Source organism: Pseudorca crassidens, chromosome 3, assembly GCF_039906515.1.
Source record: "Pseudorca crassidens isolate mPseCra1 chromosome 3, mPseCra1.hap1, whole genome shotgun sequence".
Classification (NCBI taxonomy): domain Eukaryota; kingdom Metazoa; phylum Chordata; class Mammalia; order Artiodactyla; family Delphinidae; genus Pseudorca; species Pseudorca crassidens.
This window is the reverse complement of record NC_090298.1, coordinates 108386354-108458442: the sequence shown is the minus strand read 5'-3', so window position 1 is coordinate 108458442 and position 72089 is coordinate 108386354.

The window sequence follows — 72089 nt, the reverse complement described above, 5'->3', positions numbered from 1 at the left end:
CAGACACTTTCTCTTTCTCTTTAATTTAGAGATTTTTAATAGTCAGCTGCTAAAACGGTGCATGGTACACAATAGGCACACAATAAATATGGATGAATGGATAAGTGAATGAGTGTTTACCTAGCCTGGGTTATATAAGAGCTAAATAAGAATGTATATAAAATGCCTGACAACCTGCAAGGAGGCAAAAAGACTGATTTTTTTTCTCCTTCTCCCACACCTCCCACTCCCCACCACTGCAACCTCTCTCTTATTCTTTAATGGATCAAAGTAAAAGAAGTCGGGCTTCCCTGGTGGCGCAGTGGTTGAGAATCTGCCTGCCAATGCAGTGGACACGGGTTCAAGCCCTGGTCTGGGAAGATCCCACATGCCACAGAGCAACTAGGCCTGTGAGCCACAACTACTGAGCCTGCGCATCTGGAGCTTGTGCTCTGCAACAAGAGAGGCCGCGACAGTGAGACGCCCGTGCACCACGATGAAGAGTAGCCCCCGCTCGCCACAACTAGAGAAAGCCCACGCACAGAAACGAAGACCCAACACAGTCAAAAATAAATAAATAAATAAAATTTTTAAAAGAATCAATTGTGTAAGGCAAATCGCTACTTATTTTAGTTCCTAGAGAACAGGCAACCAAGGGAAGTGGGAAGAGAAAAGACGGTGATAGAAAATCAGGAGATTCCTTTCCTTTCCTCCCTAAGTATCTCCCCATATGGAAGCAGCAAGCACAGCCATGGGCAGAGCTGCTGTCAGAAGCTTCCTTGGAGCCCAGCCTGTCCCAAACTCTCTTGGCAAACACTTACCAGAGGTTTGAATCCAGGATTCACCTATACCAAGGCCCACACTTAGGCATGTACCGTGACCAGTGATGAGGCTGTGACTTTGTTGGTAAGGCCAGGAAATAAGCTAGCAGTGGTGAACTCCTGGCTCTAGGCTTCCCTTCTCCAGCCACTCTCAAGGGTGACACCCCACGGGACCCTCAAGCCCTAAAAAATACATTCACAGATGACTCAAGCCCCTCCACAACACTTAAATCACAGGAGTATTCCTGGCCCCAGGTGATCATTAGAGACAGTCTGCTGGGAATGCCTAACTGCACCTGGCAGGATTCCGTAGTCTCTTGATAGATATTGGGCTTGCTAACGTCCTCAGAAAACCTAGTTTGAAATACATAATTATGTACCAGAGTATTTTGGCACTGTCACTAACTTTGTCTTTTCTACTGCAGCAGAATTGTATAAACCAAGAATTAAGACTATTTTAAAATACTGGTAATTCATATTCTCCTTGACAATAGAAGGGATTAAACTCAGGTAATCAGAACCATAACCTCTTTATCAAAGACACTGTCACCTAAAGATGACACAGAGCAAAAATTGACAAAAGGTATTTTCTTTCTTTTCATGGAAATTGATAAAGCAGTCTAACTCGCTTCTCCACCTTTATTAAATTCACCCCCGTGAAAGTTAGGTTTTAGTGCTAGTTCCTTACTGTGGGTCAGAACTCAAAAAGAAAACTCAGCACTAAAGATTCTTGTGTCTCTGTAATATCATGAGTAGTAATATTCTATCATATTGGCTGCAAGCCTATTCTAAGCATACATCAAAATAATACAAATAAAATACAACACTTCTTTACTGGAATGGGGAGTGAGCAAGATCTGAGAGAAAGATAACTCAATATTTGAGGAAAATATTTAGCAATGAACAATATAAGACTGTAGAAAATGAAAACACAAACAAACAAAAATGTATCTTTTGTATTCCAATCCCCTTTTCCTAATTCTTTTTGTCAAACTGTTTTCTTCTCCCTCTTCCATTACATCTGTAAGTGGTTAACTGTGTTTAACCTTCTCAGAAAAACTTTGGAACAGGAGGTTCCTAAGGGGGATGCTAACATCCCCAGAATCACTTACGTGTAAACTTGCTGAAAATGGAGATGTAAAATATGTGCTCCTTAAGTTTGTTTTTCAGACCAGCAGTTTAGCCCCCCAAAAGCTTTCACATCAGACAAACTTCAGTTTTAACCATCCATTTCCCCTTACTAGTTGTGTGGCCTTGGAAAATTTAAACTTTCTGACCTTCAACTCATCTTCTGGAAAAAAGATATGGGGAAAAATAGTGTTCTGTGAGTTTAAACTTAATATGTGTCTGGGGATATGGCAAAAATATTTTTATATTTCAGCACAGTTAGGATTTTTTGAGCAAATTTTACTCACACTTGGCCTTGGCTAAAAGCAACCCTTGGAGCTTAATTTATAGCTGACTTACACAATGAGAGAACTCCAGAGCGAGAGACTGGAGACACCCCTGGGTTATAAAGCTGGAGACCCTGGTCTTATATTTCCTCTGGAGAGATTTATTTATATTCCAACAGATTAAAGTAAGCACTCAGGATCCTTCCCATTATGTTTCCAAGGAGACTCTCTCAGGAGATGGGGGAATAACATACGTAAGAACCCATGTTCATTTTTTGAGGATTTCTTGCTTAAAATACACTTCTTATGTACAGAGATTTAATCTATCTGGTTCTTATTATATCACCCTAAGTGTAAGAATTGGGGCACAGGGGAACCATGTAGTTGTTGTTTGCTGTAAATAAGTGAATAATAATGTGCTCTGCTCCAGAAACTTCATGTATGTATTCAGGATAATATCTAAATATGGAATTTTTTAAACTTTACAAAATATAAATTTTCTAAAAGAGCACTTGACATGTAGTAGGTACTTAATAAATGGTAATTATTTTTTCAACTTGACTTAAAAATGTTTTTTAACCACACAGACTTATCTGAAATGTGTAGTTTCTTTTTTGTTTCCCAGTCAGGATTCCAATATTAGATTTATAGGTAACTCTCATATTAATAAAATCTGACAGTCATAAAACCAAAGCTGAAACACGATAAATTAGGAGCAATTGTTCATATTACAAATAGACTTTTCACTTCCTAAGAGAAACCTGGCATGAGTGGAGGTCATTCTTAGAAGTTAATAAAATTTCAGTTTTTATTTAAAATGTCCAACATTAAAATATTTCCTTTTAGACATCCAAACTTGTAATGTATTTGGAGATGATTAGCCACAGAAGCTCCAAGGAACAACAGAAACTATATGAACTACATGTACTTTTTGTTATACTAGTAGTGATGGTGGTGTATTAATCAAGTACTAGTAATAATAACTATAGCAAAAACATCAATAATTAACATTTATTAGGCACCTAATATATGCCACACACTGCTAGTTTATATGTTTTCCTTTATGTAGGACTCAACAGCAAGCTTTTCAGTTACATGTCCTCTATTTTGCAAATGAGGGAGATGAATTTTAATGAAGTGAAGAATGAATGAATCTCTGTCCAAGATTATATAGCCATTAAGTAGCAGAGATTTTAACACAGAACTCTCTGAGGCACAGACCACACACATCACTGCTATGTGGCCTCCCAAGGGGATAATCCAGATAGAAATTTTGGTAATATTGGGGCAAAAGAGGCTGTTAGGTAGAGCTGTAGTAGGCACAGGACTCTGGTTTCCTGACACCATCTTTAAAACTAAACAACCACAGAAAGACTTACAATTACTGTAAATTATCAGAAAGAGAAAGGAAATAATCAGAATCAAAGATGGATTGTTTATGATACTTCTGAGAGAAACTCTCCAACTAACAGGTTAGTTACATGGGCACATGCACATGCTGAGACATAAACATGCACACAAACCCAGCCTCATACACTTTTACACACAGGTACACATATGTACACACATACACACGAGTACACATATGTACACACACATATACTCACTCAGGTACCTAACATCTGGATTTAAAAGGGAAAAAAACTTTCATGCCCATAAATAAAAGCAGTATCTTGCTTCAGATTCTATTTAGGATCTAAATTTAGTTTTTAAATTTCCCTTTGTAATTCTAAGCATCTGGCCAAGGAACACCTGCCCTCAGCTCTGGTATTTGTGATCCATGTGAATAATTTCAGTTGCTAAGTGGACACTTCTGATTTCCAGTGATAGTCCAGCTCATCCCACACTTTCAAATGATGAAGAGTGTGAGCTCTCCTGCCTTGGCTGGCTAGACGTGGGGCCAGCAGTAGATGAAGGTCCCATAGATACGAATTCCTCTCAAGATAGGACCACTCTAAGCCAAAAGGACCTTATCAGACGGTTTCCCAAATTACAGATAAATGAGAATAAATCATTTAAAGAACTGTATTCTAAGAAAGGAGCTGTGTGAAGTTCAAAAGACAGAAGAATAAGAAGGCAAGACGTTAAAAAAAAAAACTGGTTAGCTTACCTGAGTATCTTATCTAGAACCATCCGTTTCAAATCCTGACATTAATTTCAGTATACTCAATCAAAGACAGCAGAAAAATAGTCAGAAAGGAGCTAAAGACCATTTAATTACATCTAAACCGATGCTTTGCGAGTGACAACTTCGCAAAGTTAGTAAGATATCATAAAAAAACTCTGCTTTTGTACAAATTTATTAGTGCATGAGTGCTAAAGATTTATAATCCAAAAGATGATACAAAAAGCAACCTGCAGGCTTCCCTGGTGGCGCAGTGGTTGAGAGTCCGCCTGCCGATGCAGGGGACACGGGTTTGTGCCCCGGTCCAGGAAGATCCCACATGCCGCGGAGCGGCTGGGCCCGTGAGCCGTGGCCGCTGAGCCTGCGCGTCCGGAGCCTGTGCTCCGCAACGGGAGAGGCCACAACGGTGAGAGGCCCGCGTACCGCAAAAAAAAAAAAAAAAAGCAATCTGCATATCTGCCCTATGCATGTAAAAATGCATCTGTGAAGATAATATTCTTACCAAAAATGGAAGAAGGTGTGAGTCCAAGAACTAATTGTTCTCCAATTCCAGCTCAATTGAGAAAAATCCAGTCCTCTGGCCAATCTTGATAATTGCTTATTTGTCTTGCATTCAGCTTTCTTCCAGAACTGGCTCATATGCATATCTCTGATCTCCGGAAAAACAGAAATACAAACTGGAAAGAACCATGCAAGTTCATCTCCAGTGCATGGCTAATATCTGAACTATCAGCTCAGTCCAGGAGAGCAGAGCATGTTTCTCCCCTTCGCACATTTTCACAAGGCTTGTTACAAGAGGCTAGCTACTAATCATGAAATGCCTAATGTGGCTGGAGACATCACATAGATGCCTTCAAATCCTTGCCACAGCCCGATGAGACAGGGACTATGATCGTTCATCATAGGGAGGAAACTGAGATGGGGTTAATTGCCCAACAGTTTTCATTAGAGTGGGAGAACTTGTATTTGAAGACAACACTCTTCATTCCATTCAAGTTCCTTGGAATCTTGTAATTTTAAATACAACAAAAATGTTCATCTAAATAATAAACAGCAGCTAGAGCCTCCCAGGTTTTCTCAAATGAGTCTCTTTTTCAGAATATTCCAAAATAACCTCAAGGGCTTGATGCTTATTTAAACAGCAAGATGCTTCAGTAAAAGAAGCTAATGCTGCCAAGTAGAGTCAGATTTTCTCCAGAGCTTCTAGGTGAAGACAAATAAAGCTCTCAGAAGCATTACAGATAATGAAAATCATCAACAATTTCCTGCCTCTACTGTCTCTTGTTAATACTTCTGTCGTGCAGATTGCCCTAATTTGATTGCGGGATTCCCGTGCCCGCCCCCCCTTGTCGCCAAGAACTATAAACACAATGGGATGTAATAAAGTGGTATTCTGGGTCTTTTATTGTCATTATTATTCTCATTTAGCTTTGGAAATTAGATTCGACTTTACTGGCTAAGAGCAGAGCTCTCCATCTTTTCACATAAGGTGTGCCAGTCAGAAATTCCCTGCCATGCCCTTCCTATTAATCAGTTTTGCAAAGGTGCCCTAGAGAAAGAGCCGTGGCAAGCAGAGAAACACCTGTAAAATGCATTAAAAACTCTTCTGAGAATGATGTTTCTCTGGGACTGAGCCACATTTACTAGGTGACAAACACACCCTTCTGGGCATTCATTTTATAGGTAAAGTATGTCCGAACGCTCAATATTCTCCCACAACCCTCACTAACTGTACCTCCCACTTGGACATTTTAAAATTTTAAACAGACAATGTCAGAATTAGCTGAATAGTCCTAGTCCTAAGGAAAGGGCCAATGCTGGGTACTTGAAAAGCAGTAAGGCATCCCCAATAGATATATAATCCGCTGTTGAGCCAGGCATCCTAAATTGAATTTGAGCTTGTCCTGAATTAGCTAAATATTTTATTTAAGTTACTAAGCCCCTACTTAATTCTCTCCTGTCAAAAAGAGCTTATAATACTTCATAAGGTGATTGTGAGTATAAAATGAGATAATGTCTTTAGAGTATTTCGTATAATGCTTGTTACTTAGTGAGAATTTAGAAAAGTGTTTGGTTGGTAAGTATATGTTTGTATCTGTATATAAAATTCAGAAACGTTAGCAAAATGAAAAAGGATTTCTTTGCCACCAAAACTAAGAGTTATATGGCCAAGTAAGTTTTAAAAATATAGGTTTAAACAATGTGAAACAGATTTCTTTACTGAAGATTTCCCAAAACTTGTATTATGCTGACATGTATTAGGAACCCACTAGAGAAAGCTGTAATTAAAAACAAAAGAAAAAAACAAACAAACGGAGTTTCACGGATGCCAACCAGTCAGCTGAAAACAGACACCCAAGTATTAAATCAACACTCAAAAAAACTGTCACTAGAGGACCTTAAGGGAGGTTAAGCCAATTTCCACCTCAATCTGAAGGAAAAAACACCAAAGGCTAGCAGAACACACTCATGAGAAAGAAGACACAACAGATTCAGAGAAAAGTGTTCTAGAGTATATTACCTAAATTAAAGCTGTCAATGCCCTGCATAATTCCACAACCCCTTTGGAAACAGCTAGTACAGAGATGTGTGACAGAGACTCCAATGTTGAGAAGTGTCTGGAATGTGTCAGTGTACACTTGGGCTCACTTTTCTCACTTAGGAAACCGACTTTCCAAATCTACTGGTGATGATGCTGTGAGGATTAAATAAGACTGAGTCTTTTTAAAAAACACCAAACTATTAGACATTGTTATATTGAATGTAAGATGGGACCACTTAGTAAGGAACAGGTGAAGATAAGGTCAGGACTTACTACCAAATCTATTGAAATAATGAAATGGGACCTTGCTACTCAAAGTGTGGTCCATGGACCAGAAGTATCAGTATTATCTGAGAACTTGCTAGAAATGTATCTAGACTTATTGAAACATAATCTGCATTAAAAAAAAAGATACCTAGGTGATCTGGATACACATTACACTCTGAGAATTATTTGCACAGTAGCTTTATAGAAGGAAGCACTGAAAACTTGGCAGAAGCTGACCATAAGAAAATAAAGCCAAAAATAAAACATGGTGTTAAAAAGAAATAACAGGCCCAAAATGGAGTCACTTATGCTAAGCCCCACATGAGCAAACCAAGGCTTAATACCTAACCTAACTGCTGTTTCAGCCCATGCCAGGAATGTAACCTTTAACCAGTCAATTCGGAATTACCCAGTCAGCACTAGTGAGGTAATCTACCCAATAGACTCCTCCCATTCCCCTTAGGAGAGTGACTTTGCCTGAAACAACGCATTCTTTGCTAATAATTTGCTTTTACACTCCCTTTCTGCTTTTAAAAGCCTTTCTTTTCCTTCAGCTTGGTGGAGAGCCCCTTTCTATTTGCTAGATGGGATGCTGCCCCATTCACGAATCATTTAATAAAGTCAAGTTGATCTTTAAATTTATTCAGTTGAATTTTTGTTGTTAACAGATTTGGTAGCAGTGATGGGATCCAAAGGGAACTTTTGATGGCATCTGGGGACAACAAGAAACACAGGTGTGGTACCCCCAACTCCTTCTTGAGTTCACTGTCTTTCTTATGATTTTCAAGGGCCATGGGTAAGTTCCTCTGGGTTCCGAGCTCCACACTGTTGTGTTGAGCTTCCGATCTAATTGTCTTTCCAGTTCAGGGCTAGAGGGTCAGCTTGAGCTGGCAGACAGGTCCATCTGGAATCTGAGTCCTGAGCCTTTGGTTCAGTCAGATTGGAACTTCCCCAGTTCCAGTCTACAGTCTGCATTTACTGGAGCCTGCTGGTTTAGTCCATGCTGGAAATTGCTGGTGGTGTGCACAGTCTTCTCTTGTCCAGTCCCCTAACATCTCTTGGTTATTGCTGGTTGTTAAGGTGCATGTATCTTTGTCTTGATTTGTCTAGATAAGGGCTATTGTTAATGGAAATCTTGGAGGAAAAAAAAAAGCTACAAAAATTGGTGGGCACTGGTTGAATATTTGAGTTGTTAAAGCACTCACTGCTTAAAATAAGTTGGTCATGAAACAAGTTAGATTGATACTAGGTCACCTGCTAACCTCAAGAAAATTTCCATGTGAGGGACTTCCCTGGTGGCGCAGTGGTTAAGAATCTACTTGCCAATGCAGGGGACATGGGTTCGATCCCTGGTCCGGGAAGATTCCACATGCTGTGGAGCAACTAAGCCCGTGCACCACAACTACTGAGCCTGCGCTCTAGAGCCTGCAAACCACAACTACTGAGCCCACGTGCCGCAACTACCGAAGCCTGTGTGCTCTAGGGCCCACGTGCCGAAACAAGGGAGGCCACCGCAATGAAGAGTAGCCCCCACTCACCGCAACTAGAGAAAGCCCATGTGAAGCAACGAGGACCTAACATAGCCAAAAAATAAGTAAATAAAATAAAAAAAAAAAAGAAAAAAGAAAATTTCCATGCGACGTAAACTGTAAAACATCACACAATTCCCAACTGTGTGGCACAACACTTTTAGGTATTAATGTGGCTCTGAGAGACCCAAAGGTTTAGCTAAAAATAATTATAATAATAATAAAATTAAAATGGGATCCTCAAAATCCAAAATGTTAAGTGTGCCACCTTCTGGCACACCTGCTTATTTTATATCTATGAACTGCAGTCCCCAAAGCTATAAATATCTACAAACATGGCAAAGTCCTACCAAAGGCAACTTAGAACCAACGGCCATTATGGGAAACATACCAAATAGACAAGATCATTAACTTAACAAGTGCATTTGAAAGTATGGGTTTCCATATCAAACGGAATGGAATACCTATTTTAACTGGTAATAGGAATTTTCAAAAGGAAGATTCTTGAAATAGCTTTATTAAAAAAAACGTGTTGCACAAGGCTAATGAAAATTTAAAACACAAGATCATAAACAAAAGTGCAGGAAACCATTAGCTCTACAGCTACAAGTGCTCCAAGGCCAGACACCTAAAATAACACCTCAGCTCCCCACACTGCACTCTCCTGGGGGTTTATCAGTAAGATCCCTGCTGGCCCAGGGATCAATGTCTCAGTTATTATCAGCTGGGACACAGGAAAAGAGTTTGTTCTCAAAGGGCTTATGCCAATTTTTTAACATCAAACACACATGCCCTCATATCTACCCTCAAATGAGAACCCTCCTATTGGCCCCTTCCAGAGTTGATAAAACTCTGAGGGATTTTCTGGTAAATTGTTATTTTATTCCCTTAAACAGCTAAGGTAAACTAAAAATTAATGAAGAACCTTGCCAAATTCTGGACACTGGAGCTACACCCTCTACCTTAAACCTCACTTGCCTGGAGCCTGCAGATGGGATCCTCAGAAAACTGGCAGAAGCCAGCTAAGGGTAAGACGTCTTGCCAGAATCAGCTCTCCTGTATCTCTGTCTGTAGTACCCAGTAGAAGGAAGAAAATAAAATATCTTTTGCATCCTCTTTGGGAATGCCTCCTTAGTCCAAGGGGTTGTTCAGTACTGCCAGAAATATTTACTGTCTGTCCCAGCTAAAAAACTACAAAGTAGCTCTGTGGTCAGAAATTGGCCTAATTGCAAAACCTGATAGAAACATTTTTTAAAGCCTTCTCCCTTAAACGAAAATAAAACTACATACCCAGAGGGAAAAAGAAACCTTTTAAAGACCCTGTAAAAGGATTTATGGGTGGATCAACCTTCGGTATCATTTAAGTTGCAAGCCAATTCCTTGAGGAATTGAGAGAAACAGTCCTTAAAAATCTTTGCAAAACTAGAACTGCAGCTCTAGAGGCAACTCAAAGCTCACCTGTTCCTTTTTACCAACCCCCCAAACCTCCTCTATTTATCTTAAAAGACTTATAACTTGCATTCTTATCCTGTCCCTTTGAGATGTAAATGTTAAAGTACTAACTTCAAGGAAGTAATTCTTATCAATAAAAGGAGGGTGGGGGAAAGGTCATTTGGAACTTGGGCAAATGAGATATCTTAAGTGTACTGAAGCTATGAGGTCTCTTCATGCATCTATCTATATGTTCACATGTGTCTCCATATATGTGTTGTAGATGTGTGGTATATTCTACCTGCTCATGGTATTGCCAAAATTAATCTGTAAAAGTATTTAACTGGCCTAAAGAAAATTAAATGCTTATATGAATTACATATTCATAAAATTCTTAAAAATATAATTAAAACATACCCAAATACTTTTCAGGTTCACATGATCTGAGATAAGCTTTAGTAAATAAAAGCTAGCTTGTTTGTTGATTAAATTAAATAGACGTCTTTAGAGTTATCAACATTAGAAATAATTCAGACATACAACTTTCTTTCTACCTAGGCTTACTAAAAGTCAAATAAATTCATGTCATTGCTTACAAAATTTGTGAGCCGAACAAAACAAAAACTTGAGATGATTGCTGACCTTGTCTAATGGCTCATGAAGTTTTTGTGGGAAATACAAACGTTACTGTTAAGAAGAAGTAAACTGAATAGACGTAAGTAGGGTAAAGAGTTTTCAGGTGAACTTTTCAGATAGTTTCCCCAAATTTTTTCGATAACCTGTAATCTTACAGTTTTGCTAAGTTAAGTTAAATGATGGATAGTCATTAAACATATAGATCATTTCCAAATGAGATATTCATTACTCAACACAGGTTTATCTACTTTTGGCTTCCTTTTACAGAGAAACTGAAAGATATTTGGATCTATTATTAAACATTTTTTGTGGCACACTGAAAAATTAGTTATGAGAAAGAATACATTTCTAGATATTATAAAAAGTATTTATAAGTCTGACAATCCACAGAATGCTACTGTAAGCACACTTTTTTTTTTTAAAGGTTGTAGAAGGTTTGTGGAAAAGGAATCTTTGGAAAAAAATTTTAATGTCTGCCCACATTAAAGCTGGCTAAACTGGCTAAGGTTAGACTGAATTTAATTAAGTGAATTTTAATATCAAATAAGCTGATGCAAAATTAGAATTTGATTTTCTCTCTTTTAAAAGGCCAAAGGTTTCTTAAACTATTGGTCCATTCTTGATAAGAGACTGTAAAAGGTTTTTCTTTAAGTAATCTACCTAGCAAACAAAGATTTTGTTTCTTGTCAAAATAACTTCCTATGTCTTTTTCATCAGGTCTCTGATTTCTTCAGAAAGCTGAGTCTTGTCTATTAAAAGAGCTTAGGTTTTCTTTTTTAGAACTATTTAACTGTCTGCATTTTCCTTCAAAGTCTTAATTGTCTCTGTGGTTAAATGAACAAGTAAGTATTATTTCACAGTGACCCAAGATCCTATTTGACCAATAAAATCTTTAAAACCTTTTGATATTTTTGATAAACTTTCCAAAAATCAAATTCTAAGTGAAGTCTTTTTGAGCTCAGACTAACTTTGGGATTTTCCAGAGGGCTCCTGGAACATCTCAAAAGATTTGTTTCTTTCTCCTTATAAAAAGGGAGATGTTAGACTAATTTGGCTTATTTGCTTATATGGGAAGCACTGTCAAATAAGAAATCATGCCAAGCCTTTTTTTATGGTGTATTTGTATAGTTTTATGTTATAAGTGCTCCAGAAATTATATAGAGTTCCTAAAATCTGACACGTCCTGGTATAATGTTATCATCATAATTTTAGTCACTATTTTAAAATGTCGTGTGTCACAAAAATAACCAATTTTCCTTATCAATTCCATTAAAATGAACTCTCATCAAATCTTGAACAATGGGCATTTAAAGAACCCTTTTGTCATTTACAGACAGTTACTGTTTTACTCTGATGCTTTTACAAAAGCATTCCGGCAAAAGCACTTCATCTTCAAGGAGTTCAAGGAAAGGACTTTTTGACAAGTACAGGTTTCCGATAACTTTAAGATAATAAAACTGAACTGGGTTAGAACTTCTGGAACAAATGGATTCAAGCAGAACAAATATTAATTAGTAGAGACTGAATAAAATGAGGAAGATGATGATAATTTTTTAAATAATTTTTTGTCTGAAACATTGCTAGTTCCCTAGCATCTTTTTTTTTTTTCCCCAAATTTAAGGAAATCTTTTATCTTAAGCTTTCTATGACATGCAGCAATTTGGTAACATATACTTTGGTAAACAAAGATGAAACATTTACTTTTTCTCCTTACCTGATCCCTCCCAAACATATATATGTATAGCTGATTCACTTTGTTACAGGCAGTTATTTACGTAAGTTCAATAACAATCTGTTCTCCTTGTAACAGGCTTTAGAAAAATTGACCTGGTACCTTGCTTACAAGGTTCCAGCAAAACAGTCTTAAAAAGAGCATATAAGGTCAATCACCATTCTTGCTGCCATTATGTTAATAATCAGGCCAAACTGAATAAAAACAAATTAGTTTTACTGTGATTATCTTTGGTAAAAATGGGGGTGATGAAATAGAAGTTATGTTTGCACTTCTGTCTATATTAAATTCTAATCCTGTTTATTGTCTTTGAGTTTTTGTTACATAACTATAAACTGAACTGGATCCTGAATTCTTCTAGTTTCCTCAAATATCTGGCTACAACTCTCCAAAATAACATTTCCAAATTTCTTCCACCCTTCTAATTTGGAATCACTAATGCCCTTGAATTTCCTTGAAAGGGATGATACCAGGTCCTCCTCAATACCCAGATGATGGCCAAACTTCAGGGACTCGAAACTTGGACACACATCTTACAGCTAAAGAGAGCTCTACCTGAGCTGTAAAAATGCTGGAGCCAAATCAAATTGACTAGGAAAAGAAGTAGCTGACATGGAGGTATTCTGCTCCCTCACAAGACACAGGATTAAAACTTCATACTTCAACTAAATATAAAACTCTTTCTTCTTTTCTTTCCTTCATTTACTCTGACTTGGCCAGAAAAGATAATACCATCATTTGTATCTCCCAGACCACTACTAAGGCAGTTAATCTTTCAGACTGCTGGAGTTGTCATTTTAAAACAATGGATCTATCCTTGATTCTAGAGACTCCCTGGTCCATTTCCATATCTCTGGTTAACAACCCCAAACTTGGGGAATTTTGTGTTTAGGCTCTACACAAAGAAAAGAATGCAAGGCAAAGGGAGCCAGAATAAAACTGCTTGTGTGGTCTACTGACCCTTAAAATTTTATGGTCTCCATGGCTGTCACCTTTCCAGTCCTGAGTCATAGATTTAAATGGAAGTTATCAAGAGGCATTAATGATTCAGGATTTGCTTCCATTGACAGGGTCCTACTTTCCTGGTTTGGAGTAAATGTAAACGAGGAACATCTCCTGAACTCTTGAAAGTATTGCAGAATCCACTGTTATAGAAATAAATGACCAAAAAAATCCTTAGACTCTCTGGCCAAAGTTGTTCTTGATAATATGATAGCCCTTGACTAGTTTTTAGCTGAACAAGGAGGTATATGTGCTGTGGCAAACACCACCTGCTATACATGGGTTAAAATTTCTGGGCAAGTTAAAGCTGTGACATAAGAGTACTGAGCAAGTCATGTGGCTGAAAAAGGTGACTCCTTCAACTGGGTCTTTCCTTGACTTATTTGATTTTGATTGGTTTGGATTTGGGGACCATGGCTTCAAAGTGCATCCAGACATTAGGAATTATTCTGCTTATAAGAAACATAGTAACATCCCCGGCACATTGTAGGCACTTAAAGGCTTTAAATGTATGCTCACAGTCACTGGCCACTAAGCAGCTGATCTCCCTAAGACTGGAACATCAGAAAAAGAACAAAGAGAATGACCAACTTAAATATTCTGAACCTGAAATTGTGGCCTGTCCTCATCACAGAGATTAAGCAAAACGTCATGAGCTGTGAATACCACATAAAGGATCAACAAAAGCTTTGAGGACTACAGAACAGTAGCTGAGAGTGGCACTAATGCCATACATATATATATATATATGTATATATATATATATATACATATATATATTTTAGCTTTAATTTGTGATTTACTATTGAGAAAATAACAAAAATATTTTATACAGTAAATTCACTTATCATTTATGGAGACCAAAAATAAATTGGAATAATGTTTAGAATATTTTAAAGCAAGGTAAAATAAACCAAGCAAACCAACCAACAAACAGCTTACCGATTTAAGCTGAGAGTTCTTTTTTATTTTTAACATCGTTATTGCAGTATAATTGCTTTACAATGGTGTGTTAGTTTCTGCTTTATAACAAAGTGAATCAGCTATATATATATATATATAGATATAGATATAGATATCCCCATATCTCTTCCCTCTTGCATCTCCCTCCCTCCCACTCTCCCTATGCCACCCCTCTAGGTGGTAACAAAGCACCAAGCTGATCTCCCTGTGCAATGCGGCTGCTTCCCCCAACTATCAATTTTACATTTGGTACTGTATATAAGTCCATGCCATTCTTTCACTTTGTCCCAGCTTACCCTTCCCCCTCCCCGTGTCCTCAAGGCCATTCTCTAGTAGGTCTGTGTCTTTATTCTCGTCCTGCCCCTAAGTTCTTCATGATGACCCTTTTTTTTCTTAGATTCTACATATATGTGTTAGCATACAGTATTTGCTTTTCTCTTTCTGACTTACTTCACTCTGTATGACAGACTCCAGGTCCATCCACCTCACTACAAATAACTCAATTTTGTTTCTTTTTATGGCTGAGTAATATTCCATTGAATATATGTGCCTCATCTTCTTTATTCATTCATCTGTCGATGGACACATAGGTTGCTTCCATGTCCTGGCTATTGTAAATGGAGCTGCAATGAACATTGTGGTACATGACTCTTTTTGAATTATGGTTTTCTCAGGGTATATGCCCAGTAGTGGGATTGCTGGGGCGTATGGTAGTTCTATTTGTAGTTTTTTAAGGAACCTCCATACTGTTCTCCATAGTGGCTGTATCAATTTACATTCCCACCAACTGTGCAAGAGGGTTTCCTTTTCTCCACACCCTGTCCAGCATTTACTGTTTGTAAATTTTTTGATGATGGCCATTCTGACTGGTGTGAGGTGATACCTCATTGTAGTTTTGATTTGCATTTCTCTAATGATTAATGATGTTGAGCATCCTTTCATGTGTTTGTTGGCAATCTGTGTATTTTCTTTGGAGAAATGTCTATTTAGGTCTTCTGCCCATTTTTCGATTGGGTTGTTTGTTTTTTTGACATTGAGCTGCATGAGCTGCTTGTACATTTTGGAGATTAATACTTTGTCAGTTGCTTCATTTGCAAATATTTTCTCCCATTCTGAGGGTGGTTTTTTGGTCTTGTTTATGGTTTCCTTTGCTGTGCAAAAGCTTTTGAGTTTCATTACGTCCCATTTTTTATTTTTGTTTTTATTTCCATTTCTCTAGGAGGTGGGTCAAAAAGGATCTTGCTGTGATTTATGTCACAGAGTGTTCTGCCTATGTTTTCCTCTAAGAGTTTTATAGTGTCTGGCCTTACATTTAGGTCTTTAATCCATTTTGAGTTTATTTTTGTGTATGGTGTTAGGGAGTGTTCTAATTTCAGTCTTTTACATGTAGCTGTCCAGTTTTCCCAGCACCACTTATTGAAGAGGCTGTCTTTTCTCCATTGTATATTCTTGACTCCTTTATTGAAACTAAAGTGACCATATGTGTGTGGCTTATCTCTGGGCTTTCTATCCAGTTCCATTGATCTATATTTCTGTTTTTGAGCCAGGACAACACTGCCTTAATTACTGTAGCTTTGTAGTATAATCTGAAGTCCGGGCGCCTGATTCCTCCAGCTCCGTTTTTCTTTCTCAAGATTGCTTTGGCTATTCGGGGTCTTTTGTGTTTCCTTACAAATTGTGAATTTTTTTGTTCTAGTTCTGTAAAAAATGCCAGTGGTAGTTTGATAGGGATTGCATTGAATCTGTAGATTGCTTTGGGTAGTATTGTCATTTTCACAGTGTTGATTCTTCCAATCCAAGAACATGGTATATCTCTCCATCTGTTTGTATCATCTTTAATTTCTTTCATCAGTGTCTTATAATTTTCTGCATACAGGTCTTTTGTCTCCTTAGGTAGGTGTATTCCTAGTTATTTGATTCTTTTTGTTGCAATGGTAAATGGGAGTGTTTCCTTAATTTCTCTTTCAGATATTTCATCATTAGTGTATAGGAATGCCAGAGATTTCTGTGCGTTAATTTTGTATCCTGCTACTTTACCAAATTCATTGATTAGCTCTAGTAGTTTTCTGGTAGCATCTTTAGGATTCTCTATGTATAGTATCATGTCATCTAAAAACAGTGACAGCTTTACTTCTTCTTTTCCAATTTGTATTCCTTTTATTTCTTTTCTTCTCTGATTGCTTTGGCTAAAACTTCCAAAATAATGTTGAATAATAGTGGTGAGAGTGGGCAACCTTGTCTTGTTCCTAATCTTAATGGAAATGATTTCAGTTTTTCACCATTGAGAACAATATTGGCTGTGGGTTTCTTATATATGGCCTTTATGATGTTGAGGTAAGTTCCCTCTATGCCTACTTTCTGGGGGGGGGTTTATCATAAATGGGTGTTGCATTTTGTCAAAAGCTTTTTCTGCTTCTATTGAGATGATCTTCAATTTGTTAATATGGTGTATCACATTGACTGATTTGCATATATTGAACAATCCTTGCATTCTGGAATAAACCCCACTTGATCATGGTGTATGATCCTTTTAATGTGCTGTTGGATTCTGTTTGCTAGTATTTTGTTGAGGATTTTTGCATCTACGTTCATCAGTGATATTGGCCTGTCGTTTTCTATCTTTGTGACATCTTTGTCTGGTTTTGGTATCAGGGTGATGGTGGCCTCGTAGAATAAGTTTTGGAGTGTTTCTCCCTCTGCTGTATTTTGGAAGAGTTTGAGAAGGCTAGGTGTTAGATCTCCTCTAAATATTTAATAGAATTCACTTGTGAAGCTATTTGGTCCTGGGCTTTTGCTTGTTGGAAGATTTTTAATCACAGTTTCAATTTCATTGTTTGTGACTGGTCTGTTTATATTTTCTATTTCTTCCTGATTCAGTCTCAGAAGGTTGTGCTTTTCTAAGAATTTGTCCATTTCTTCCAGGTTGTCCATTTTATTGGCATATAGTTGGTTGTAGTAATCTCTCATGATCCTCTGTATTTCTGCAGTGTCAGTTGTTACTTCTCTTTTTTCATTTCTAATTCTATTGATTTGAGTCTTTTTTTCTTGATGAGTATGGCTAATAGTTCATAACTTATATTTTGATCACATCTCTCCATTAAGTTGAGGGTCTGATCAAAAGGGGAGAATTGTTAAAAAGAAATAACAGGCCCAAGTGGAGTCAGTTGTGCTAAGCCCCAAATGAGCAAAGCAAGACTTAATACCTAATCTAATCTAATGTAATTTTGCACATTAAGGATATGTGTGCTCAAAGATGTGAAACAACAGAAACTCTTAACTGTGGAAATATAAGCTTGTTCAGCCACTTTGCCAAATAGTTTAGTATTAAGCACATACAAATTGAACACGTAAATCATGCAACAATCTCATCATTGGGTATAAAACAAAAATCAAAAGCGGAAACTCTTGGACTTTTGTAAAGAGACATGTCCAAGGACTTGATTGACTGTTTCCTTTCCAATGTTAGGGAAGTTTTCAACTATAATCTCTTCAAATATTTTCTCAGACCCTTTCTTTTTCTCCTCTTCTTCTGGGACCCCTAGGTCTTTGAGACTGTCCTCAATTCTTTTCATTCATTTTTCTTTATTCTGCTCTGTGGTAGTTATTTCCATTCTTTTATCTTCCAGGTCACCTTTCTGTTCTTCTGTCTCAATTATTCTGCTACTGATTCCTTCTAGAGAATTTTTAATTTCACTTATTGTATTGTTCATCATTGTTTGTTTGCTCTTTAGCTCTTGTAGGTCCTTGTTAAATGTTTCTTGTATTTTCTCCATTCTATTTTCAAGATTTTGGATCATCTTTACTATCATTACTCTGAATTCTTTTTCAGGTAGACTGCCTATTTCCTCTTTATTTGTTTGGTCTGGTGGGTTTTTACCTTGCTCCTTCACCTGCTGCATTTCTCTGTCTTTTCATTTTGTTTACTTTACTGTGTTTGTGGTCTCCTTTTTACAGGCTGCAGATTCATAGTTCCCGTTGCTTTTGGTGTCTGCCTCCAGACAGTGAGGTTGGTTCAGTGGCTGTGTAGGCTTGCTGGTGGAGTGGACTGGTTCCTGTATTCTGGTGGATGGGGCTGCATCTTGCCTTTATGGTGGGCAGGGCTGCGTCCAGTGGTGTGTTTTGGGGTGTCTGTGGACTTATTATGATTTTAGGCAGCCTCTCTGCTAATGGGTGGGGTTGTGTTCCTGTCTTGCTAGTTGTTTGGCATGGGGCGTCCAGCACTTGATCTTGCTGGCCGTTTGGTAGAGCTGGGTCTTAGTGTTGAGACAGAGATCTCTGGGAGAAATCTCACCAATTGATATTATGTCAGGCCAGGAGGTCTCTGGTGGTCCAATGTCCTGAACTCAGCTCTCCCACCTCGGAGGCTCAGCTGTGACACCACTTTGGAGCACCAAGACCCTATCAGCCACATGGCTCAGAAGAAAAGGGAGAAAAAAAGAAAGAAAAAATAAAATAAAATAAAAATAAAATATTAATAAAAAAAAAGTAGAGAGCAACTAAACCAATAAACAAATCCACCAGTGATAACAAGCACTAAAAAAGTAGAGAGCAACTAAACCAATAAACAAATCCACCAGTGATAACAAGCACTAAAAACTAAGATAAAACTAAGATAAACATAAAAGTCAGAAAGAGATCAGTTGCATACAGCAAACCCCAAGTCTACAGTTGCTCCCAAAGTCCACCACCTCAATTTTGGGATGATTCGTTGTCTATTCAGGTATTTCACAGATGCAGGGTACATCAAGTTGATTGTGGAGATAATCTGCTGCTCCTGAGGCTGCACGGTGAAATTTCCCTTTTTCTTCTTTGTTCTCACAGTTCCTGGGGTTCAGCTTTGGATTTGGCCCCACCTCTGCATGTAGATCACCCTCTGGTGTCTGTTCTTTGCCCAGACAGGAGGGGGGTTAAAGGAGCAGCTGATTAGGCACACTTGCTCACTTAGGCCAGGGAAGGGAGGGTCACGGTAGTCATAATTGGAATGTGGGGCAAGCCTGTGGTGGCAGAGGCCGGTGTGATGTTGCAATAGCCTGAGGTGTGCTGTGTGTTCTCCCAGGGAAGTTGTCCCTGGATCACGGGACCCTGGCAGTGGTGGGTTGCACAGGCTCGTGGGCAGTGGGAGGTATGTGTGCATGGTGACCTGTGCTTGCACACAGGATTCTTGGTGGCAGCAGCAGCCGGGTTAGCGTTTCATGCCTCTCTCTGGGGTCGGAGCTGATAGCCACGGCTCATGCCTGTCTGTGGAGCTCACTTAGGCAGTGCTCTGCCTTTTGTGGGTACACAGGGAAGGAATCCCCTCTACTCGTGCACCCCAAAACAATGGTCTCTTGCCTCTTAGGCAGTTCCAGACTTTTTCCTGGACTCCCTCCCAGCTGGCTGTGGTGCACTAACCCCCTCAGCCTGTCTTCACATAGCCAACCCCAGTCCTCTCCTTGGGGTCTGATCTCTGGAGCCTGAGCCTCAGCTCCCAGCCCCTACCTGCCCCGGTGGGTGAGCAGACAAGCCTCTCAGGCTGACGAGTGCTGGTCGGCACCGATCCTCTGTGCGGGAATCTCTCCGCTTTGCCCTCTGTACCCCGTTGCTGTGCTCTCCTCCATGGCTCCAAAGCTTCCCCCCGCCCACCTGCCATCTCCACCAGTGAAGGGGCTTCCTAGTGTGTGGAAACTTTTCCTCCTTCACAGCTCCCTCCCAGAGGTGCAGGTGCCATCCCTATTCTTTTGTCTCTGTTTTTTCTTTTTTCTTTTGCCCTACCCAAAGAAAACGTGGGGATTTTCTTTCTTTTTGGGAAGTCTGAGGTCTTCTGGCAGTATTCAGTAGGTGTTCTGTAGGAGCTGTTCCAAATGTAGATGTATTTTTGATGTATTTGTGGGGAGGAAGGTGATCTCCACGTCTTACTCCTCTGCCATGTTGAAGGTCCTCCAAAAATTTTTATTTTATATTGGAGTATAGTTGATTAACAATTTGTGTTAGTTTCAATTGTACAGCAAAGTGATTCAGTAATACATATACATGTATCTATTATGTTTAAAATTCTTTTCCCATTAGGTTATTTCAGAGTATTGAGCCGAGTTCCATGTATTATACAGTAGGTCCTAGTTGGTTATCTATTTTAAATATAGCAGTGTGTACACGTCAAACCCAAACTCCCAATCTATCCCTTCCCCCATCCCCTGTAACCATAAGTTTTTTCTCTAAGTCAGTGAGTCTGTTTCTGTTTTGTAAGTAAGTCCATTTGTATCATTTTTTTTAGATTCCACATATAAGTGGTATCATATGATATTTGTCTTTGTCTGACTTACTTCACATAGTGGTGTGCAACTATTTTTTAAAAATTGTTCTACAGGAATTCCCTGGTGGTCCTGTGGTTAGGACTCTGGGCTTTCTCTCCTGAGGGCCCAGGTGCAATCCCTGGTTGGGGAACTAGGATCCTGTAAGCCATGGGGTGCGACCAAAAAAAAAACTGTTCTAAATAGTTCTTTACAGAATCCATCAAAGTTATTACAAGATTATTTATTTTTTTCAATGCAATAGGACATTAATAATATACTCCTCGTGAGGTATGCAATTCAGTTTTACCTTGTACAGCAATTAAATTGAGTTTCTGACACTGTGAATAATTAAGTAATAGGGCATAGAAGGACAAGTGATTTAGAAGTTGACTGGAATGATTAAAAATATCACAAATGTTGGAAATGTGTTGCAAAATATTTAAAAATAAATTTTTATTACACTTATTATAATAAAAAAATGTGAAAGCCTAACTATTACCGTGCACACTCAAAGATTCCTAAGTCCAAATTCTGTTAAATACAACTGATTGGACTGTATGGGAACTGAAGAGAAATAAAAGATGCCAAACTATGAAACAGATAATTATCCATCTCCTTGCTGGTTCTTAGACACATATGATATGACTGGTTGCCAATATGATTAAATAGTCACCATCTAAATTCAACCTAAAGCCTCTATTGTCTCTGTCAATATACTGGAAAAAAATCAGATAATGTGAAAATCATTCTTTTTTTTTTTTTTGCGGTACGCAGGCCTCTCACTGTTGCGGCCTCTCTCGTTGCAGAGCACAGGCTCAGGACGCACAGGCTCAGCGGCCATGGTTCACAGGCCCAGCCACTCCACGGCATGTGGGATCTTCCCGGACCGGGGCACGAACCCGTGTCCCCTGCATCGGCAGGCAGACTCTCAACCACTGCGCCACCAGGGAAGCCCGAAAATCATTCTTTTTACTGGAAAATTTTCAATGATCAATGGAACTCTTTAAAAAAACGAAATTGAGAAGAGTAACATATTAACTTATTAAGATTACATTATCTATTAGCTATAGAATTTAACCTTCTAATCACTGGCAAACAAGAGGCAAAGGGCAGACAAAAGTAGGGGGAGGGGAAGAGAAGAGCTGATATAAAGGAGCATAGTCTGGAGCTGGGAACACTGTGCTAGGATGACCTAAATAAGGAAAACTCTGGACCACATTGCATAACCATAGGAGTCCCCATTCATATTGTAATCTATGAAACTGGTATCTGTTGGAAAATATTCTATATATTATAAATCAGAATGTTAACTTGTCTCCTGAGCCCAACACTGGGGCCATGCTCTGGAAGATAAATTTGTAAAGAATCACACACTGCGTTAATTAGTTTGGTAAAAGGAAGCATAGAAGTTAAAGACAGGAGGTTGGAAAGGCAAACGTCCCCTCTTTGCCTATGTCATGAGACAACAGTGACCTTCCTTCTGACTCTTCTCACTTCTATAAGGGCACTCTTGAGCGGTATCTGCAATTGAGGGTTTAGTTCTATAAAGAATTATTGTCTCTTACTCCTGGAAGAGAATATTTAGGAGTCCTGAGGTCCAGAGTATTTAAGCAATAATAAAGTCTTCAGAACTCATTGGTTAACTGAAGCATGTATAGAAAACAAAATGAAACTACACAGACATCTGCTTTTGGCTTGATAGAGTGCCTTGTAGAAGACCATTGCTTCCACTGAGAACTATTAGAAAAACTAAACAAAATACAGAAAGAAATGATTTGAAGAATCAGAGAGATAATGAATCAACCAGGACAAGAGGATCTACATTGCAGAAAGGGGAGAAGCACAGTTTCCTTCAGGCAACTTTCCTCTCAGGGGATTTGCCAGTTCTCAGAAACATGCATCAGGCTCACAGAACAATGGGTGGAAGAGAAGTCCTCAGAGTTGTAAGCAAGCTCAGGAACGTGGAGACAGAATCTGAGGTTTAGGCTGCTAAGGGAGACAGTATGCAAGCAGGAAGTAGGCAGTCAATAGTCCTGAGGTGTGATATACACACAGAAGAGTGTAGCCAAATGTCCTCTCACATGTGCTGATTAAGCTACGTAGGGTAAAAGGTTAAGAAGAAGGCCAAAGGCAGCTAGAAAATACAGTGAAGGTTTTGACAGTCTCAAGGTATTTAAGATATAAAAATTGGAGTTCATGACTCAGTGAAGAAAAGGTCCCTGGGGAGCACCCTAATCTCTTACATGGAACCTAGAAGGGTTTCACCTTGGGAGCCAGGAAAGAAACAGGAAGACACATACAAAGTTTGCAAAAGATGACAAGTTGGCTCAGGTTCTCACTGGGTTGAGATAACCTGCCCCTCTGATACTAGCAAGAGGATGGGAAAATCCTCCCAGTAGGAAGAAAACATCATTTAGAGGCTCAAAATTCTCATATGCAATGCCCACATTTCTTCAAATGTTCCAAGACCAGCAAGAAGCAGGACAAAGAAAAAAATAGATAATAGAAACAGATACACAGTTGACTCAGATATTGGAGCTATCTGTTATTGACTTTAAGATAACTGGGATTATTAATGTATTCAAGAAAATAAATGACAAGATAAAGAGTTTCAAATGGAAACTGCAGAACAGAAAAACACAATGACTAAAATTTAAAACTCTATTTAATGGGTTTAACAGCAGACAAAACCCAACTCGAGAGATTTTGTGATCTGGAAGATGGGTCAGTAGAAAATATCAAAACTCAAGCACAAGATTTAAAAAAAAAAGAAAAAATAGAGCATAAAAGACATATAGAACATAATACAAACTTTTAATAACATGTGATTGGAGTCCAGATGGGGAGAAGAGAGAAAATGGAGCAAAAGCAATAACTGAAAAGATTTTGCCTGAGATTTTTCCAAAATTATAAAGAGATGTCAAGTTACAGATTTAAGAAGTGGTATGACCTCATGCAGTAGGTTATATAACAACAAAAGAAATCCATCTAGACACATCATAACAAAACTGCTGGACACCAAAAATAAAGAGTTAATCTCTTCTTGTTTTATGGAAAGGCATTTTATTTTAAATATAGCAGTGTGTACATGTCAATCCCAAACTCCCAATCTATCCCTTCCCCCCACCTTTCACCCCTGGTAACCGTATATTCGTTCTAAAGAGTTAATCTTAAAACCAGCCACAGAATAAAAAAAAGACATATTTCCTTCAACAGAGATGACTGAAGCCACAGGATATGGCATGATTTCTCTAAAGCGCTGAAAAAGAATAAAACTGTCGGGCTTCCCTGGTGGTGCAGTGGTTGGGAGTCCACCTGCCGATGCAGGGGACACGGGTTCGTGCCTCGGTCCGGGAAGATCCCACATGCCGTGGAGCGGCTAGGCCTGTGAGCCATGGCCGCTGAGCCTGCACGTATGGAGCCTGTGCTCCACAACGGGAGAGGCCACAACAGTGAGAGGCCCGCGTACCGCAAAAAAAAAAAAAAAAAAAGCTAGTATTTAAAAAGAAAATTACCTATGTTGAGTATTATTTTTATTTTACATGGCTTTATGTTTACATGGCATTATTATTACTGTTTATTTATTTATTTACAACAATGGAGGGTTTAATTCCTTGCCTTCTGACCCTAACACAGGAACACAGGCATAACTGGTGAGACAAATCCAGAAGTTCTAATCTATGGGTTTACTTACTCAGAATCTGCTAACTCAATATAGGAAACATTCAGAGTATAAACAAATGAACAAAGAACATCTTTAAGGCTTCAGAAAACAACCAGGGTCCTTGTCGAGAGTTGTAAACTTGTTTGGATTTTGGATCTGCCACTTAAGGGCTGCATGATGATGAGGTATCGCCTCACACTGGTCAGAATGGCCATCATCAAAAAATCTACAAACAATAAATGCTGGAGAGGGTGTGGAGAAAAGGGAACCCTCCCTCACTGTTGGTGGGAATGTAAATTGATACAGCCACTATGGAGAACAGTATGGAGATTCCTTAAAAAACTAAAAATAGAACTACCATATGACCCAGCAATCCCACTACTGGGCATATACCCTGAGAAAACCATAATTCAAAAGGACACATGTATCCCAAAGTTCACTGCAGCACTATTTACAATAGCCAGGACATGGAAACAATCTGAATGTCCAACGATAGATGAATGGATAAAGAAGAAGTGGTACATATATACAATGGAATATTACTCAGCCATAAAAAGGAACGAAATTGGGTCATTTGTAGAGATGTGGATGGACCTAGAGTCTGTCATACAGAGTGAAGTAAGCCAGAAAGAGAAAAACAAATATCATATATTAGTGCATATACGTGGAATCTAGAAAAATGGTATAGATCAACCTATTTGTAGGGCAGGAATAGAGACATAGAGGTAGAGAACGGACATGTGGACACAGTGGGGGAAGGGGAGGGTGGGATGAACTGGGAGATTAGGTTTGATATAAATAAACTACCATGTGTAAAATAGATAGCTAGTGGGAACCTGCTGTACAGCATAGAGAACTCAGCTTCGTGCTCCATGATGACCTAGATGGAGGGGATGGGGGTGGTGGTGGGAGGGAGGTCCAAGAGGGAGGGGATATAGGTATACATATAGCTGATTCACTTCATTGTACAGCAGAAACTAACACAACACTGTAAAACAATTTTACTCCAATTAAAAGAAGTATCAATAATTTAATGTTCTAGGTCTCAATTTCCTCAATAGTAAACAAGATTTATTTTTCCTCCTCAAAGAACCATTGTGACAAAAAGATATAAGATTTTAAGAAATATAGTTTCATGACAAATAGAAGATATTCAGTGTTAATTTCCTTTCTCCCCACTTCAGATCAACACACTGACCTTGCTATAGTTGTTGAAAATTATCAAGTAAATATCAATTCATTAACCAGGTTGGGTAGCAATTAAAGTCACAGTTCCAAGTTGGATGGAAAAAGTAAAAATACCCCAAATTTGTTTCCCTTTATTGCAAATTCTGCCAAATATTTTTTGAATTCTTAGGGAAATCTGTTGGCTTTAAAATTTTATCTATTTTTCTTGGGGGTCTGAGTTTGTAGGTACATCTTTGGATCTCAGATGCTGAGTTTGAAACTTGAGAGATAATGAAACCTTGAACCAATGTCCAGAAAGTTTTGATTTTAATGTCACCACCAATCAACTGATGGTGGCTGCCTGGAGCACATACAGAAAAGGATTCTGAATCTGAACCTACCAAAAAAAAGAAACAGCATCTGCTATGGATGTGGGAGGTGGAAGGGCAGCTTGCATGTCATGCTTCTGATAATCCACTCTACCTCCAAGGTATATAGCACTTTGGAATATGAGAAATCCTCTTAATGTAAAGAACGTTTTCAAGCTTCCACAGGATAGAAAAGTTGCACTTTGAAGGTTCATAAAGGAGCAAAACGTATGATCACGAGAAGCTTGGGTTTCTATAAACTACAGGTTTCTATAACCTCTATGTTAAAAAAAGTCCTCTTGGCAATATTTTTCAAAATTAAAAAATCTGTGGATTATTTAATGGGTAAAAAATAAAGAGAGGAGGGTCTGCACTTCCAGTGGGTGCTGTGGGAGTGAGGGCTGGCGACAGGTTAGTGGATGGGCCTGGCATGAGTAAGGGCACTGGCTGGGCCTCCTGGGCGAGCTGGAGCCTACCAGAAAGCTTAGATCCTGTGGCCAAGGGTACAGACCTTGGCAAAGTGGAGCATGTCAGGCAGCCTGATGACAGCGACTGCTTGATGAAGAATATCCAATAGCTGGAATGATGCAGTTCTGGAGGATCTAAAAACGGTGATGAGCTCTACTCCAACTTACAAAGGCAGTTCTGTGGCGGACCATGACCCCAAGCTTCCTTGATGAGACCACTGCCTGGATAATCAGATAACTTAAAAGAAAAGAAAAAGTGGTTCCCTATATCCAGAAAATAGAACATTAAAGATGCAGCAGTGTTCTAAACAAAAACCCATACAGAGAGTGGACTTCTCTCCTTCGCCTGAACTCTGCAAGGAACCGGAGCCTTCGGACCAGCAGAGGCCACTTGCACCCATCTGCCTCCTTGGAGAGTCCAGATGAATTTGGTTTCCTGAATACGCTTGGGGCACCTCTGGGACTTCTTACCTGCAGAAGTGGTGTAGGGATGACTCAGCACCCTTCTTAACCTGGCTTGCTGCTGTGGACTTACTTTGGAGAATCTTGAAGTCATAAACCTGGGGCCCAGATGTAAACCTGGGTGTAAGCCGTAACCTGGGCCTCAAATGCTGGCCAAATCCCCCAATACTGCACTCCAGAGCAGAGAAAGCAAGCGCTCAGCGCCCGCATGACTCAGACCCGACACATGGCCCTCAGGCAACTGCACCTGACTGGAAGCCCCTGAAAAGAGGCCACCCCTCAGGTGTCTCCAGGACCTGAAGAGAAGAGCCCCTGACAGGATGCCCGGCCTTAGGTGACTCTGTGACAGGCCGGCTGCCCAAGCCGTGTGGCTGACAGGGTCTTGGTGCTCTGGCCTGGCGTCAGGCCTGAGCTTCTGAGGTGGGAGAGCTGACTTCAGGACATTGGACAACAAGAGATCTCCCAGCCTCACATAGTATCAATTGGTGAGAGCTCTCCAGAGATCTCTGTCTCAATGCTAAGAACCAGCTATACCCAACAGCCAGCAAGCTCCAGTGCTGGACGCCCCATGCCAAACAACTAGCAAGACAGGAACACAACCCTACCCATTAGCAGCCTAAAACCATACTAAGTCCACAGACACCACAAAACACACCACCAACACGGTTCTGCTGACCAGAAAGACAAGATCCAGCCTTATCCACCAGAACACAGGAGCCAGTCCACTCCACCAAGAAGCCTACACAACCCACTGAACCAACCTTACCCAACGGGGGTAGACACCAAATAAAATAGTAACTATGAACCTGCACCTACAAAAGGAGACCACAAACAGAGTAAGTTAAACAAAATGACAAGCCAGAGAAATATGCAGCAGATGAAGGAGCAAGGTAAAACACCACCAGACCAAACAAATGAAGAGGAAATAGGCAGTCTACCTGAAAAAGAATTCAGAATAATGATAGTAAACATGATCCAAAATCTTGGAAAGGGAATGGAGAAAATATAAGAGCCATTTAACAAGGACCTAGAAGAACTAAAGAGCAAACACACAATAATGAACAACACAATAAATGAAATTAAAAATTCTCTAAAAGGATTAACAGCAGAATAACTGAGGCACAAGAATGGATAAGTGACCCGGAAGATAAAAGAGTGGAAATAATTACTGCATAGCAGAATAAAGAAAAAAGAATGAAAAGAGCTGAGGACAGTCTCAGAGACATCCAGGACAACATTAAATGTACCAACATTAGAATTATAGGGGTCCCAGAAGAAGAAGAGAAAAAGAAAGGGACTGAGAAAATATTTGAACAGATTATAGTTGAAAACTTCCCTAATATGGGAAAGGAAATAGTTAATCAAGTCCAGTAAGCACAGAGAGTCCCATACCAGATAAATCCAAGGAGAAACACGCCAAAACACATATTAATCAAACTATCAAAAATTAAATACAAAGAAAAAATATTAAAAGCAGAAAGGGAAAAACAACAAATAACATACAAGGGAATCCCCATAAGGTTAACAGCTGAACTTTCAGCAGAAACTCTGCAAGCCAGAAGGGAGTGGCAGGACATATTTAAAGTGATGAAAGGGAAAAACCTACAACCAAGATTACTCTACCCAGCAAGGATCTCATTCAGATTCAATGGAGAAATTAAAATGTTTACAGACAAGCAAAAGCTAAGAGAATTCAGCACCACCAAACCAGCTTTACAACAAATGCTAAAGGAACTTCCCTAGGCAGGAAACACAAGAGAAGGAAAAATCTACATACAAAACCAACCCCAAAACAATTAAGAAAATGGTGTTAGGAACATACAAATCGATAATTGCATTAAATGTCAATGGATTAAATGCTCCAACCAAAAGGCACAGACTGGCTGAATGGATATAAAAACAAGACCCACATATATGCTGTCTACAGAGAACTACTTCAAACCTAAGGACACATACAGACTGAAAGTGAGGGGATAGAAAAAGATATTCCAAGCAAATGGAAATCAAAAGAAAGCTGGAGTAGCAATTCTCAGGTCAGACAAAATAGACTTTAAAATGAAGAGTATTACAAGACACAAATAAGGACACTACATAATGAGCAAGGAATCAATCCAAGAAGAAGATATAACAATTGTAAATATTTATGCATCCAACAGAGGAGCACCTGAATACATAAAGAAAACGCTAACAGCCATAAAAGGGGAAATCGACAGTAGCACAGTTACAGGAGGGGCCCTTAACACCCCACTTTCACCAATGGATAGATCATCCAAAATGAAAATAAATAGGGGAACACAAGCTTTAAGTGATACATTAAACAAGATGCACTTAATTGATATTTATAGGACATTCCATCCAAAAACACCAGAACACACTTTCTTCAAGTGCTCATGGAACATTCTCCAGGATAGATCGTATCTTAGGTCACAAATCAAGCCTTGGTAAATTTAAGAAAACTGAAATCACATGAAGTATCTTTTCTGACCATAACACTATGAGACTACATATCAATTACAGGAAAAAGTCTGTAAAATATACAAACACATGGAGCTAAACAAGACACTACTAAATAACCAAGAGATCACTGAAGAACTCAAAGAGGAAATCAAAAAATACCTAGAAAGAAATGACAATGAACACACGACAACTCAAAACCTATAGGATAAAGCAAAAGCAGTTTTAAGAGGGAAGTTTATAGCAATACAATCCTACCTCACGAAGCAAGAAACATCTCAAATAAACAACCTAACCTTACACCTAAATCAATTAGAGAAAGAAGAACAAAAAAGCCCCAAGGTTAGCAGAAGGAAAGAAATCATAAAGACCAGATCAGAAATAAATGAAAAATAAATGAAGGGAACAATACCAAAAATCAATAAAATTAAAGCTGGTTCTTTGAGAATATAAACAAAATTGATAAACCATTAGCCAGACTCATCAAGAGAAAAAGGGAGAAGACTCAAATCAATAGATTTAGAAATGAAAAAGGAGAAGTAACAACTGACACTGCAGAAATACAAAGGATCATGAGAGATTACTACAAGCAACTCTATGCCAATAAAAAGGACAACCTGGAGAAATGGACAAATTCTTAGAAAAGCACAACATTCTGAGACTGAACCGGGAAGAAATAGAAAATATAAACAGACCAATCACAAGCACTGAAAGTGATTAAAAATCTTTCAACAAACAAAAGCCCAGGACCAGATGGCTTCACAGGCGAATTCTATCAAACATTTAGAGAAGAGCTAACACTTATCCTTCTCAAACTCTTCCAAAATATAGCAGAGGGAGGAACACTCCCAAACTCATTCTACAAGGCTACCATCACCCTGATACCAAAACCAAACAAAGATGTCACAAAGCAAGAAAACGACAGGCCAATATCACTGGTGAACATAGATGCATAATCCTCAACAAAATACTAGGAAACGGAATCCAACAGCACATTAAAAGGATCATACCCCATGATCAATTGGGGCTTATCCCAGGAATGCAAGGATTCTTCAATATACGCAAATCAATCAATGTGATACACCATATTAACAAACTGAAGAATAAAAACCATGTGATCATCTCAATAGATGCAGAAAAAGCTTTTGACAAAATTCAACATCCATTTATGATAAAAACCCTCCAGAAAGTAGGCATAGAAGGAACTTACCTCAACATAATAAAGGCCATATATAACAAACCCACAGCCAACATCATTCTCAATGGTGAAAAACTGAAAGCATTTCCACTAAGATCAGGAACAAGACAAGGTTGCCCACTCTTACCACTCTTATTCAACATTGTTTTGGAAATTTTAGCCAGAGCAATCAGAGAAGAAAAAGAAATAAAAGGAATCCAAATTGGAAAAGAAGAAGTAAAGCTGTCACTCTTTGCAGACATGATACTATATATAGAGAATCCTGAAGATGCTACCAGAAAACTCCTAGAGCTAATCAATGAATTTGGTAAAGTAGCAAGATACAAAATTAACGCACAGAAATCTCTTGCATTCCTATACATTAGTGATGAAACATCTGAAAGATAAATTAAGGAAACATTCCCATTTACCACTGTAACAAAAAGAATCAAATACTTAGGAATAAACCTACCTAAGGAGACAAAAGACCTGTATGCAGAAAATTATAAGACACTGATGAAAGAAATTAAAGATGATACAGACAGATGGAGAGATATACCATTTTCTTGGATTGGAAGAATCAACATTGTGGAAATGACAATACTACCCTAAGCAATCTACAGATTCAATGCAATCTCTATCAAACTACCACTGGCATTTTTCACAGAACTAGAACAAAATGATTCACAATTTGTAAGGAAACACAAAAGACCCCAAATAGCCAAAGCAATCTTGAGAAAGAAAAACGGAGCTGGAGGAATCAGGCTCGTGGACTTCAGACTATACTACAAAGCTACAGTAATCAAGACAGTATGGTCCTGTCTCAAAAACAGAAATATAGATCAATGGAACAGGATAGAAAGCCCAGAGATAAAGCCACGCACATATGCTCACCTTATTTTTGATAAAGGAGTCAAGAATATACAATGGAGAAAAGACAGCCTCTTCAATAAGTGGTGCTGGGAAAACTGGACAGCTACACTTAAAAGACTGAAATTAGAACACTCCCTAACACCATACACAAAAATAAAGTCAAAATGAATTACAGACCCAAATATAAGGCCAGACACTATAAAACTCTTGGAGGAAAACATAGGCAGAACACTCTGTGACATAAATCACAGCAAGATCCTTTTTGACCCACCTCCTAGAGAAATGGAAATAAAAACAAAAATAAAAAATAGGACGTGGGCTTCCCTGGTGGCACAGTGGTTGAGAGTCTGCCTTCCAATGCAGGGGACATGGGTTCGTGCCCCGGTCTGGGAAGATCCCACATGCCACGGAGCGGCTGGGCCCGTGAGCCATGGCCGCTGAGCCTGCGTGTCCGTAGCCTGTGCTCCGCAACGGGAGAGGCCACAACAGTGAGAGGCCCGTGTATCGCAAAAAAAAAAAAAAAAAAAAAGGGACGTAATGAAACTCAAAAGCTTTTGCACAGCAAAGGAAACCATAAACAAGACGAAAAGACAGCACTTAGAATGGGAGATAGATCTGCAAGAGAAGCAACTGACAATGGATTAATCTCTAAAATATACAAGCAGCTCATGGAGCTCAATATCAAAAAAACAAACAACCCAATCCAAAAATGGGCAGAAGATCTAAACAGACATTTCTCCAAAGAAGATATACAGATTGCCAAGAAACACATGAAAGAATGCTCAACATCACTAATCACTAGAGAAATGCAAATCAAAACTACAATTAGGTTTCACCTCACACCAGTCAGAATGGCCATCATCAAAAAATCTACAAACAGTAAATGCTGGACAGGGTGTGGAGAAAAGGGAACCCTCTTGCACTGTTGGTGGGAATGTAAATTGATACAACCACTATGGACAACAGTATGGAGGTTCCTTAAAAAACTAAAAATAGAACTACCATATGACCCAGAAATCCCACTACAGGGTATTTACCCTGAGCAAACCATAATGCAAATAGAGTCATGTACCACAATGTTCATTGCAGCACTATTTACAATAGCCAGGACATGGAAGCAACCTACGTGTCCATCGACAGATGAATGGATAAAGAAGATGTGGCACATATATACAATGGAATATTAGCCATAAAAAGAAATGAAACTGAGTTTTTTGTAGTGACTTGGATGGGTCTAGAGTCTGTCATACAGAGTGAAGTAAGTCAGAAAGAGAAAAGCAAATACAAATATGTGTATGCTAACACATATATATGGAATCCAAAAAAAAAAATACGGCTCTGATGAACCTATGGGCAGGACAGGAATAAAGACGCAGAAGTAGAGAATGGACTTGAGGACATGGGGAGGGGGAAGGTTAAGGTGGGACGAATTGAGAGAGCAGCACTGACATATATACACTACCAAATGTAAAATAGAAAGCTAGTGTGAAGCAGCCGCATAGCCCAGGGAGATCCCCTCCATGCTTTGTGATCACATAGAGGGGTGGGATAGGGAGGCTGGGAGGGAGATGCTAGAGGGAGGGGATATGGGGATATATGTATACATATAGCTGATTTTCTCTGTTATACAGCAGAAACTAACACAACATTGTAAAGCAATTATACTCCAACAAAGATGTTAAAAAAATGAGGTTATAGAGCTTCGAGAGCACTATTAAGTATGATTGTTATTATGTAGGATACATGTATGTCAATTTTTTCACTGAACAATATTATGATGCAGGTTTGTTTTACAATGGAGTCGGTGTCATGCGATAGAATATGGACAGAATGGATATCACCAGGGTTGTGTTACTGATTGCAAAGTCTACGTTTCTAAAGTTCCTACTTTCCTTCCTTTCACTAAACAGATAAATGGTTCATTCCTATTTCATTCATGGTATTCACACCCTGAAAATACTGGTACTTCAAGACCAGACCTTCAGGAAGTTAACGGTGCATGCTGCATACAATCACACAAAATCAGTGGCACAGATCAAAAGAGGTCCCATACGCCAATGTATAGAATCACGCTGTGCTACCAAGCTCATCTGCATCTCCACTAGCAAGTTCCAGAAAATAAAGTAAATTAAGTCAATATGCATAGTTGATCCTTCTTTCAGGGCTCTGATTTATAAATATGAAAACTGATATGATCTTGGCTCCATGGTAAAATGAAGAATATAATACATTTCTTCATATATTTTAGGAGTTTTTGTTTTAACACATCAGCACATTTTTAGTTACTTAGAGGTGTGTATGAAATATCTTTCTTCCCTGGTAATTGGTAATTTGAGGCAGAATTTTTTTTAACCATTCCTCAATATCATCAGTCCTTGTGCACCAGCTTGTCCTGAACTTAAACAGAAAAGTGAATGCTGCCAAAGCTAATGAACCATGACTACAGAGAATAATTCTGTCAGAGACATAGTCAATGAACATTTGTGCAGTATAAGTTAAGCATTCACACATCCTCTGGTTTTGGGGTGAGGGTGGAAGTAAGTCTCTGTCTTTGCTTTTGTTTCCTTTTAATCATTCTATTTCTTGCACAATGAGGACCAGTTTTCAAGCGAAGAACCAGATTTAGCACAGTGGCTCAGGAGACTCAGCAAAACTTACCCAGCAAAATATCTATAATTCATGGGAACAATTTGACCTGATAAAATTCTTGGTGCCCTTATCCAGCTATAATTTCATCTGAACACATTCTATTTTAATATATCAGTTTAAACTGTAACCTCCCTATTTCATTTACTTGTTGCTGTTTTAAATGCAGTACTGCCCAGTTTCTGCACCTTAGTGCACGGCTTCTGATTTAAAGATTACTAGCCAGAACTTCCTTTTTCTTAGACTAATAAATCATTTATAGAGATAAAATACTTTGGAGGTGAATAAGTTAATGCTCCTGAGAACTTCCAGGTATAATAACTGCTGAACTGTATGCAAGACCATGTGTGAGATGGAAAGGATATATGTATGTATGATAAGCTGCCTGCCCTCAGAGACCTTCTGTATACCTGTCAAATTCCATCATTACACCCAACAGTGACTCAATGAGCATTTCCTATGAATAGGACATTTTACAAGACTGCATGAGATGCTCTGTCCTTGCTTTCAAGATGATTAGGATCTTTTGCCAAATAGTTTGAGATTTCTAGTGAAGTAATAATACACATAGAATATTACAAGTATTTGTGGTTCTAAATGAGTACACTAATGTACATTTTTGTCTCATCTTCTCAACTGGAAAGTTTTTAAGGTAATGACTCTGTGATGCTCCTTTTTTATATTTCCACTGCCAAGTCTAATCCAGATAGATATTCCTTGGGGATATATATATACCCAAGGAGCCTACATGACTGCTGTGGGATACAGACACTGAAAAGAGTTTCTTTTTCCCCAATAAAGTATGATAAATGCTATAATATACATGTTATCAAATACCACAGAAGGATAAGGAAAGAATAGCTCATCTGGGAAAAGTTTAAGAAATGCCAGTTGAATAAATAAATAAAAATGATAAAGTGAAGTTGCTTGAAATTTAGGAGCTTAAATTATTAAACTTTTGTGTTTTTTATACAATTTTAAAATATTTAGTTATTCCAAAATATTGGCTGTATTCCCCATATTGTACAATATATCCTTGAGCCTATCTTATACCCAACAGTTTGTATCTCCCACTCCCCAACCCCTATATTGCCCCTCCCTGCCTCTCCCCACTGGTAAACACTAGTTTGTTCCATGTATCTGTGAGTCTGCTTCTTTTTTGTTATACTCACTAGTTTGTTGCATTTTTAAAATTCCATATATAAGTGATAGCATACAGTATTTGTCTTTCTCTGTCTGACTTATCTCACTTAGCATAATGCCCTCCAAGTCCATCCATGTTGCTGCAAATGGCAAAATTTCATTTTTTTTTTTTTTTTAATTTGGCTGCATCTGGTCTTAGTTGCGGCATGTGGGATCTAGTTCCCTGACCAGGGATCGAACCCATGCCCGGCCCCCTGCATTGGGAGCGCAGAGTCTTAGCCACTGGACCACCAGGGAAGTCCCAGCCACCAGGGAAGTCCCTCATTCTTTTTTATGGCGATTAGTATTCCATTGAAAATATATATATATTCCACAACTTCTTTATCTATTCATCTGTTGATGGACACTTAGGTTGCTTCCCTATCTTGGCAATTGTAAATAATGCTGCTATGAACATTGGGGTGCATGCCTCTTTTCGAATTAGTGGTTTTGGTTTCTTTTTTTGGACATATATCCAGGAGTGGAATTGCTGGGTCCTATTTTTCGTTTTTTGAGAAAACTCCATATTGTTTCCATAGTGACTGCCCCAATATACATTCCCACCAACAGTGTAGGAGGGCTCCCTTTTCTCAACATGCTCACCAAAATTTGTTATTTGTGTTCTTTTTGATGATAGAGATTATCACTTTTTATTATACCTTATGAAATAGTCTGGATATTCAAGTACCATTGCTTTTTGGAGCTAAGATTATTATTTTTATGTACACTTAATTTCTTTTTTTTTTTTTCAAACAATTTCTTAAGAGTTGAATTTTGTTTTTCTTCAACCACAATAATGATTGTTTGTCCCCAAACTGGAGAAAACATAAAGTGGAACCAAAGACAAGATCTCTGGGACATTCTTTTGAATTGGAACTTGAAGAATTTTGTGTTGGTGGCATTGCTTTAAACAGAAACATCTAGAGAATTCTAATCAGGCATCAATGGAGCCAACAGAGGGTGCCAGTGAGGGTAGTTATCTAGTAAATATATACTATTTATTTATTTACTATTTATTATGTGCCAGGCATTCTAGTAGACACTGGTGAAAAACAGGGAGTAATATAGTGATGCTGGCCTCAAGAAACCCAGAATAACCTGACGTATAAATGAGCAGGGAAAGAACAAACTTAAAATCTGGGCCACATTTTTCTTTGTTGTCAGGCAATCATGCCACTCTTTACTTTAAGCTATGGTTCCCAAACTATGGATCCTGGCCCAGAAGCATTAGCATCATCTGGAAACTTGTCAAAATGCAAATTCTCATGTCCCAGTCTAGACTTACTGGATCAATCGGGGGTGGGTGGGGTTGGCAACAATTTGTGTTTTACCAAGTCCTCTAAATGATACTAATAATGTACACCAAAGTTTGAGAACCACTTATCTAGGCCAACTCCTTGTCTTTTCACTATAAACACCAATACTGCAACCATAACTAAAATCATACCTTCTGAGTTACTCATTAGTTTATGTAAATAAGAAAGTGGTACAATGGTTATAAACATTAAACAGGAGCACCCAAATTTAACATTTATCCACAATTATCAAAATTTAAACACCAATATTTTCCCCAATTTATGGTCCTGGTATAGTTTCTGTGGCAGGCTTTGTTTTTTCCTCACCTTCTGTAATGCTAGTCAAAGTGCTTGATGCTGGGTTAAAATATAACATTCAAAATATAAACATATATAAATCTAAAATCATTTTAAAATAGTTAAAGAAATTTCAGAGATCTCTTACATTTTGTTTGCTCATAAAATTAACTTTAGTCTGAAAGAATTATGTCCATGCTACAAAACTCTGGCTTCCTGTAGACTGATAAATGTTAATATGAAGAGGAGGTAGACACAAAGAGTAGAGTTGACTAAATCTAAGACTATTTTCTCCACCAAAGTAAGGACTTTTTGGTGATGTCATTCTATTTCATAATCGGTAGTGGATGCAGCATCTCTGATTACTCAGACCACCTTAAAGAAGAAAAGTGGCCCTCCACTACAACTAATCAGACTTCACTTTATTTTTTGAAGTCTTTTAGGCTGTTTCATGAAATGGGTGTGCCTATTATCATTAGATGTCAATCCCACATGTCTGTCTAGCATAAATACTTGCCTTAGAGAAAGGCAAGAGGCAAGATGGTGCCTGTGTGCATTTGCTGATTTCTCAGTCACAGTCATGTTGGTGAAACTAACAAGATAACTTCCTCTCTGATTTTCTTTGAGGAAGAGGTTTAAAAAAAAAAAAAAGTTAGAGATACATTAAATAGGAGAACCCCACACACACACACCCGCCACCATGGAACCTCATCAATTCCACCTAGGAGTTCAGAGTTGAGTACAGAGGTGAAGAATTTGAGATGAGAGATTTTGCCTTTTCTTTCTAGTTTTCTTGCTTGACACCAATTCATCAGCCATACAGAACTCTTGGCCAGGAAAGCAGGAACACAATAACTAGCCTATATAGGAATTTCACTCTATAAATATATATTTAAGTTAGCAAAATTTAAACACATAATTTATTACAATATCTTCTACATAGGACTTCTTTATGTTCTTGGTTATTTTGCTGCATTTCCTGCCTTCTCATTTTGGGTCATTTACCTTTTTATTAAATCTCTCCACAGCCAGTCCAAGAAATAAACATTTTGTAAGATATACCAATGGCAGAATCAGCTTGTTGCCTACTCAGTGGGACACACTTCTTTCCTATAAACAGACCCCTAATTAACAAGTGGTCTCAGGGGGAGGGAGTCCCCACCCACAGTTCATGAGGATGAATCAAAATTGGTCCATGTTAGCCATGGAAATTTCACTTGATTGGCCAGTAATTGGTCTGGAGTCAGCCCAAGACCCACTTCTAATGAGATAGAAGAGAGAATTTGAACAATGAAGATACTCAGTACACTCAGAAGGAGAAAATGAAGCATAGTATCTACCTGATACAATTATAAAATTGAATCTGAGAGGTAAAATAATTGGCATCAGGGAACCTAGATTACATATGGCAGATCCAGGGCCACTGATTGGCTGAGAGGATCACAGAAGGCTCTCAAGAGACATACTCTTTGCAGTTTTTTAGTTCATAGATCAAACTGCCACTGGTGTGAAGTCTTGAATTAGGTTGAAGATTTCAAAATATGAAGGTGTCCCCACTGACTTCTATAGTGCTAAGCTTTTCAGGCAAAGAAATTAAAAGGACCAGTCACACTATGTATAGGACTAGAAAGCTGAGTGGTCAGGTGATGAGAAGATCTGTAGCCTATATTCTGAAGTCCTCAAACAATATCCAGGAAATTCACAATACATCCAGTCATATTAAGGCTAGAGAGTTAACATGGAAGAACTCTGGAACCTTCAGCCTATAGTCAAAGAGAAGCAATCATTTTCCTCCTATGTATTAGCCAACTCTTTTTTTTCCCACCTACCCTGAACACTCAAGAAGCTGCATATTGGAAGTGAATGAGTGAGACTTTCTGGAGTGAACCTTCCTGTTTAGCATCCCACAGGCACTCACCACTGTGTTGTGCTATCTTACGGGTAGAGTGAAGAGGTAGGGAGTGAAATCATAATCACAAACTTCATAGTAGCAGGCATTTCATCAGACGTTGCAGTTACCCCCCCCCGCTTAAATTTCATGAAGCAATATATTCTCTCAAACACTGATAAAAACATGGTGTCCTTGTTTTACAGAGAAGTCACAACTCTGTTTAGCAAATTTAACAAAGATCAGATAAAGTCACTGATTTATGATAAACAGGATAGATAGGTAATGTCTACTTTAAAAACTTTGGCCTTTCCATTTAGAAATATTAAAAAAAAAGTTAATTTATCTTTCAGTACAATCACTAATTCACCAAATTTTAATTATTTTTTTGGTTTTGATTTTGGCTATACTTAACCACAGCATAAGGCAAAGAACTTATTCAAATAACACTTACTAAATATTTAATCTTCACAATTCATGATAGATATAAATATAAATACAGGAGCTTTATGATTGAGGAGTACTGAGTTTATTTTCTGAAGCCTGAAGGATCAACACACAGTATCTCCCTTAGATAAAAATCTAATCATTTTGGTTAAACTGTCCTGGAGATTTAGTTTTAATAATGCTTAAAATTTGTCACAAAATTTTGCATATAGTCATGTCACCTTACAATATCATCTTTTCACCGTTTACCAATTCACCAAAGTCCTTTAAGTCCCATTAGAGAGAAAAAAATCTAATGATTTATTCCTAACCTGTTGTCTTCACTGAGTTACTTCCAACAATGCCACATAGTTAACATCAGAGAGACAGCAACTAAAGAAATGTGCATGTTCAAAAAATAATGTATTTAAAATATACAAAGAAATATTAAAACTCAACAATATGAAAACAAACAACCTGATTAAAAAATGGGTCAAAGACCTTAACAGAAACCTCACCAAAGATGATATACAGGTGGCAAATAAACATATGAAAAGATTCTCAACATCATATGCTATTGGGGAAATACAAAATTAAAACAACAATGAGATACCACTACATACCTTTTAGAATGGCTAAAATCCAGAACACTGAAACATCAAATGCTGGCAAGGATGTGGTGCAACAGAAACTCTCATTCATTGCTAGCGAGAATGCAAAATGGTATAGCCATTTTGGAGGAGAGTTTGGCAGTTTCTTACAAAGCTGAACATACTCTTACCATAGGATCCAGCAACCATGTTTCTTGGTATTTATCTAAAGGAGCTGAAGATTAATGTCTACACAAAAACTTACACATGGATATTTATAGAAACTTTACTCATAATTGCCAAAACTTGGAAGGCAACCCAGATGTCCTTCAGTAGGTGAATGGATAAGTAAACTATGGTACATCCAGATAATGGAATACTATTCAGCATTAAAAAGAAATGAACTATGCCATAAAAAGACATAGAGGAACCTTGAATGAATGTTACTAAATGAAAGAAGCTGATTTGAAAAGACTATACGCAGTGTGAAATCTGTGTATAACTTTACAGTCAGCCCTCCCTATCCATGGTTTTGCACCCATGGATTCAATCAACCTTGGACTGTGCAGTACTGTAGTATGTATTTATTGAAAAAAATCCATGTTTAGGTGGACTTGTGCAGTTCAAACCTGTGTTTTTCAAGGGTCAACTGTATATGACATTATGGAAAAGTTAAAACTGTGCGGACAGTAAGAAGATCAGTGATTGCCAGGGGTTACTGGGGAGGGAAGGATGAATAGGTGGTGCACAGAGGAATTTTAGGGCAGGGAAAATACTTGGTATGACACTATTATGGTGGATATATGTAATTAGAAGTTTTTCCAAACCCATACAATGTACAATATCAACAGTGAACCGTAATGTAAACAATGGACTCTGGGTGATAATGATGTGTCAATGTAGGTTCTTCAACTTGTAACAAATGTACCACTCTGGTGGGGGATGTTGATCAGGGGGAAGGCTGTGTTTATGTGGGGGGTGTATGAAATATCTCTGGACCTTCTGCTCAATTTTACTGTGACCCTAAGACTGCTCTAAAAAATAAAATCTACTAAAAAAAAAAAAAACCTCATTCAACTTGACAATTGAGTAGCTTTCAACTGTGAAAAAGAAGCTGTTCCTGAAATTAGGATGGATTCAATCTAACTCTCCTACAAAGACATCATTTGTAACATTCTGAAGATTAGTGAATTATCCTATCAAGTCTCTGGAAATAGAAAACTGCCAAAGGCCAAGAAAGGAGACACCTTCTATTCTTGTTCTGGGCAATACTAGTTCTCTAAGGTAGTAAGGAAAGGACAGCAAACTAAACCAGAAACATCAAGAGTTGTTCCAATTCTGGGCAAACTTACCTGGGGCTCCAGCATGCTGAGCTTCTACCATTCTCCAGTTCAATGTTCTTCCATGAAGAATACACTGAGTGGAACAGAGGAAACAATGCAGAAAGGAAACAACGTATTACTTACATAGACTTTAGCCAAACAAAGCCAATGGGCCAAAACAATGCTACAGCCCTCAAAAGTGTCTCTTGATTGGCTTTAGTGTTAAATCCACTCTTTTATATAAAACTTAAATCCTTTCCCTCCTGGGCTTACCACTTTGTTTCTTATACAAAGGCCTCTCAAACTCCCCACCATATAGTACTTAAAAATTAGCTAAGAGAGCAGATCTTATGTTAGGTGTTTTAACACAATTAAATAAATAAATAAATAAATAAATAAATAAATAAATAGGGTGGGAGGAAACTTTTGAATATGATGGATACGTCTATGGCATTGATTGTGGTGATAGTTTTATGGATGTACACTTATCTCCAAACTCATCAAGTTGTAAATATTCAATATGTACAGCTTTTTGTATGTCAATAATAGACAAATTAAAAAAAAAATCTCAGAACAAAATCTCCTCCCCAAATCTTTCAAAAGGAACTGATGGAACCACATTTAGTTCTGCCTTTCATTACCATTTATACTGCTTACAAGTAGTTTCTCATTTTAATCTCATTATCAAATGTACAGGAGTGGTACATTTGAAGATTCAGTCTTTATTGACAGGGCTGAATTCTACTTCACTAACCTCCTACTGTGTTTTTATATGACCACAATTTGATGACTGCAATAAAGCAAAGCATTCCACTGTCCTGACTATATATCTTCATACCTTACTCTCTGTCTCTCTCCTCCTTCCTAATACCGTTCCTTCCTTTGTCATAATAGATTCTCCTTTAGAAAATCCTGTTTGATCAGTACAATACACTCAACTATTTTGTGTCAGCTTTATTGAGGTGTAATTTACATGCAATAGTGTACAATTTTAAGTGTACACTGCAGTGAGTTTTAATAAATATATACAGTGGTAAATGCCATTACAATCAAGATATGGAATATTTCCATCATCCCTAAAAGATCCTTCATGTCCTTTTGTGGTCAATCCACTCCCCTCACCCAAACCAGTGACAAGCACTGATCTTTCTTTCACTACAATTTTGCCTTTTCTAAAAGTTCATATAAATGGAATCATATAGCATGTGGTCTTTATGTATGGTTTCTTTCACTTAGCATAATACTTTCAAGATATGTCCATATTGTACCCATCATATGGTAAGCATATGTTTGAGATTTTAATAAACTGTCAAACTTCTCCAAGTGGCTGTATCATTTTTCACTTCCACTAGCTACACATGAGAGTTTCATTTATCCACTACCCTTGCCAAAACTTGGTATTGTTAGTCTTTTTAATGTTAACCATTCAAGTGGGTGTGCAGTGGCATCTCACTATGAGTTTAAGTCTATCATCTTGCTACGTGCTTTTTATTTGTCCCATTTTTTCTTTGTTCATTTCCCCCTCTGTTTCTGTCTTCTTTTGAATTTATTGATTATTGTTTGTGATATACCTCAATGAACCTCAAATGACTTCTGATCAAGGCCAATGACTTAGAGCACTAGAGACATTATTCAGTCAGTGGGAACTCAGTTTACTTCATGATGCATCATCCTAAAATGGAGCTGAGACCTTGACAACATGAGATCAACTTAAAGAAGAGAGGTTGGAGCTTGCATTAAGGAAGGGGTAAGGATCAGTAGAGTGGGGGTGAGCAAAGCACAAATGTGAAAACAGAGCTGCTGAAAATTCAGCTGTTTGTTTTTAGCACTATTACATAGTCTTGGAGCTGTTTCCCTTTAAGAAAACCATTTAGGCGGGAAAAGGAAAAACAATTTAATATTATTTTCAAGTGTATTCTCTGTTGATGTGATAAATTTTATTAAGGGTAGGTGAAAAGGAAATAATCTAAAATAAAATAGCTAGATCCAAAGAATGGTGCCCTGATTCTTGGTAAAAAACAGTGTAAACCCAGGAATTAAATTTGTAGTATAACTGAACATGAAGAACGATTCCCCATGAGTTGTACCTGGGGGCACAATAGCAGAAACACAGAATTTCCATATGAAAAAGAGACCAGTAGTTGGAGACATCGTCTCTCGTTCTGCTGAGATGGATCTATTTATGGTCAGTGAAATGTCAGTTAAGGGTTTGAGAGTGAAGTATAGAAATGAAAAAAACAAAAAAGGGAAACAGTGAGTCTGCATTAGAAGAGCAGGGAATTTTTACTCTCCACAAAGCAGGAACTAGTTTTCCAGCACTGATCATAACACATCTATAACTACCTTTCTAAATAGCTCAATTGTAGGTATGTTTATGAATAAAATTGATTATTTAGAGAACAACATGGAGAAGTTAAATGGCCATATTTATTTTCTTACACGGTGGGAAATCATGTTATTTTATCTGGCTGTTATAGTGAATAGGTCAAAGAAATTAAGTCATAAGGACTGGAAAATTTCCTGGCAAGGAAAGGACTCAGCATGAGCAAGAAATACACTCAATTAAGTTTTTCTGATTCATTTATTCCTTCCCTCCTTTTTTCCTTCTTTTCTTCCTTTCTTCCTTCTTCCCTCCCTCCCTTCCTTTCTATCACATTGTACTGGTCCTCAGTAATATGCAATTGAAAGCAAATACAGAATCTGTTAAATTCAATCAAAATATGGGTGTCTGATATATGTTAAAATCAGATAATCTCTGTAAAATAGTCAATCATTTCTACTGCTTTTGCTTCTTGTCATACTCCCCTGGAGATATGTAAATTATTGATTCCATCTGGTTTATTGCTGCTTGAGTGTTTAGAAGGCAGATGTAAATAAAGCTAAGTAACTTTCCAGAAAAGCTGCACAGTAAGGTATAAACCTGAAGTGTAATTCTCCTCTTCCAGATGCCACCTCAGACGTAGAAGTTTACAAAGGGAAACATACTACAGTACCTTTTAGGGCCTGCTAAAGCGAACAGCTCAGGGGAAAATTACCATACTACAGGTGTAATCAACTATTCTAAAACAGTCTTTCTGAATGGTAAAGTTGAGTGTGTTATAATTTTTTCTGGATTTCTCTTTTTATCTTTTATGGGGCAAGGGAAGATGGAGGTAAGTATGATAACATTGCTTCCATATAAAGTGTTTTTCCTTAGTCTAAGGTAGGACTGATTGTGAGGTGTTTTCCTTCTTCCTCTACTCTTCTCATTTTTTTCCTCTACCTACTATTCTTGCTCCCCTCATCTTCTGAAACGACGTTTATCTGCCTAAATACATCATCTCCAAACTAAATGAAAAATGATGAAGAGGAAAAATCTTCTTTTAAGCACTTGGAAGTTTACATCTGTAAATTAGCCCACAAAAGACTTATGGGCAAGACTCAAATCCTACACACCTCCCAAGGTATGTGGCATCTCTCTGCTCTAATTAGATAATATACCATTTATGGATTAATTGTTTATTCATTGTTTATTGAATTAATATATTATAAATATAATTTATAACCTATTAGAAGTTGAAAACAATATTGAAATGTGGAAATAATCATCTCCTTTAGTACATTTAAGGCATATCCATAGTTTCTGCATGGCCGAGCCACCCAAAAACCAGGTTTATGCTGAGTAATGGTCTAGGCATAATAAGTTCTGAGTATGGCTATCAGTGAGCATAAACTAGATATTGTACTCCGTAAAATAATAAAAATTATCAGATGTACCATGATAATCTAGAGAAAAAAAGCAAATCCTTACACTTATGTTAAAGCTTCTAAGATTTCCCAGTTAGTTATTAGTAGCAATTTCCCAGGACTTTATTAAAGGATATTGAATTCCTATTCTCAGTAGTCTCCACATGTTCTAACTGTCAGCAAACCATCTTGGTGTCTCCTTGAACTATGGGATCATCTTGATTAACTGACCTCTTAGGAAAAAAATCCCAACACAGCCAAGGTGAGAAACAGCAAATGCATGTTTAGACTCATTTTGGTGCAGTTAAAAAGCCTGAAATTTAAAACCAAATGGATACAGGTTCCACTCCCAGTCTCTGTCAGTTACCACCAATGTGGTCCTAAGAAAGTCTATTAACTCCTATGGGTCTGTTTTCTCATCAGAAAAATGAGATTGTTGTATGGGATTGCTTTGATTATTAAATAAGATAATGTACGCATAGCACCTGTACAGTAGATCCTCAATTAATGATAGCTGTCTCCTTCCATTCCATTTACATTTTCAACTTCCAGGTAAAAAGATTCTTGATCTTTAAAGATATGTGAAATCTTTCTCTTCTCTGAAAGCATTTGGCAGATAGGAGGCACTCAGTAAATGTGAGCTCCCTGTCAACTCTTTATGTGCCTCACCAAGCTGTAGGCATCCACTGAAGCATAGCCCCTCTCATATATTACCTGACTTCATCCACACAGCAGCTGTGAAGCAGACCAATTCTGACTTCCTCATTCGTCACTCCAGAAGCAGTGAGTCAGGCTGAAATAAATAGGGGAGTGCCTAAGTGCCTGCAAATGTGGTTTAAACAACACCCATTTCTGGGGTAGATGAACATCAAAGTACTAATGCAGATATATATATATATAGTAGAGAGAATGAAATTTTAGAATTTGTGCCCTCTTAATTTTTGCTTAAAACTCTTAGTCTGACCACAAATAGTCACCATTATAACTGTGGGTAAAGGTAGGGTTCACAAAAAATGATGTTCTTTTAATTTTTCAAGGCTAAACTTGAATGAATTGGTATATTACACTTTTTAGCAATAACAGCCAAGATTAGCAGAAAGGAATATAATTTTGCCTCTCTTATTCAGAACATTTATATGTTGTGTAACCCTATAAAGTTAAGTATCACTAGCCTCACATACTTTGCTTTATTTGGGTTACTCATCAAAGGATATGTGAATAAGAGTCTATTTTAAGACACTGTTTGAAATAACATTTTTAAAGGGATAATAGTTTTGAAACCAGTGTATTTTTCATTCATTATAAATCCACTTCTCTATGACTCCCCACCCATTAAATGAGTAAGAGTCATTACTTCAGGAGGTTGTTGGATATTTCCTAGAACAAGTAAGTCATTATTCAACTTTGAGCTTCAAAATTAAATTATCCCTGAGTTCACAGCTAGATGATAGTCTTGAGAACCAAGCTTTGCTGGGAGGAATATGTGTTCTAAATTCCAAAATCTTCTTTTTACATTCCAAGAGCAAAACAAGGGTGTCAGAGCCTGGATTTCTTTTGCCCTCAGTCTCAGTACACAGAGAAGAAAGGATATCAGGGATATCCATTTTTATAGAGTTAACTGAAGACTATTTTCAGTTGTCTTTGACATACAGGAAGAAGAAAACTTTCCACTGTACAGAAGACTTTGAGAATGCTGGAGGAGATGAAATTAGGGTAACTCTGCCTGGGTCCCTGAGATGGAGCCAGATGCTCCTGGACCAAAGATGGAGGGAGAGGGAATGAGATAGCAAGAAGCGAAAAGCAGCAAGAACATATACCTCTTTTCCATTTCAAGCTATAGCTAGAAAAATGCCTCAGAGTAGATCTGAAGCCATTGGATTGGCCACAGTAGAGGAGACATGATACGTGACATGTTTAGGCAGAGGTGGCACTCACACCTCTGCTGCCATGTGGATGGGGTGGTGGTATGTGGTGGGGTTGCGGAATGATGGGGAATTTGGCAGGTAGCTAAGAATTAAGAAATGATTTGCCTTCCAGAGGTTTGGGGAGAAAAGAAATGGGGTGGAAAGCAGCTGGAGAGCTGATGGAAAATGCACTGAGTCTTAGGGGTTTAGCCATTCAAACACACACCCAACTGCTACACCCCAATCCAAAGTCAATGAGGCCTACATGAGGTCTAGACACTTCTCCTCTTATCATTACAGTGTTACCTGATCATCACTTTGTGTCAAGAAACCTCACAGGGAGAAAGGGAAAGGTCTCCTGAAAGACTAAGCACCCTCCCCCCAATAAAACATATTTTAAAACAAAAAAGAATGAGTCATCTTGAATGGGCTATTTTGTGGTGGAGGTGGTTTAGTGTTTGCTACTGAATGGAAATGGGGGCTATTGAGCAAGATGAGGTAGTCGTATAAATTAATTAACTGCCCGCATATCTGATTTGTACCTTCCTTTTGCTACTCTTTGGAGAACTAACCAAGAAATTCTGGTTTTCCCAAAGTTCAGGGCTTGGACTGAATGAATAAAGAATCAGAAACCATTTTACAAGATTATGTAGAGTGTCGGAATTTCCAAAAATAGAAAATAGTCTTCAGTTAGCTCTATAAAATGCTGTTGAATATCGTTCTATGCATTCATTTAAAATGTGTCTACGTGTATGTGTGTTGTGACTCTCACGTTTTGGGGCTTCATTTAGCAGAGGAGTCAAACCAAATTCATCTTTTTTTTTTTTTTTTTTGGTCCAAAAGAGCCTAAAGGCATGAATATGGAGAGGCCCTAGGCATAATCAGCCTAACATCCAGATCCCCAAAGTAGCAAGCTAGGTGAGGGTTAATGTATATTCTATAGTATGAGAGCTCCAGCAAGAAAGTCCTTAAAAGAAGGCAATCTGGCAAAACCAAAACATTTATCTGTTTCAAACCCAACACTATTAATCTAAAATGAAGGTGTGTTTTAAATTCAAGATCCTGACTAAAATGTACTGAGCATTCTCAGTGCTCAGAGCATTCTCAGTAACCCAATAAAACCGATAACTAAAATTGAGTTTCCCCCCAAACAGACCCTGAGATAATGATTTGAGTGCAATGGTTTATTAGAGAGCTGATCCTAGCAGCACCGCTGGGGAGTGATAAAGGAAGACAGGGAATGGAAGGAAGTTCCAGAGTAAGATAATATACAGGTGATCACTATGGGCGACTGAGGCCTAATACTACTGGGAACATCTGAGTGACAAGATCATTCCTCAGTTAGATCACATGAAGGAGGAGGAAGCTGGTATTTACTCTCCAGTTGCCTCTCTCATTAGCTGAAGGCTGTCCTGGGGGCATCAGCTCCCCAACATTCTGACCTGTCCCAAGCAGGGGTTAAGCATGCCAAAGAAAGCCCTCTAAAGAAAAGTAAAAAATGCAGGCAGTAGGAAGCCATCAGTGTGTATAGCGACTGGTGAGCTAACAATGTTAATTAGGCATTTGGGCAACTCAAAATTGGAAAAGAGTAAATCAGGCATTTCTGGAAGCAACAAAAAATGTTACTAAATGGCAGAGCTGGAACCCCCGGCTCGGGGTCTCTTCCCTCCGCCGTCACGCAACTGCCCCGGAGCCCAAGGGGAGGGCAGCCTCACTGAGGCTGCCGGCTCTGGAGGGGCCCTGGCGGCCAAAGCCGCAACAGTCGTGCGGATGGCGGACCGGATGGCGGAACAGTAAGATGCGGAGATCACCTTCCTCCCCACAGATACACCAGAAATACATCTACACGTGGAACAACTCCTACAGAACACCTACTGAACGCTGGCAGAAGACCTCAGACCTCCCAAAAGGCAAGAAAGTCCCCACATACCTGGGTAGGGTAAAAGAAAAAAGAATAAATAGAGACAAAAGGATAGGGATGGGACCTGCACCAGTGGGAGGGAGCTGTGAAGGAGGAAAGGTTTCCACACACTAGGAAGCCCCTTCACGGGTGGAGACTGTGGGTGGGGGAGGGGGGTAAGCTTCAGAGCCGCAGAGGAGAGCACAGCAACAGAGGTGCGGAGGGCAAAGCAGAGAGATTCCCACACAGAGGATCGGTGCCGACCGGCACTCACCAGCCCGAGGAGCTTGTCTGCTTACCCGCCGGGACGGGCGGGGGCAGGGGGCTGAGGCTCAGGCTTCGGTCGGAGCGCAGGGAGAGGACTAGGGTTGGCGGCATGAACACTGCCTGCAGGGGTTTAGTGCACCACGGCTAGCGGGGAGGGAGTCCAGGGAAAAGTCTGGACCTGCCAAAGAGGCAAGAGACTTTTTCTTCCTTCTTTGTTTCCTGGTGTGCGAGGAGAGAGGATTAAGAGCGCTGCTTAAAGGAGCTCCAGAGATGCGCACGAGGCACGGCTAAAAGTGCGGACCACAGAGACTGGCACGAGACGCTAAGGCTCCTGCTGCCGCCACCAAGAAGCCTGTGTGCGAGCACAGGTCACTATCCACACCCCACTTCCGGGGAGCCTGTGCAGCCCAATACTGCCAGGGTCCCGGGATCCAGGGAAAACTTCCCCGGGAGAACGCACGGCGCGCCTCAGGCTGGTGCAAGTCATGGTGTCCTCTGCCGCCGCAGGCTCGCCCCGCACTCCGTACCCTCCCACCCCCGGCTTGAGTGAGCCAGAGTCCCCGAAGCAGCTGCTCCTTTAACCCCGTCCTATCTGAGCGAAGAACAGATGCCCTCCGGCGACCTACACGCAGAGGCGGTGCCAAATCCAAAGCTGAGCCCCGGGAGCTGTGAGAACAAAGAAGAGAAAGGGAAATCTCTCCCAGCAGCCTTAGAAGTAGCAGATTAAAGTTCCACAATCAACTTGATGTACCCTGCATCTGTGGAATATATGAATAGACAACGAATCATCCCAAACTGAGGAGGTGGACTTTGAGAGCAAGATTTATTATTTTTTCCCCTTTTCCTCTTTTTCTGAGTATGTATGTGTATGCTTCTGTGTGAGAATTTGTCTATATAACTTTGCTTCCACCATTTGTCCCAGGGTTTCTATCCGTCCATTTTTTGTTTTCTTTAAAAAAATATTTTTTCTTAATAATTATTTTTTATTTTAATAAATTTATTTTATCTTACCTTACTTTATCTTCTTTCTTTCTTTCCTTCCTTCCCTCCTTCCTCCCTCCCTTCTTTCTTCCTTCCTTCCTTTCTTTCTTTCCTTCTTCCTACCTTCCTCCTTTTCTTTCTTTCTTTTCTTTCTTCCTTCCTTCCTTCCTTTCCTTCCTTCCTTATTCGCTCGTTCCTTCCTTCCTTCCTTCCTTCTTTCCTTTCTTTCTCTCTCTCTTCCTTCCTTCCTTCCTTTCTTTCTTTTTTTATTTCTTCTTTTTCTCCCTTTTATTCTGAGCCGTGTGGATGAAAGGCTCTTGGTGCTCCAGCCAGGAGTCAGTGCTGTGCCTCTGAGGTGGCAGAGCCAACTTCAGGACGCTGGTCCACAAGAGACCTCCCAGCTCCACATAATACCAAATGGTGAAAATCTCCCAGAGATCTCCATCTCAACACCAGCACCCAGCTTCACTCAACGACCAGCAAGATACAGTGCTGGACACCCTATGCCAAACAACTAGCAAGACAGGCACAAAACCCCACCCATTAGCAGACAGGCTGCCTAAAATCATAATAAGTCCACAGGCACCCAAAAACCCACCACCAGACATGGACCTGCCCACCAGAAAGACAAGATCCAGCCTCATCCACCAGAACACAGGCACTAGTCCCCTCCACCAGGAAGCCTACACAACCCACTGAACCAACTTTAGCCACTGGGGACAGACACCAAAAACAACAGGAACTACGAACCTGCAGCCTGCAAAAAGGAGACCCCAGACACAGTAAGATAAGCAAAATGAGAAGACAGAAAAACACACAGCAGATGAAGGAGCAAGATAAAAACCCGCCAGACCTAACAAATGAAGAAGAAATAGGCAGTCTACCTGAAAAAGAATTCAGAATAATGATAGTAAAGATGATCCAAAATCTTAGAAATAGAATAGACAAAATGCAAGACACATTTAACAAGGACCTAGAAAAACTAAAGATGAAACAAACAACGATGAACAACACAATCAATGAAATGAAAAATACTCTAGATGGGATCAATAGCAGAGTAACTGAGGCAGAAGAACGGATAAGTAACCTGGAAGATAAAATAGTGGAAATAACTACTGCAGAGCAGAATAAAGAAAAAAGAATGAACAGAACTGAAGACAGTCTCAGAGACCTCTGGGACAAGATTAAATGCACCAACATTCTAATTACAGGGGTTCCAGAAGAAGAAGAGAAAAAGAAAGGGATTGAGAAAATATTTGAAGAGATTATAGTTGAAAACTTCCCTAATATGGGAAAGGAAATAGTTAATCAAGTCCAGGAAGCACAGAGAGTCCCATACAGGATAAATCCAAGGAGAAATACACCAAGACACATATTAATCAAACTGTCAGAAATTAAATACAAAGAAAACATATTAAAAGCAGCAAGGGAAAAACAACAAATAACACACTAGGGAATCCCCATAAGATAACAGCTGATCTTTCAGCAGAAACTCTGCAAGCCAGAAGGGACTGGCAGGACACATTTAAAGAGATGAAGGAGGAAAACCTGCAACCAAGATTACTCTACCCAGAACGATCTCATTCAGATTTGATGGAGAAATTAAAACCTTTAAAAACAAGCAAAAGCTGAGAGAGTTCAGCACCACCAAACCAGCTTTACAACAAATGCTAAAGGAACTTCTCTAGGCAAGGAACGCAAGAGAAGGAAAAGACCTACAATACCGAACCCAAAACAATTAAGAAAATGGGAATAGGAACATACATATCGATAATTACCTTAACTGTAAATCAACTAAGTGCTCCCACCAAAAGACACAGACTGGCTGAATGGATACAAAAACAAGACCCATATATATGCTGTCTACCAGAGACCCACTTCAGACCTAGAGACACATACAGACTGAAAGTGAGGGGATGGAAAAAGATATTCCATGCAAATGGAAACCAAAAGAAAGCTGGAGTAGCAATTCTCATATCAGACAAAATAGACTTTAAAATAAAGACTATTAGAAGAGACAAAGAAGGACACTACATAATGATCAAGGGATCGATCCAAGAAGAAGATATAACAATTGTAAATATTTACGCAGCCAACATAGGAGCACCTCAATATATAAGGCAAATGCTAACAGACGAAAAAGGGGAAATTGACAGTAACACAATCATAGTAGGGGACGTTAACACCCCACTTTCACCAATGGACAGATCATCCAAAATGAAAATAAATAAGGAAACACAAGCTTTAAATGATACATTAAACAAGATGGACTTACTTGATATTTATAGGATATTCCATCCAAAAACAACAGAATACACATTTTTCTCAAGCGCTGATGGAACATTCTCCAGGATAGATCATATCTTGGGTCACAAATAAAGCCTTGGTAAATTTAAGAAAATTGAAAATGTATCAAGTATCTTTTCTGAACACAACACTATGAGACTAGATATCAATTACAGGAAAAGTTCTGTAAAAAATACACACATGGAGGCTAAACAATACACCACTTAATAACGAAGTGATCACTGAAGAAATCAAAGAGGAAATTAAAAAATACCTAGAAACAAATGACAATGGAGACATGACGACCCAAAACCTATGGGATGCAGCAAAAGCAGTTCTAAGAGGGAAGTTTATAGCAATACAATCCTACCTTAAGAAACAGGAAACATCTCGAATAAACAACCTAACCTTGCACCTAAAGAAATTAGAGAAAGAAGAACAAAAAAACCCCAAAGTTAGCAGAAGGAAAGAAATCATAAAAATCAGATCAGAAATAAATGAAAAATAAATGAAGGAAATGATAGCAAACATAAATAAAAGTAAAAGCTGGTTCTTTAAGAATATAAACAAAATTGATAAACCATTAGCCAGACTCATCAAGAAAAAAAGGGAGAAGACTCAAATCAATAGAATTAGAAATGAAAAAGAAGAAGTAACAACTGACACTGCAGAAATACAAAAGATCATGAGAGATTACTACAAGCAACTTGATGCCAATAAAATGGACAACCTGGAATAAATGGACAAATTCTCAGAAACGCACACCCTGCCAAGACTGAATCAGGAAGAAATAGAAAATATGAACAGACCAATCACAAGCACTGAAATTGAAACTGTGATTAAAAATCTTCCAACAAACAAAAGCCCAGGATCAGATGGCTTCACAGGCGAATTCTCTCAAACATTTAGAGAAGAGCAAACACCTATCCTTCTCAAACTCTTCCAAAATACAGCAGAGGGAGGAACACTCCCAAACTCATTCTATGAGGCCACCATCACCCTGATATCAAAACCAGACAAGGATGTCACAAAGAAAGGAAACTACTGGCCAATATCACTGATGAACATAGATGCAAAAATCCTCAACAAAATACTAGCAAACAGAATCCAACAGCACATTAAAAGGATCATACACCATGATCAAGTGGGGTTTATTCCAGGAATGCAAGGATTCTTCAATATATGCAAATCAATCAACGTGATACACCATATTAACAAACTGAGAGAAAAACCATATGATCATAGAAATAGATGCAGAGAAAGCTTTCGACAAAATTCAACACCCATTTATGATAAAAACCCTCCTGAAAGTAGGCAGAGAGGGAACTTTCCTCAACATAATAAAGGCCATATATGACAAACCCACAGCCAACATCGTCCTCAATGGTGAAAAACTGAAAGCATTTCCATTAATATCAGACACAAGACAAGGTTGCCCACTCTCACCACTCTTATTCAACATAGTTTTGGAAGTTTTAGCCACAGCAATCAGAGAAGAAAAGGAAATAAAAGGAATCCAAATTGGAAAAGAAGAAGTAAAGCTGTCACTGTTTGCAGATGACATGATACTATACATACAGAATCCTAAAGATGCCACCAGAAAACTACTAGAGCTAATCAATGAATTTGGTAAAGTAGCAGGATACAAAAGTAATGCACAGAAATCTCTGGCATTCCTATACACTAATGATGAAAAGTCTGAAAGTGAAATCAAGAAAACGCTCCCATTTACCAGTGCAGCAAAAAGAATAAAATATCTAGGAATACACCTACCTAAGGAGACAAAAGACCTCTATGCAGAAAATTATAAGACACTGATGAAAGAAATTAAAGATGATACAAGTAGATGGAGAGATATATCATGTTCTTGGATTGGAAGAATCAACATTGTGAAAATGACTCTACTACCCAAAGCAATCTACAGATTCAGTGCCATCCCTATCAAACTACCACTGGCATTTTTCACAGAACTAGAACAAAACATTTCACAATTTGTATGGAAACACAAAAGACCCCGAATAGTCAAAGCAATCTTGAGAACGAAAAACGAAGCTGGAGGAATCAGGCTCCCTGACTTCAGACTATACTACAAAGCTACAGTAATCAAGACAGTATGGTACTGGCACAAAAACAGAAATATAGATCAATGGAACAGGATAGAAAGCCCAGAGATAAAGCCAGGCACATATGGTCATCTTATCTTTGATAAAGGAGGCAGGAATGTACAGTGGAGAATGGACAGCCTCTTCAATGAGTAGTGTGGGGACAACTGGACAGGTACATGTAAAAGTTTGAGATTAGATCACTCCCTAACACCATACACAAAAGTAAGCTCAAAATGGATTAAAGACCTAAATGTAAGGCCAGAAACTATCAAACTCTTAGAGGAAAACATAGGCAGAACACTCTATGACATAAATCACAGCTAGATCCTTTGTGACCCACCTCCTAGAGAAATGGAAATAAAAACAAAAATAAACAAATGGGACTGAAAGAAACTTCAAAGCTTTTGCACAGCAAAGGAAACCATAAACAAGACCAAAAGATAACCCTCAGAATGGGAGAAAATATTTGCAAATGTCCTATATTTGCAAATGTATGACAAAGGATTAATCTCCAAAATTTATAAGCAGCTCATGCAGCTCAATAACAAAAAAACAAATAACCAAATCCCAAAACGGGCAGAAGACCTAAATAAACATTTCTCCAAAGAAGATATACAGACTGCCAACAAACACATGAAAGAATGCTCAACATCATTAATCATTAGAGAAATGCAAATCAAAACTACAATGAGATATCATCTCACACCAGTCAGAATGGCCATCATCAAAAAATCTAGAAACAATAAATGCTGGAGAGGGTCTGGAGAAAAGGGAACACTCTTGCACTGCTGGTGGGAATGTGAATTTGTACAGCCACTATGGAGAACAGTATGGAGGTTCCTTAAAAAACTACAAATAGAATTACCATGTGACCCAGCAATCCCACTACTGGGCATATAGCCTGAGAAAACTATAATTCAAAAAGCGTCATGTACCAAAATGTTTATTGCAGCTCTATTTACAATAGCCCGGAGATAGAAACAACCTAAGTGTCCATCATTGGATGAATGGATAAAGAAGATGTGGCACATATATACAATGGAATAATACTCAGCCATAAAAAGAAACGAAATTGAGTTGTTTGTAATGAGGTGGATGGACCTAGAGTCTGTCATACGGAGTGAAGTAAGTCAGAAAGAGAATAACAAATACCGTATGCTAACACATATATATAGAATTTAAGAAAAAAAAATGTCATGAAGAACCTAGGGGTAAGACAGGAATAAAGACACAGACCTAGTAGAGAATGGACTTGAGGATATGGGGAGGGGGAAGGGTAAGCTGTGACAAAGTGAGAGAGTGGCATGGACATATATACACTACCAAACGTAAAACAGATAGCTAGTGGGAAGCAGCCGCATAGTACAGGGATATTAGCTCGGTGCTTTGTGACCACCTAGAGGGGTGCGATAGGGAGGGTGGGAGGGAGGGAGATGCAAGAGGGAAGAGATATGGGAACATATGTGTGTATATAACTGATTCACTTTGTTATAAAGCAGAAACTAACACACCATTGTAAAGCAATTATAGTCCAATAAAGATGTCAAAAAAAAAAAAAAAGAATTTCTCTCTCTTAAAAAAAACTGTTACTAAATGAACACTAGAAGGCAGTAGTGTTTCGGTAGATTCCACACAATTTGTAACCTTGTAATATATAACTTTATCAGAATAAATTTGTTTAGCTTGTAGATTTAAGCTACCATTTTGTCTAATTATTTTTTGACATTCATTTCACTCAACTGAGTAGATCCATGAGAAGGCTGCAAAAGCCAAAAAAGATTTTGAAAAAATTGACTGCTGGAATCCAAAGGCAACTGTGAAAGCTAAAATTCTTCTCTGTATAACACTAATTATGAGGTTTTAGGTAGACCAGTTATATTTAAGGAACAAAAAGAAAGCAAATTTTAAAATTTTTTGGTTTTTTAGGTGTTTGACATTATAGTACTGGGGCAACTGTGGGTTGCATATCTTTAGAAATGAAAGTCAAATTTTGGTTATTAATAATTTAAGAAATATACTTCTCCCCTCAAATCATTTAAATTAAATATACAATTATGGTTGAACATCAGTTAAAGAAGGAAGCCTAATTAATCTCCAGAGGGGGGCAATCTATTTGGAATAAGGAGTTCTTAAAAATGTCTTGAAGGGAAAATGGTGTGTGTGTGTGTGTGTGTGTGTGTTTGTGTGTGTGTGTGTGTGTGTGACTGTTTTTCTTCCTCTTTTTAAAAATTTTTCCCAACACAAAAGAAAGATTAGTTTCAGCACTGATCTCTGGTCACAACATTATCTGAGGTCAGAATAGCTGTGTCTAATTTATTTCAAAGCCGGAATAAAACTAAGGTACAGAATTTACAAAAGGGAATATTTTAGAAGGTGCCAGTGGAAAAAAGGATAAGAGAGAAAATCTGAAGAGATATCGAAGTAACATGCCCACATGCCTTCCCAGGAGACTACACCAAGCATTTAGCAAACAATGACAACCAAAATGGAGAGGCTACGCATGATGAACCCCTTAGACACCAGACAAGTTCTAGACACTCCTAAAATTACATGTACAGTTCACTGTATGGAAAAGTAGCCTGTAGTTACTAGAAGGGGATGATTTACAGAAAAGTCTGGATTAATCATGCACCTTGATAACATAAGCTGGAACTGACACAGGCTTATAATAATCAGTTTAAAAATGTTAGCTAGTAAACATCTATAAACATTATATACTTCTTTAATGCAGACACTTTAAAAAATATTTGAGCATTTTTATAAATTTGCATTATTTAGAAAAATAATTTTATAAAATGAAACAGTAAATACATCTCCAAAACTGCCTTGAATATTGTTATATCTTTCCAACACAGGGTATTTAGCATATACTAAGCAGTATACAAAACAATTAATGAAGCCTAAGGAAATTAGCATTCAGGTCAGTGTAATGAGGGTGGTCAAAGGCCTGAAGGCCAGAAATATTTTCTCACTGAGAGAAAAATATAGGTGAACTTTATGGTAAGGAGAGCATGACTGTGACTCCTGCTATTGCTCTCAAGTTACAGCAACAAGCAGATCCAAGGTTCTACGTTTAAAATAAAAACATTTAAAATTAATAGGAGTTATTTAAGGTTATTTAGCTTACATAAAAAGAAACTTGTTTACTAGCCATTAATAATCATTAAAATCAAATGATGCCAAATAATATATATGAAAATCAATATTCATTTGGAAGAAAAAATTCCTAGCAACTACTATCCTAGTAAAAAGGCCATTCACCAAGGTTTTTCGTTTTTTTTAAAAGTCTTTATTGAATTTGTTACAATATTGCTTCTGCTTTATGTTTTGGTTTTTTGGCCACGAAGTATGTGGGATCTCAGCTCCCCGACCAGGGATCGAACCCACACCCCCTGCATTAGAAGGCGAACTCTTAACCACAGGACTGACAGGGAAGTCCCCATTTACCAAGTTTTAATTCATAATTACGCCTGAATCCAATGCTACTATTTGCTAGCTAACTATGTGCCACTAGCATAGAGGCTACCCATTCTTATTTTTAGACTGGTTATAGACTAAACCATTATTATTGTTATTTAAATAGGCAAGCATTTATCACAGTACTTGACAGGTAGTTTCCAAAAACGTTACTTTTACATAAGTCTGTTCACATTTCTACGATAAGAAAGTGTTATATGGAAAGAGATAAGGATTTGATATTGGATTCCATTTTTCATAAAATAAAGCTGCTGTTATGTTTTTTCAATTTGGGAAGGTAAGGCCAGTCTCCCAGGCTTCAACGTTTTGACTTATGGGACCTCTTCAGGAAAACTATTGTACCTAGAACTGCCATATCAAACTTTACATTAGCTAGAGCTCCACAAAAGTATGTTATTATTTCTCCTTAATGCAATGCTTTAACACTGACTGAACCTTTTATATTAGCATTTACAAGTATTCAGCTTTAAAATTAAGACAACTAACAATCCTTCTCAGTGCTGTGGATTATTTGATATCCCTCAAATCTTTAACAATGGTTTGGGAAGTACTGTGATTCTTATGCATCAAAATGAGTCTCAATATAATTAAGACTTACTGAGAAGGTACTCATTTATTCATTGCCTAATATGTGCTAGTCTAAATTAAGCTCATAGAATGAAGTGTTATATGTGAAGACAGGGAGAGGTTCTGTCTGCAATAATCTTTATATTGGGAAGACATATAATGAACATGAAAACAAACGAAACAAGAACACAAGGAAATTTGAGATAGTAGTAAGTGTTATAAAGGATGATGTGATAGATACCACTGGAGTTGGAGTTAGGCATATAATTCAAGACATTGCTCAGATCAAAATCATCACCATGTACTTGAAGAACTTAATGAAATAACCAAGAATTCTGAGAAATTATTGAAAAAATAAGAGATAAAATAGAAACTGGCAAAGCTGAAAAAATAAGTGGGGAGTAAAATGAACTGAAGCCCTCACTGGAATAAATAATTCTAAAATACATGAGATTCATAATGCATAGATTGAGAAAAGTGAACACAACAAAATTCAAATTAGGAGTTTAAAATTAGTAGACAATGTGATAGATACGGAAGATCTAATACATGTATAATTGAGTCTCCTAAGAGGGTAACTGCATTAATAGAACAAAAAAAATTAGAAATAAAAATATTCATCAATAAAATCTTCCATAAATAAAAGAATAGTTGAATATATGAATTAAAAGGATTTATTTTGTCACAGGAAAATAAACACAGAACAATCAACCTTGAAACATATATGAGTAAAATTACTGGACTATAAAAATGAAGAAAGAACTTTCTGGATGTTCAGAAAATAAAATTAGGTTATTAATCAAGGCAAAAAAAATCAGCTGGGAGTTTCAGACTGATTCAAAGCTAAATGACTTGGAGAAATACCTACATGTCTTTAGAGAACAAAGGGGGAGGGGTAACTCAAAAATTTTATATCCAGCCAATTGTCTTTTAAGTACACATTCAAGAAACCAGGAACTATAATTCCATGAGGCTTTCTTGCAAAAATTATTAGGATATTCTCTGTCATGAAGAGAGAGAGCCACATTGTGTCTCTATGGCTTCCCAATTTTTAATGTTTTATTCTTACCAGCTTCTATTATTTTATCACCACTAAGTAACTAAGAGTGAAGTCATTCTTACTGCTTTCTCCTTAATAATCATTCCCTGTTTCTCCTAACTAAAAAATAAATGTAGACGCGATGGCAAAATGCATCCATTTTGTTGCAAGACTAAGAATAAAATAACTGTGGAGATTATAGCTCAGAAAAGAACAATTTTTTTAACAATATTATTATTAATAAGTTAACTAACAATATGTGGAAAAGAGAAGAAGAGAAAATTGACAGCTTGGCAAGTGAATTGATTTCTTCTATAGAAATGTCAACAGATTTTATGCTGACAAATCAAGTAATAGAGTTTATCCATCAAGATAGACTAGCTACATGAACAATCAATCCCCCAATCTCACTGGTTTAACATAATAAAGGTTTATTTCACACTCATGCTAAATGCTAATCATGGGTATACTGATGCTCTGTTCTACATTATGTTCTCTCTGACACAGACTGACAGAGACCTACAATCTGAAACATCACCAGACTTCGTGGCAGAGGAAAGGGTTTCACGTTGGTAATGTCAGTTCTACTCACAACTCATTGGCCAGAATTCATACAAGGAATTATCAGGAAAAGAAATCCTATCACATACCCAGAATGAGAGAACCGGAATATATGGCAAAGAGCACTGATTGCTACCATATCAAGATATAAGTAGATTTAAGTGAATTAAAAATAACACCAAATTGGCTAGGAAAAAAACAATGAGGAGAAATTAGGAAGTGGAGAAGAGAAGGAGAAAATAAAAAAGATGGGAGGAAGTGGAAGTTTACTCATATTCGAGAGGTGGTGAATATTGTTTAATGAAATAGAGAAATGAATATACCATCAATCTCTACTGTCCAATAAGGTAGTCACTAGCCACATGTGAGTATTTAAATTTAACTTAAAATGAATTAATGTTAAAATTTCAGTTTCTCACTCACACTAGCCACATTTCAAGTACTTGATATGCAACATGTGGTTAGTAGCTATTGCATTGAACAGCACAGACATAGAACATTTCGATAGTCTTAGAAAATTCTCTTTTATAATGTTGCTATTGAAGTTTGTTGTTATAAATAAAAAGATATAAAGAAAACTATTATTACTCTCTCAAATTATGAGAATGAAAATTCACATGCACAAAGCAGTCAAACCACAGCTAGATTGTAAAAGATGAAATAAAATTTAAAAACCCCAGAAGTTACAATGTAAAATATGGATAACACAACTAAGAACAAAGATACATGTTGCACCAACAAATTTGACTATAAAAATAAAAAACTCAAGTAAGATCATGTGTATAAACCCAAATATATATAAACATAAGAAATCAAAATTGCCTATATATATATATATATATATATATAATTTTATTTATTTATTTTTGCGGTATGCGGGCCTCTCACTGCTGTGGCCTCTCCCGTTGCAGAGTACAGGCTCCAGAAATGCAGGCTCAGCAGCCATGACTCACGGACCCAGCTGGTCCGCGGCACGTGGGATCTTCCTGGACCGGAGCATGAACCGTGTCCCCTGCATCGGCAGGCGGACTCTCAACCACTGCACCACCAGGGAAGCCCTAAATTGCTTATATTTTTGAATGCTTATCATGGGCCAGGCAACTAATATAACCTTGTAGTATATATTATCTCTTGTAATTATCATAACAAGTTACAAGGTAGGTATTGTGTTCCTTCCACCAAATTCATATGTTGAAGCTCTAACTCCAAATACCTCAAGACATGATTGTTCTTGGAGAAAAGTTCTTTAAAGTGATGATTAAGTTAAAATGAGGCCATTAGGGTAGGAGCCTAATGCATTATGACTAGTGTCTTTATAAGAAGAAGAAGAGACTGCAGGGGCACGTGTACACAGAGGGATGTACAGGCAGCAGGGATGTAGAGGCAGCAAGAGGGCAAGGAGAGCCAAGGAGAGAGGTTTCAGAGGAACCCAACCCTGCTGGCACCATGATCTTGGCCTTCCAGCCTCCAGAACCATGAGAAAGTAAGTTTCTATTGTTTAAGCCACCCAGTTTGGGACATTTTGCTATGATAATCCTAGCAAACTATTACAGTAATATTAATATATATGTTTTATTATGATAAAACCAAATAATGAAATGTTAAATAATTTAACAAAGATGACAAAGCTTGAAAACAGCAGAGGCTAACTGTGAAGCCAGGCTGTCTGATTCCAGATCTTGTCCTCTTAACTCTTTTGCCACAATTGGTCATGAACATAAAGCCAGCTTCAATGAATTTCATGATTGTACAGTGGAATTAAGCAAAAAAATTACAAAAGATAATTAGAAAATCCCCAACTGCCTGGAAATTTAAAGACAGACTCTAAATAATTCATTGGTAAAAGAAGGATTTCAAATCCAAAATCTAAAAATACTTTGAACTGAATTATTAAGAAGATACCCAAAATGAAAACTTATGGGATGAGACTAAAGCAGCCTTTAGAAGGAAACAGGAATCCTTAGACACTTGTATTAAGAAAGAAAAAACATTAAAAACTAATTATCTAAGTTCCCATTTCAATAAATTAGAAAAAATCCCAGTATATTAAACCTAAAAAAAGGAGACAAGAAGAAATAACCAAGACGAGCTGAAATCAACACAGAGAAAATAAAAAAACCAACAAAACCAGAAGCTGGTTCTTTAAAATTGGTAATAAAATTGATAAACCCATAGCAAGAGTGATCAAGAAAAAGAGAAGTAATTTTATTCAAGATCATAAAAGGGGTCTATGAAATGGACAAATCCCTAAAAAACACTTAGTCAAATTGATTTATGACAAAAAGAACATCTGAAAAATACTAGATTATTAAAGAAATTTAATCCATTATTGAAAATCTTCCCCCGAGGACAACCTAAGACCGTTATGTCCTCATGTATGAAGTCTTCGAAACTTTTAAGGAAGAAATAATACCAATCGCACACAAACTCTTCCAGAGAACAGAAAAAGAGGAAACTCTTGCCAACAATTTTTATGAAGCCAACATACCCTTCATTTAAAAATATGATAAGCACCTAATTAGAAAGGAAAATTAAAGACCAGATTCTTTCACAAACAGTTGCAAAAATCTTGAACAGAATATTAGCAAAATGAATATATATAGTAAATGATAAAATATTCTGAATAACAGATTGTATTCCAGAATGCAAGTATAGGTTAGCATCCCAAATTCATTCTAAATAATTTACTAATAACATAACGAAGCCCAAGAGAAGCAGAAAAAGCATTTGACAGAATTTAACACCCACTGATGATAAAAATTTCTTTGGAAACTAACAATAAAAGGGAACTTCCCTAACTTAATGAACAATATCTATACAAAAAAAATCTACAACGAACATCATACCATCAAGATGGTGAAAATGTGCATGCTTTCTTCCTGAGATCAAACGTGAAACAATGATGCCTGCTATCATCAGTCAATACTATACTGGAGGTCCTAGCCAATATAGTAAGACAAGAAAAGTGGAAAATGGCATAAGGATTGGAAAAGAGATATAAAGCTGTCATCATTTGCAAAGGATGTAATTGTTTATGTAGAAAATCCAAAATAATCTGCAGACAAAACATTAGAACTAGTAAGTGAATTTAGTGAGATCACTGAATATAAGGTAAATATACAAAAATCAATTCTATTTGTGTTTACTAGCAATAAACAAACAGACAAATTAGATTTAAAACTATATGTCTCTAGGGACTTCCCTGGTGGTCCATGGGCTGGGAATCCGCCTGCCAATGCAGGGGACACGGGTTCGATCCCTGGTCCGGGAGGATCCCACATGCCGTGGAGCAGCTGAGCCTGTGTGCCACAACTACTGAGACTGCATGCCATAACTACTGAAGCCCACGCACAGCAATGAAGACACAGTGCAACCAAAAAGAAAAAATAAGAAATAAAGTGTTGTCAGGTTTAAAAAAAAAACAAAAAAAAAAACTATATGTCTCTTACAATAGAATTAAAAAAATCAACTACCAAGGAACAAGTCTAGTGAAAATGGGAGGTGCTATATTCATTTACGATTCATTATTGTAAGGTTATCAATTCTCCCAAGTGAATCTATTATTCAACACAATCCCAAACAAAATTCCAGCAGATTTTCTAAAGAAATTGAAAAATTCTAGAAGTTAGATGGAAATACAATCATCAAAGAGTAGCTAAGACAGTCTTAAAAGGGAACAAAACTAAAGGACTTACACAATCAAGATGTATTTTATTGTACTGTATAGTTATAATAGTTAAAGCATTGTGCTGCTAGTAGAGGAATAAACAGAGGAACAGAATAGGGAGTCCACACAGAGATCAATACAAATATTATCACTAGATTTATGATACTGTAGAGCAGAGGCTAAGAAATTGTGACCTCTAACACACAGCATACTCAATCATCAATTCCACATGAATTGTATATCTAAAAGTGAAAGATAAAACAATAAAGCTTGTAGAAGAAAACATGGTTGGACATACTCATGACCTTAGAATAAGCAAAGATTTTTAAAAATACAACATAAAAACTGCTAACTATAAAGAAAAAAATTTGATAAACTGGATTACATTCATATTAAGAACTTCTGTTCAAAAAAAGGCATTATTAAAAGAACAAAAAGGCAAGAAACACACTGTGGAGAAGGTATTTGCTACAGGTACATTTGACAAAACACTTCTATCCAAAATCTAAAAATAAATCAACAAGAAAACAAAATCTAGTATAAAAAAATGTACAAAAGATTTGTACAAAAGTATTGCAATTTTTAAAAAGAAAATAGCTAATAACATGTAAAAAGGTGCTCAATTTCTATAGTTATTAGTAAAATGTAAATTAAAACCACAAAGAAATATTACTACATGCCCGTCACCAAAATGACTAAAATTAAGAAATAAATAAGTAAAACAGACAATATCAAGTGTTTGTGATGATTAGGAGCATCTGGAAATCTCATTCACTGTTGGCATAATTATAATTGAAAGCCCTTGGGAAAACTAACTAGTAACATCTACTGAAGTTGAACATTCGTCTACCTTATAATTAAGCAATTCCACTGTTAGGTATAGGTATCTAACAGAAATGTACACATCTATGAACCAAAATAATGTATAAAAATGTTCACAACAGCACACTATTCAAAATAGCTGTGAAAGACCCAAATGCTGATTTACCATTAAATGGCTCCCATTGGCTAACAGTCACACAATGAAATACTATAACAATGAGTATAAATGACCTATAATCCTACCTGCAAAGTATAGATGTATTTCACAACCATAAAGAGGAAAAATATGCCAGAAACAAATGAGACTATACTGCAAAATTCCAAAATATAAGGAATAGCTCCAAATCAACATGAAAAAGGCAGACAACACAATAGAAAAATGAAAAAAAGACTTGCACAGGCAATTCACAAAAGAGAATATCCAGATGGTCATCATAGAAATACAAAGTAAACAACCAGAATGGCAAAACGAAAATGAAAGAAAATACCAAAATTTGGCAGTGGTGAGGAGAAACTAGAATTCTTATACACGGTCTGGCGAGAGTATAAATTGGTACAACCACTGTTAAGACTGTATTTTCCAAAGTTAGCCTATGTAGATACAACCTGTGATCCTGCAACTTCATCCTTTGGTCTATACTCTCCAGAAATATACACGTAAAGCCAACAAAAGATATGTACTAGAATATCCAAGCAGCACTATTCATAATACCTCCAATTTGGAAATGTTCATAATACCAAAATGTCCATCAATAAGGAAACAGGTATATTAATTATAGTATTGTATATAATAGTATAGCACACAATGAGGATGAGTGAATTACATCTACACATAATATAGATAAAACAAACATAATATGAATAAAAGAAATCAGGCACAAAAGAGCACATATTATATAAATCCATTTATAAAAAGTTAAAAAGAAGAAAAACTAATCTGTAATATTAGAAGTCAGAGTGATGATTTCCATTGATGTCAGGGAGAGAGGGTAAGGTAGTGATTCAAAGGGGCAGACAAACACTTCTGGGTCAAGCAGTGTTTTGATTTTTAATCTGGTTGCATGAGTATATTCTCTTTGTGAAAATTCATTAAGCTGTACACTTATGATTTTTGTACATTTTAATAATATTTTAATGCTTCAATAAAGTCTGAATAAAACTATAGAGGGAGAATTAAATAAAAATGGCATGTATTGGGAAAGAAAAAGTGGCCTTAAAGGATTCTCAGCTTCTTTGATTTTAAAGACAGTTAAATTATTAACCAATATTACACTAAGTCAAGATTGCATGCTATATTCTCTAAAACCAAAACATCAAATTAGTAATATCGAAATAAAAAACTACTAAACAAACTTATGTGGTCATACCCACACTCAGAGAATGAGATTTGAACAAGGAGGAACTGTGAAAGGAACTGATGGGCCTGTTACCATTATCACATCCCTGAGGTAAACCACAGCATCCAACACCTCCACTGCCACAAGCCCAGGTCTCCTGTCAAGTTCTAGTCCCCCAAATCAATGCAACTTGGAGCATTTCTCCCTTATTATTTCCTCTCTAACAAAAATCCTTATCTTTAACTTTTGCAATGCTGATATACGAAGGCATGTCAAGATCCTTGGGAGTAAGATAATCATGTGCTATTTTTTTCACCATGAACAGAACATTGCACACTTTATCATTAAATACCTGTTGCATGTTTTTGTTCAGTGAACTCATCTTCCTAAAACCTTGGACCTCCTGTTTTTATTGCAGGGAAGGGTTTTGTTGTTACTGTTGTTTTTGTTTCGTTTTTCTAAATGATATCTTCCCTGAATCTTCCTGTGACAACACATAATCAGAAGCTATTAAAGACTAATACATTTGACTATTGTGAAAGTCAATATATTATACACAAATCTGTCCACCTACATATTCTGTACCTTGTACCTTCTGTGGAATAGACCCAAGCAAGCAACAATTAAAAAAAATAATGACCCATTAAGTAAATATTTGATTTAGGAACCTGGGGAAATAAGGATGCAGAAAAAAACAAAACAAACCATAACACCTACCTTCAAGAGCTAACAGAATGATGGGAGAGATGGTGATATATAAATAGGTAAATTATTAACCAATGTGATGAGTGCTCTGATATGGATTCAGAGAGGAGAAATTCATCCGTTCAAGAGGAAATGTAGAATAAAGTAATTAAATCTCTTATATAAGCATTTCAGTCAAAAAGACAGAATTACTAAATTAAGGAAGAACACACAGCAGAGGACCCTAAGTAGCATTTTAAACTTCAAGTAAAATTTCAAGGGAGAAACAATATGTTTGTAAAAATGGGCCACTTCTATTATTACATTCATCATGATTGAAAGTTTGCTGTAAGATGCTTTTATAACTTTCAGATTTAAAAAAAAACAGGAAAAGTTTTTTTTTTTTCAACTATCCATTCATTTATTCTTTATATTATTATTTTCTTAACATCTTTCTTGGAGTACAATTGCTTTACAATGTTGTGTTAGTTTCTGCTGTATAACAAAGTGAATCAAATATATGTATACATATATTCCCATATCCCCTGCCTATTACTTCTCCCTCCCACCCTTCCTATAACACCCCTCTCGGTGGTCACAAAGCACGGAGATGATCTCCCTGTGCTATGCAGCTGATTCCCACTAGCTATCTATTTTACATTTGGTAGTGTATATATGTCCATGCCACTCCTTCACTTTGTCCCAGCTTACCCTTCCCCCTGCCCGTATCCTCAAGTCCATTCTCTACCTGTGTCTTTATTCCTGTCCTGCCCCTAGGTTCTTCAGAACCTTTTTTTTTTTTAGATTCCCTATACATGTGTTAGCATATGGTATTTGTTTTTTTCTCTTTCTGACTTACTTCACTCTCTATGACAGACTCTAGGTCCATCCACCTCATTACAAACAACTCAATCTCATCTCTTTTTATGGCTGAGTAATATTCCATTGTATATACGTGCCACATCTTCTTTATCCATTCATCTGTCGATGGACACCTAGGTGGCTTCCATGTCCTGGCTATTGTAAATAGTGATGCAATGAACATTGTGGTACATGATTCTTTTTGAATTATGGTTTTCTCAGGGTATATGCCCAGGAGTGGGATTGCTGGGTCGTATGGTAGTTCTATTTTTAGTTTTTTAAGGAAACTTCATACTGTTCTCCATAGTGGCTGTATCAATTTACATTCCTACCAACAGTGCAAGAGGGTTCGCTTTTCTCCACATCCTCTCCAGCACTTACTGTTTGTAGACTTTTTGATGATGGCCATCCTGACTGGTGTGGTGATACCTTATTGTAGTTATGATCTGCATTTCTCTAATGATTAGTGATGTTGAGCATCCTTTCATGTGTTTCTTGGAAATCTGTATATATTCACTGGAGAAGTAACTTTTTAGGTCTGCCCATTTTTGGATTGGGTTGTTGGTTTTTTTGATATTGAACTGAATGAGCTGCCTGTATATTTTGGAGATTAATCCTTTGTCAGTTGCTTCATTTGCAAATATTTTCTCCCATTCTCAGGGTTGTCTTTTCGTCTTGTTTATGGTTTTCGTTGCTGTGCAAAAGCTTTTAAGTTTCATAAGGTCCCATTTGTTTATTTTTGTTTTTATTTCCATTTCTCTAGGAGGTGGGTCAAAAAGGATTTTCCCGTGATTTATGGCAAAGAGTGTTCTGCCTATGTTTTCCTCTAAGAGTATTTTACTGTCTGGCCTTACCTTTAGGTCTTTAATCCATTTTGAATTTATTTTTGTGTATGGTTTAGGGAGTGTTCTAATTTCATTCTTTTACATGTAGCTGTCCAGTTTTCCCAGCACCACTTACTGAAGAGACAGTCTATTCTCCATTGTATATTCTTGCCTCCTTTATCAAAGATAAGGTGACCATATGCATGTGGTTTATCTCTGGGCTCTCTATCCTGTTCCATTGATCTATATTTCTGTTTTTGTGCCAGTACTATACTGTCTTGATTACTGTAGCTTTGTGGTATAGTCTGAAGTCAGCAAGCCTGATTCCTCCAGCTCCATTTTTCTTTCTCAAGATTGCTTCAGCTAATCAGAGTCTTTTGTGTTTCCATACAAATTGTGAAATTTTTTGTTCTACTTCTGTGAAAAATGCCATTGGTAGTTTGCTAGGGATTGCATTGACTCTGTAGATTGCTTTGGATATTAGAGTAATTTTCACAATGTTGATTCTTCCAATCCAAGAACATGGTATATCTATGTGTTTGTATCATCTTTAATTTCTTTCATCAGTGTCTTAGTTTTCTGCAAACAGGTCTTTTATCTCCTTAAGTAGGTTTATTTCTAGGTATTTTATTCTTTTTGTTGCAGTGGTAAATGGCAGTGTTTCTTTAATTTCTCTTTCAGATTTTTCATCATTAGTATATAGGAATGCAAGAGATTTCTGTGCATTAATTTTGTATCCTGCTACTTTAACAAATTCTTTGATTACTTCTAGTAGTTTTCAGGTAGCGTCTTTAGGATTCTTCTCTATGTATAGTATCATGTCATCTGCAAACAGTGACAGCTTTACTTCTTTTCTGATTTGGATTCCTTTTATTCCTTTTTCTTCTTTGATTGCTGTGGTTAAAACTTCCAAAACCATGTTGAATAATAGAAGTGAGAGTGGGCATCCTTGTCTTCTTACTGATCTTAATGGAAATGGTTTCAGTTTTTCACAATTGAGAATGATGTTGGCTGTGGGTTTGTCATATATGGCTTTTATTATGTTCAGGTAGGTTCCCTTTATGCCCATTTCTGGAGAGTTTTTATCATAAATGGTGTTGAATTTTGTCAAAAGCTTTTTCTGCATCTATTGAGATGATCATATGATTTTTACCCTTCAATTTGTTAATCTGGTGTATCACATTGATTGATTTGCATATATTGAAGAATCCTTGCATAGCTGGATAAATCCCACTTGATCATGGGGTATGATCCTTTTAATATGCTGTAGGATTCTGTTTGCTAGTATTTTGTTGAGGATTTTTGCATCTATGTTCATCAGTGATATTGGCCTGTAGTTTTCTTTCTTTGTGACATCTTTGTCTGCTTCTGGTATCAGGGTGATGGTGGCCTCGTAAAATGAGCTCGGGAGTGTTCCTCCCTCTAGCATATTTTGGAAGAGTTTGAGGAGGATACGTGTTACCTCTTCTCTAAATGTTCAATAGAATTCGCCTGTGAAGCCACCTGGTCCTGGGCTTTTGTTTGTTGGAAGACTTTGAATCACAGTTTCAATTTCTGCATTTGTGATTGGTCTGTTTATATTTTCTATTTCTTCCTAGTTCAGTCTGGTAAGGTTGTGCTTTTCTAAGAGTTTGCCCATTTCTTCCAGGTTTTCCATTTTATTGGCATATAGTTGCTTGTAGTAATCTCTCATGATGCTTTGTATTTCTGCAGTCAGTTGTTACTTCTCCTTTTTCATGTCTAATTGTTGATTTGAGTCTTCTCCCTTTTTTTCTTGATGAATCTGGCTAATGGTTTATTAATTTTATCTTCCCAAAGAAGCAGCTTTTAGTTTTATTGAACTTTGCTATTGTTTTCTTCATTTATTTCTGATCTGATCTTTATGATTTCTTTCCTTCTCCTAACTTTAGGGTGTTTTTTGTTGTTCTTTCTCTAATGCTTTATGTGTAAGGTTAGGTTGTGTTTTTGAGATTTTTCTTATTTCCTGAGGTAGGATGGTATTGCTATAAACTTCCCTCTTAGAACTGCTTTTGCTGCACCCCATAGGTTTTGGTTTTCATTGTCATCTGTTTCTAGGTATTTTTTAATTTCCTCTTTAATTTCTTCAGTGATCTCTTGTTTATTTAGTAGTGTATTGTTTAGCCTCCATGTGTTCGTATTTTTTACATTTTCTTTCCTGTAACTGATATCTAGTCTCATAGAGTTGTGATTGGAAAAGATACTTGATACAATTTCAATTTTCTTAAATTTACCAAGGCTTGATTTGTGACCCAAGATAAGGTCTATCCTGGAGAATGTTCCATGAGCACTTGAGAGAAAGTGTATTCTGTTGTTTTTGGATGGAATGTCCTATAAATATCAATTAAGTCCATCTTGTTTAATGTATCATTTAAAGCTTGTGTTACCTTACTTATTTTCATTTTGGATGATCTGTCCATTCGTGAAAGTGGGGTGGTAAAGTCCCCTACTATGATTGTGTTACTGTTGATTTCCCCTTTTAGGGCTGTTAGCATTTGCCTTATATATTGAGGTGCTCCTAAGTTGGGTGCATAAATATTTACAATTGTTATATCTTCTTCTTGGATTGATCCCTTGATCATTATGTAGTGTCCTTCTTTGTCTTTTGTAATAGTCTTTATTTTATAGTTTATTTTGTCTGGTAGGAGAATTGCTACTCTAGGTTTCTTGTGATTTCCATTTGCATGGAGTATCTTTTTCCATCTCCTCACTTTCAGTCTGTATGTGTCCCTGGGTCTGAAGTGGGTTTCTTGTAGATAGCATATATACACGTCTTGTGTCTGTATCTATTCAGCCAGTCTATGTCTTTTGGTTGGAGCATTTAATACATTTACATTTAAGGTAATTATCGATATGTATGTTCCTATTTCCATTTTCTTAATTGTTTTGGGTTTGTGATTGCGATTGGACCAGGTCTATTCCTTCTCTTGTGTTTCCTGCCTAGGGAAGTTCCTTTAGCATTTGTTGTAAAGCTGGTTGGTGGTGCTGAATTCTCTTAGCTTTTGCTTGTCTGTAAAGGTTTTAATTTCTCTATCGAATCTGAATGAGATCCTTGCTGGGTAGGGTAATCTTGGTTGTAGGTTTTTCCCTTTCATCATTTTAAGTATGTCCTGCCACTCCATTTTGGCTTGCAGAATTTTACTGAAATATCATCTCTTAACCATATGGCAGTTCCCTTGTATGTTATTTGTTGCTTTTCCCTTGCTGCTTTCAATATATTTTCTTTGTATTTAATTTTTGATAGTTTGAATAATATGTGTCTTGGTGTGTTTCTCCTTATATTTATCCTGTATGGGACTCTCTGTGCTTCCTGGACTTGACTATTTCCTTTTCCATGTTAGGGAAGTTTTCAACTATAATCTCTTCAAATATTTTCTCAGTCCCTTTATTTTTCTTTTCTTCTTCTGGAACCACTATAATTCAAATGTTGGTGTGTTTAATGTTGTCCCAGAGGTCTCTGAGACTGTCCTTAATTCTTTTCATTCTTTTTTCTTTATTCTGGTCTGTGGTAGTTATTTCCACTATTTTATATTCCAGGTCACATAACCGTTCTTCTGCCTCAGTTATTCTGCTATTGATTCCTTCTAGAGAATTTTTAATTTCATTTTTTGTGTTGTTTATCATTCTTTGTTTGCTCTTTAGTTCTTCTAGGTCCTTGTTAAACGTTTCTTGTATTTTCTCCATTCTATTTCCAAGATTTTGAATCATGTTTACTATCATTACTGAATTCTTTTTCAGGTAGACTGCCTATTTCCTCTTCATTTGTTTGGTCTGGTGTGTTTTTACCTTGCTCCTTCATCTGCTGTGCATTTCTCTGTCTTCTCATTTTACTGAACTTACTGTGTTTGGGGTCTCCTTTTCTCAGTCTGCAGGTTCATAGTTCCTGTTTTTTTTGGTGTCTGCCCACAGTGGGTAAGGTTGGTTCAGTGGGTTGTGTATGCTTCCTTGTGGTGGGGACTGGTGCCTGTGTCCTGGTGGAGGAGGCTGGATCTTGTCCTTCTGGTGGGCAGGACCGTGTCCAGTGGTGTGTTTTGGGTTGTCTGTGATCTTATTATGATTTTAGGCAGCCTCTCTGTTAATGGATGGGGCTGTGTT